This window comes from Euleptes europaea, chromosome 6 (genome assembly GCF_029931775.1).
Source record: "Euleptes europaea isolate rEulEur1 chromosome 6, rEulEur1.hap1, whole genome shotgun sequence".
NCBI classification, from domain to species: Eukaryota; Metazoa; Chordata; class Lepidosauria; order Squamata; family Sphaerodactylidae; genus Euleptes; species Euleptes europaea.
Window position 1 is genome coordinate 37123140 of NC_079317.1, and position 72089 is coordinate 37195228.

The window sequence follows — 72089 nt, forward strand, 5'->3', positions numbered from 1 at the left end:
GGGCTGCCGTGAAGGGGGGGGCTGCCCTTTAAACTCATCTGAGCCTCCCGGGCGGGAGGCTCAGATGACTTTAAATGACAGCCGCGCCTCTGCAGCGGAGCCCGCTGGAGAGGCGCGGCTGCCCTTTAAACTCATCTGCGCCTCCCGGCCGGGAGGCACAGATGAGTTTAAAGGACAGCCTGCCTCCCTTCAGCGGGCTCCCTTGAAGGGGGGCGGGCTGCCCTTTAAACTCATCTGAGCCTCCCGGGCGGGAGGCTCAGATGACTTTAAATGACAGTCGCGCCTCTGCAGCGGAGCCCGCTGGAGAGGCGCGGCTGCCCTTTAAACTCATCTGAGCCTCCCGGGCGGGAGGCTCAGATGACTTTAAAAGACAGCCGCGCCTCTCCAGCGGAGCCCGCTGGAGAGGCGCGGCTGCCCTTTAAACTCATCTGAGCCTCCCGGGCGGGAGGCTCAGATGACTTTAAATGACAGCCGCGCCTCTGCAGCGGAGCCCGCTGGAGAGGCGCGGCTGCCCTTTAAACTCATCTGTGCCTCCCGGCCGGGAGGCGCAGATGAGTTTAAAGGGCAGCCCGCCCCCCTTCAGCGGAGCCCGCTGAAGGGAGGCGGGCTGCCCTTTAAACTGATCTGAGCCTCCCAGCTGGGAGGCGCAGATCAGTTTAAAGGGCAGCCGGCGCCTTTCAGCGGGCTGCCCTGAAGGGGGGGCCGAATTGGCCGGATTTATTCGCGAACTCCCGAACTCGCTGAATTCGGCCCCCCCGGTTGCCCGCCAGATTTGAGTTCGGATCCGTCCGAACTGAAAATCACCGAATCAGGGGAAATTCGGTTGATTTTCAGTTCGGACCGAACCGAATTGACAGCCCTACAGAAACCCTCCACCCCACCAACAAATGATTAATAACATTGCCAGTGTTTTGGCTAGGACTACACATGTAGGGCTGTCAAAAAAAAAAATTCGGTACAGTTCGGATTCGGCTGAATTTGACCCTTGTGGGGTCGGTACGGTCCGAAGTCCGAACTCCCCCGCTTCGGATCCCCGGTAATTCGGGGGGATCCAGAGTTCGGGGGAAAATTCGGCCGAAGCGCGCCTTCAGGGATTCCCTGAAGGCGCGCGGGGGCCCTTTAAACTGATCTGAGCCTCCCAGCTGAGAGGCGCAGATCAGTTTAAAGGGCAGCCCGCCCCCCTTCAGCGGGCTCCGCTGGAGAGGCGCGGGCTGTCATTTAAACTCATCTGAGCCTCCCAGCTGGGAGGCTCAGATGACTTTAAATGACAGCCGCGCCTCTCCAGCGGAGCCCGCTGGAGAGGCGCGGCTGCCCTTTAAACTCATCTGAGCCTCCCGGGCGGGAGGCACAGATGAGTTTAAAGGACAGCCCGCCTCCCTTCAGCGGGCTGCTGTGAAGGGGGGGGCTGCCCTTTAAACTCATCTGAGCCTCCCGGGCGGGAGGCTCAGATGACTTTAAATGACAGCCGCGCCTCTGCAGCGGAGCCCGCTGGAGAGGCGCGGCTGCCCTTTAAACTCATCTGTGCCTCCCGGCCGGGAGGCGCAGATGAGTTTAAAGGGCAGCCCGCCCCCCTTCAGCGGAGCCCGCTGAAGGGAGGCGGGCTGCCCTTTAAACTGATCTGAGCCTCCCAGCTGGGAGGCGCAGATCAGTTTAAAGGGCAGCCGGCGCCTTTCAGCGGGCTGCCCTGAAGGGGGGGCCGAATTGGCCGGATTTATTCGCGAACTCCCGAACTCGCTGAATTCGGCCCCCCCGGTTGCCCGCCAGATTTGAGTTCGGATCCGTCCGAACTGAAAATCACCGAATCAGGGGAAATTCGGTTGATTTTCAGTTCGGACCGAACCGAATTGACAGCCCTACAGAAACCCTCCACCCCACCAACAAATGATTAATAACATTGCCAGTGTTTTGGCTAGGACTACACATGTAGGGCTGTCAAAAAAAAAAAATTCGGTACAGTTCGGATTCGGCTGAATTTGACCCTTGTGGGGTCGGTACGGTCCGAAGTCCGAACTCCCCCGCTTCGGATCCCCGGTAATTCGGGGGGATCCGGAGTTCGGGGGAAAATTCGGCCGAAGCGCGCCTTCAGGGATTCCCTGAAGGCGCGCGGGGGCCCTTTAAACTGATCTGAGCCTCCCAGCTGAGAGGCGCAGATCAGTTTAAAGGGCAGCCCGCCCCCCTTCAGCGGGCTCCGCTGGAGAGGCGCGGGCTGTCATTTAAACTCATCTGAGCCTCCCAGCTGGGAGGCTCAGATGACTTTAAATGACAGCCGCGCCTCTCCAGCGGAGCCCGCTGGAGAGGCGCGGCTGCCCTTTAAACTCATCTGAGCCTCCCGGGCGGGAGGCACAGATGAGTTTAAAGGACAGCCCGCCTCCCTTCAGCGGGCTGCTGTGAAGGGGGGGGGCTGCCCTTTAAACTCATCTGAGCCTCCCGGGCGGGAGGCTCAGATGACTTTAAATGACAGCCGCGCCTCTGCAGCGGAGCCCGCTGGAGAGGCGCGGCTGCCGTTTAAACTCATCTGCGCCTCCCGGCCGGGAGGCACAGATGAGTTTAAAGGACAGCCCGCCTCCCTTCAGCGGGCTCCCGTGAAGGGGGGCGGGCTGTCATTTAAACTCATCTGTGCCTCCCGGCCGGGAGGCACAGATGAGTTTAAATGACAGCCCGCCTCCCTTCAGCGGGCTGCCGTGAAGGGGGGGGCTGCCCTTTAAACTCATCTGAGCCTCCCGGGCGGGAGGCTCAGATGACTTTAAATGACAGCCGCGCCTCTGCAGCGGAGCCCGCTGGAGAGGCGCGGCTGCCCTTTAAACTCATCTGAGCCTCCCGGCCGGGAGGCACAGATGAGTTTAAAGGACAGCCCGCCTCCCTTCAGCGGGCTCCCGTGAAGGGGGGCGGGCTGTCATTTAAACTCATCTGTGCCTCCCGGCCGGGAGGCACAGATGAGTTTAAATGACAGCCCGCCTCCCTTCAGCAGGCTCCCGTGAAGGGGGGGGGGCTGCCCTTTAAACTCATCTGAGCCTCCCGGGCGGGAGGCTCAGATGACTTTAAATGACAGCCGCGCCTCTGCAGCGGAGCCCGCTGGAGAGGCGCGGCTGCCCTTTAAACTCATCTGAGCCTCCCGGGCGGGAGGCTCAGATGACTTTAAATGACAGCCGCGCCTCTCCAGCGGAGCCCGCTGGAGAGGCGCGGCTGCCCTTTAAACTCATCTGAGCCTCCCGGGCGGGAGGCTCAGATGACTTTAAATGACAGCCGCGCCTCTGCAGCGGAGCCCGCTGGAGAGGCGCGGCTGCCCTTTAAACTCATCTGTGCCTCCCGGCCGGGAGGCGCAGATCAGTTTAAAGGGCAGCCCGCCCCCCTTCAGCGGAGCCCGCTGAAGGGAGGCGGGCTGCCCTTTAAACTGATCTGCGCCTCCCAGCTGGGAGGCGCAGATCAGTTTAAAGGGCAGCCGGCGCCTTTCAGCGGGCTGCCCTGAAGGGGGGCCCGAATTTGCCGGATTTATTCGCGAACTCCCGAACTCGCTGAATTCGGCCCCCCCGGTTGCCCGCCAGATTTGAGTTCGGATCCGTCCGAACTGAAAATCACAGAATCAGGGGAAATTCGGTTGATTTTCAGTTCGGACCGAACCGAATTGACAGCCCTATACACATGTGCAGCTCAAGCAGCTGTATTCATAGGGTTGCCAACCTCCAGGTACTAGCTGGAGATCTCCTGCTATTACAACTGAACTCCAGCCAATAGAGATCAGTTCACCTGGAGAAAATGGCTGCTTTGGCAATTGGACTCTGTGGCACTGAAGTCCCTCCCCTCCCCAAACCCTGCCCTCCTCAGGTTCCACTCCCAAAACCTCCCTCCGGTGGCGAAGAGGGATCTGGCAGCCCTATGTATTCACCATGTACTGAGTTGGATCAAATCCTGCAGCAATCTGCCTCTAATAACTTTTCTCTTGTCTCTTCATGAGACATTGTGAGTTCCATGAAAACAGCTCATAGTATTTTTGCTTTGAAAACTAGGGTTGCCAGCTCCCTCTTGGCCACTGGCGGGAGGTTTCTGGGGTGGAGCCTGAGGACGGCAGGGTTTGGGGAGGGACTTCAATGCCATAGAGTCCAATTGCCAAAGCAGCCATTTTCTCCATATGAACTGATCTCTATAACTGATTGCCCTCCCCCTTGCCTGAGGAAGCATGGGGATCAGTTGCAGCTTTGTGGCAATGGATTGGGAAGATGGCTGCAAGGTGGGGAAGCTCCCAGTGTGGGCCCCCTCAGGGTAGTGCCAAAGGCAATTGCCCCAGATGCCCCACGGCTAAGACTGCCCCTTCAGAGGACACTCAGAATGGTTGCCTGATGATCTTTTTTCTGACTCTATCCTGCTTTTGCCTCAGCTCCTGCTTCATGAATGCTTATTTATTTTGGGTATTTATATGCTGCCTCTCCAGAATCCTGCTCAAGGCAGCTTGCAAATAAAAAAACACCTTAAAATCATAAGGTGCCCTGACCTGGATGGCACAGGCTTGCTTGAATTTGCCAAATCTTGGAAGCTAAGCAGGGTCAGCCCTGATCAATACTTGGATGGGGAAGAATACTAAGGAAGTCCAAGATTGCTACACAGCATCAGGCAATGGCAAACCATCTCTATTCATCTCTTGGCTCGAAAACCCTACGGGGTCACCATAAGTCAGTTGCAACTTGATGGAACTTTCCACCACCAAGAACATAATAAATTATCAATATAAAAAAACCAAATAAACTATTAAGAAAAAGCCATTAAAACAAGCCAAGTTATAAAAACAACCAGCAATCACCCCAAAAATATCCATGGAACAGACCTCAGCCAAAAATAAGAAAATAGAGCTAAAAAGATACAGTAAAGCCTTTTGGCTTGATGCCTAAAAGATAATATGGTACATTCACCAGTAATCTTCCCATCCTTTGACCTGCATCTTGGTTTCCATTCCAAGCTTCAGAACATCTAGCACTGCCCCCCCCCCTAGGTTTGCCTGAGATATTATAAATTTAATTTTTTATGTGGGCTAAACTTTGCAGCTGTTGTCTGTAGCCAATGACTGGAGACATGTCAGATTCCAAAAACATTGACGCTTCACTTAATGGTACATGAAATGGCTCTTCTCACCTGGATGCTAAATTACTTCCACATAATTTTAACTAAAAAGCTTAGTTTCTAACCAAAATGCTTAGTTTCCAACTAAAAAGCTTAATTTCTGTTGACTGATAAAAAGAAAACAACTGTTAATTCAGTCCTGAATTAATGAATTAACAACAACCTTCGGTAGGTGATTGGATTACCATTACTGGAAATTTGCATCTCTTTCAACAAGACCAGGGATGCTTAAATTATTAAAATAAAGATCAAATATTTGCTTTTAGGGACAGTGATACTTTCATTACACAGTCTACAGGTATGAATAAATGAAACTTCAGGGTTGTACTCAATTGGCTATAAAAACTGAAAACATAAATCATAGACTGTAAAGGCTAACCTACATTGGTCTGAGAGATTTGTTCCACTGTCCCCAAGCCTGGGATTCTGGAGCAAGGCTCTGTGTTGACAACTTAGCCAGGTTTACCCTGGGTCTGGACTGATAGACTCACAACAAGAACACTATACAGCAAAACAGAGCTTTATTGAAAGAAACTAGAAAGATTTTAAAATGATATAGTTCCAGAGGCAAGTACTCAAAAATAATAAAGATGGCTCTTTAAATACACTTATATAGCAAGGTTTCTGCAGCACAGGTATTACTTCTTGATGTTACAGCAAATTCAGCCCAAAGTAAATAGCATAGCAAGGTGATGAGGGACATGGAGAATGGAGGGGAATAGCATGGGGTAAAGTAAAGGTAGAGATAAGTCCTGGCACGATAAACTACATTTAGAAAAAATGGGGGCCATTTACCTCCTGACCTTGTTCAACCAATTATTGCACTGTCTTCTTCTGGAAGAAGATCAAATGCCCACCCTATACCAGCTGGAGCCACTACCTAATTAAGAAGCCAGGTGGAGTGACCTTGGTGGTAATGATTTCTATATTGGGGTGTAACCAGCTCCTGGTGCTAACTACACAGGGTGAAAAGAGCTGGAATTTTCCTTAAATGTGGCTCTTCCCTTGACATTGGCTGCAATCCTTAAGGGGGGCGCTGGCATGATTTCGCACTGGCATAAGTGCCCATTTATCCTGGGATAATGGGCGCTTACGCCATCCCAGGGGCAAACATGCCTGTGCCACGCAGCTACACTGGCAGAGAATTCCCATTGGGGTAGGATTGCCAGCTCCTGGTTGGGAAATACCTGGAGATTTTTGGGGTGGAGCCTGGGTAGGGTTTGGGGAGGGGAGGGACTTCAATGCCATTGAGTCTAATTTCCAAAGCGGCCATTTTCTCCAGGTGAACTGATCTCTGTCGGCTGAAGATCAGTTGTAATAGCAGGAGATCTCCAGCTAGTACTTGGAGGATGGTAACCCTATAGGGGCATGTTGTCTGGCATACTGGGCCCCCAAGGGGCTCAGGGGCCCTGGAATGTTATACTTCTAGTTCCTTCCTAGCAGCCTTGTTCATTGTGTCACTTAGTAACAGAAGTTGCGATGTTCACTAATTGCCTGGCATCTGTGACGTTGCAACCCCCATCTCTGGAGCAGCTTTCTACCTTGATTTTTCCTTTCTATAAATAAGTTAATCAATGAGAGAATGTTTACATGAATAAATATTCACACAGCACTTTCACACAATGAAGCAGACAGTCTGCCTGAAGCATGAGTGGAGACACAAGACAGACGACTCAGTCAGAGTTTGAATGGCTGATAGGTACATCTGTTGGTTGCAGTGAAAAGGTAGTATATGTGCAATGTGTCGACCTTTTCCCATGGGAGAAAAAGAAAAGTAGCAAGCCCTGTTTAAAGGTACATTTGTACATATCCTGAGTCGCTTTCACCAGTGCTATGCTGCAAAATCAAGATGATTCCTTGCTAGTCTCATATATAAATATCTGACTGTAACAGGCAAACTGCATGTACCATTTTACTAAACAGAAGCAAATATATGTAATTTATCTAAGAATTATAATTTGATCCTAAAATTGCACTATTCATACAAACCAGAGGTGCTCTGAATATTCCAGGGAAGAAAAAAAATCTCCAGTTGGAAAAAGCATGCTACTGATTGTGCTCAAGGAAGTTTTCCTCTAATCAGGCTGAATGGAGATACTGTTTTCCTTGACTGTGAAACATTACCTAGCTCTGATCTTACTGCTCTTAGAAAAAATAATTATGAATTTAAAATTCAAATACTTGTTAGATTCATCTGCAAATAGAAACCAGTCTTCACGATCTTGAATAATGTATGTTTGGAGGGGAATGACAGGCAGATGCTCCAGTAGCAGCGAGTCAGTTGGAGAAGAGGAGTCTCAGCGTATTCCATCTCCTGCTGTGAAAGCAAGCTGCCTAAACGCCCTGCTAAACCAGCAACACAAGCTTTGTCATTTTAAAAACAGCACTTCTGTTCTTCCTTCCCTAACCTTTCTGTGCCACTCCATTTAGAGTACTGGTTCACCTCACCTAAGATTTTATTGCTGAAAAACAGACATTTATGACATGAGAGCTTCCACTAAAAAAATTAGAGTTTTTTTTAATAACAGGGAAAAATCTGATTAAAAACAATCAATGACAGGTGGTGCCCCCAAATGTTGTAGTACTCCAGACTGTACCCATTTGGCACACACAGTTCATTCCACCCAAGGTTCTGCCTGGCTCAGGATCAATTTTGAAGATCACTGTGCCCTTTAAAAAAAAAAGATTTATACTGAATTCCATGTGAGCTGGTACAAATGTTTGAATTTAAAAATGAAAAATATGTTTCAATGTGTGTTTTGGACATAGGGTTGCCAGCCCTTTGCAGACCAGCAGCTGCCCTCCAGGGTCTCAGGCAGAGGTCTTTTCACATCACCTACCTGCCTAGTCTCTTTAACTGGAGATGCCAGGGATTGAACCTTCTACATGCCAAGCAGATTCTCTACCAATGAGCTACGGTCCTTTCATCAGTGGAGACTGATGAAACTGGTGTTCCTCAATGTGGTGAGTGACTTCTGGGTGAAGACCTGGAAGTGATGACACTGTGTTGCGCAGCACTCTCGGAATTTCGCTGATATCCATGGTAAAGTCCTTAGAGATTGGAAAGATTCCTAGAGCGTTGCTTGACATGTTGATGGTACTTTTGGGTCAACATCCAGAAGTTACATCATTGCTCTGACAAGGTTTTTCCTGGCAATAGCAGGCAAATAACATCCCTATTTGGGCACCAAAATTGATAGACAGTTGGCTGACAGACTGATAGAATTTTTTGTTGGTTATGAAGAAATGGCTGGTTCTAAATTAATTTATTTGAATTCCCACTTGGAAATATGGCAGCCCAACCTGATACAGAAAATAAGCAACAGCCTTGAAAAAAAGCCATAACCTAGATAAATTAGGCAGAAAACCATCTGCTTATTTTGACCTCCTTTTAATTCTGAAAGGCCTAGAGACTTGCTCTTCATGAAAATGAGAGCAAGGAATCTGGTCTTTCTAGTAGGACAAATGGACACCAGGTGGCATTCCCGGATTTCAGGTACAACCTGGCCCGTCAGGCAATATGGAACCCTAACTGACAGCCAGCATTGACCCTGGACAAAGATTCCCTCTGAGTCTGGGCCCCTTCCCTCATATATTTGTGGCCTGCTCAGAATTGCACACACAAGGTACTGGGTTAGAACAGTTGTACTGCTACTCTTCTCCAATGCCACCCCAGCCCCCAAGTGGCCCAAGCTCTCAGAATTTCATGCCCCTAGTTCCCCCCGTTTGGTGACTCTGCGCATAGCAGAGCATTCCAAAATGTGATCCTTTATCTGAAGTCTGAAGTGGTGCCGCCCATTCTGCCACCTTAGATTTCTTCCCCTTCATTCTCACCTTGTTCACCTGCATGCATGAACCAAATAAGTGACATTTCCTTTGCATTTCACATGGTCAGAACAGTTTTATGACAAGTAGCTTTTGCTAGAAAACTGCAGACTAAACCCCTCTTGAAACCCCTGCTACTTGTAATTGGCTGAAGTACTCTTTTATTTGTTTGTTTGCTATTGAGCTGCTTGACTCGCAGAGACAAAATAAGGATGCACTTCTGGCTTTTGAACAGTACTCCTAAATAACAACAGAACATCTAAAGACTCTGCTGCAATAGAATTTTGTAATCTATGTGTTATGGTTCCTATGGTGTATCACTATTGCTGTATCAAAGCAGTGTACGTTAGAGATTTTGAATCATACATCTAATAATGTCCACAAGATTTTGTCTTCAGCAATATGAATACAAAACTGCTTTTGTTCCTGGGGGTCAGAGTCCAGGCTGGGCATGCCCTCCAGCATGCCCAATGGGAGCCTAAGGAAGAAGAAGAGGTTTTGAATACCTGATTTTCTCTACCTTTTAAGGAGAATCAAACCGGCCTACAATCACTTTCTTTCCCTCTCCCCACAATAGACATCTGTGAGGTAGGCGAGTAGGGTTGCCAGGTTCCTCTTCTCCTTTTCCCATTTTTGCTGGAATGTTATAAAAAAATTACTTGTATGTGTGGATTAATTCTGCCGTCATAAATTAAGGGCGCTGTCATTTTAAATGATGTTCTGTTTTAGTTTAAATTGTATATTCTATGAATTTTAACTGTATAATATTATTGTAAGCTGCTCTGAGCCCAACTTGTCGGATAAAGTGGCCTAAAAATCTATATGATGATGATGATGATGCTTACTTAAGAGTCTTTGGTGAAGCACCTTGTCATAAGAACATAAGAAAGGCCCTGCTGGATCAGACCAAGGCCCTTCAAGTCCAGCAGTCTGTTCACACAGTGGCCAACCAGGTGCCTCTAGGAAGCCACAAACAAGACGACTCTGATCCAGCAGGGGCTTTCTTATGTTCCTATTACTTCCCTTTCCAGAAGCCATGTTGATTTTCCCTCAGCAGGCTTTGTTCTTTGATGTGCTTAATAATTCTCTCTTCAATAACATGGTCTACTAATTTACCTGGAACAGATGTTAAGCGAATCAGTCTTTAATTGCCTGGATGCCTTCTGGACCCTTTTTAAAAACTGGGGTGATATTTGCTGTTTTCCAGTCATTTGGCATGGATGCCAATTTTAGTGACAAGTTACATATACTTGTTAGTAGATCAACAATTTCATATTTGAGTTCTCGAAATACTTGCAGGTTTATGCCATCTGGACCTGCAGACTTACTGGTTTTTAGTTTGCATAGTAGTCCTAGAACTTCATCTCTCATCATCTCAATTTGACTTGGTTCTTCAGACACCCTTCCCCAAAACAGTGGCTCCAGCATGGGTGTGTGCCCCACATTTTCCACAGTCAAAATAGATGCAAAGAATTCATTCAGTTTCTCTGCCATCTCCCCATCTTCCTCAGGCAATCCTTTTCTTCCTTTGTCATCTAAATGCCCAACCACCTCCCCAGCTGGTTTCCTGCTCCTGATATATTTGAAGAAATGCTTGTTGTTTGTCTTAATATTTTTATCCTTCTGCTCCTCAAATTTTCTTTGTACGTGCCTTACTGGCAACTTACATTTGTTTTGCTAGAACTTGTGCTCCTTTCTATTCACCTCGATCATGGAAATCTTTCACTTTTAAAAAGAAACCTTTTTGTCTTTTTCTTGACTTCTTAACCATACAGATATTCTTTTAGACTTGTTGATAACTTTCCTGATTTGAGGTACACATTCTATCTGGGCCTCAATCAACATAGTTTTAAATAGTTTCCAGGTATCCTGGAGGGATTAGACTCTTTTAAGTCCTGGTGTCAACTTGCTTCTGAATAGTCCCCTTATATTAGCAAAGTTCCCTCTTTATAAATAAAAAAATGATTGTTTTGGACTTTGAGGGCAAACTTCTGTTGACATGAATGCTGAACTTAATAGCACTGTGGTAATTGTTCTCAATCTATACAACAAAATCAACATCTCCCACTGGGTCTCGAGTCCCATTGCTACTCCTCTCTTTGGATCTATGACCAACTGTTCCAATGCAGTCATTTATAATATCTAGAAAGTATGTTTTTGTGGCATGACTAAAGTACATGTTTTTCCTGTCAATGTGAAAATTGTTGATGTCACCCAGTATTGCAACATTCTCCCCTTTAGTCACCTCCCTCATTTCCCTCTCCATGTTGAGGTATCCCTCCTGGTTTTGGTCGGGGGATAATAGTATACCCCCACTTTTAAAGTACCTTTAGGGGCAGGTTTTTCCACCCATAGTGATTCCATGGGAGATTTTCTTCCCTTAATATTTTCCAGCTTATTTTATTCTATGGTGTCTTTGATATATAGAGCATCATCACCCCTCAATATGTCCCTTCCTGTCCTGTCTGCAGAGTTTATATACAGGGGTAACAGTGTTCCATTGATTTTACCCAGATTTCTGAAATGTCTACTATATCTATATTGTTATTTATCACAAAGTACTCTACCTCTCTTATCTTGGCTTAGAGACTTCTAGCATTGGCATACAGGCACCTTTACCTTGTTTTCCTTTCTAAGGATCCCTACGTCACTTGACTCTCTGGTTTCCTCACAAGGCCCTCCATTTCTGCTCTACTCTCATTATCAAGTTATAGTTATATGTTAAGAAAGTTAATGTGGTTTATAGGGTTTCCAGGACCCTCTTTGCCACCAGCAAAAGGTTTTGGGGGCGGAGCCTGAGGAGGATGAGGTTTGGGGAGGGGAGGGACTTCAATGCCATAGAGTCCAATTGCCAATGTGGCCATTTTCTCCAGGTGAACTGGTCTCTATCGACTGGAGACCAGTTGTAATAGCAGGAGATCTCCAGCTAGAAGCTGGAGGTTGGCAACCCTGGTGGTATAGTCAAACTTCCTCGCCCAACACTGGACTTACACAGAGGCTTTATTTGTCTCTTGTTTAAAGAAGAATTGCCTCTATGGTTGCCTCTTGCTTCTCCTCACACTGTCCCATTAAACTCCCATGGTAAACTTCCTCTGTTAGCTGCTCTGTTCACGTGCTGTGTTTGTGCACATCTTTCTGAGTCTCTTAAAGCTGATAGGCTTAGAAGAATATAACTCTGTTTAGGATTGCACTGTTAGTACTTGCAAGTTAGCTCAAATTAAAAGGGTTTACAACACATCTAAAAGATGTGAGGCCTGGTTTTGGCCAGTCTCCAGGGGAATGGAGTCCTACACTTTACATATACTTGACATTCTCGCTTGGCACAGGGGATGTATTATTAAAAAGGGAGCTTTGGGTCAATTTGAAATGATGTGATGAAGCATAAGGAATGGACAAATCCCTTAGGCATGATGCTTCCAAGCTGTTAAAGACATTGTAGGTCAAAGTAGTGCCTGGAAGTGTACCCAGAAGAAAATAGGAAGCTAGTGCAAACACTGGAAATCTGCTGTAATATCATCTCCTGACCCCCATGCTGACGGGCAGTCTGCTACTTTTGGCACCATTTGAAGCTTTCATCCAGTGCAGGCTGAATGTGTTCCTGATCATATAGATAATAAGCCTTTATGAAAGCATCTGAAGGAGGGAGGGTTCATTGAACAAGTTGCTCTTTGTCCGGGTTGGGAAATTCCTGGAGATTTGGTGTGTGTGTATGTGTGGAGCCTGGGAAGGATAGGGTGTGGGAGGGACCTCAGCACAGTATAATACCACAGAGTTCACCCTCCAAGGCAGCCATTTTCTCCTGAGGAACGGATTCCTAAAGTCTGGAGATCAGTTGTAATTCTAGGAGATCTCTGGGCCCCGCCTGGAGGTTGGCAACCTTACACTTTGCAGATGTTATATCCGTGTATCATGGAAGCAAGGCAACCACACATATTGAGATTGTGAACTATCCACAATGCTCCCAGTATACATGGTTGCCCATTGTCTGAGCAGGGTAAACACATATTCTGCATGCACATATAGCTTCTTTGTGCATGCACCAGAACCCTGAAAACTCCAGTGTCAGTTTGCATGTATAAAAGCAATGCATGTATTTTGCATTCATTCTGCATGTGCAAAATATGTGTGTTACCCCTGTTCAGACGACATGGTGACTGCTTGTATTGGGAGGATCTACATACAGTTGGGAACACATACAGTAATCATGGATGTAGCCTGAGAAGGACTTAAGGTTACTCCAAATGTGATTGGGAGACAGGGATGCCAGTTTTGACCTGAGAGAGAGAGACACCCTGCTCTTTCTTGAAGCAAGAACCTCTCTTTGTACAACTGAACTTGTGCAACTCATTACTCCAGGGAAGCTGTGTTGCTATAAAACCCACCAAAAGAGGGGCAACGAAGCCACACAACTATATAGAAATCACTTGCTATGCTGCGAGACAAATTGCTGAGGCCTTTGTTGCTTTTGAACAATTGTGTCAGACACGCTTGGATACCATAGCAACCAACAGCATGTTTGAAGTAAGCCACTAAATTTCATCAGTCTTTGGTGCCAAAATAGCAGCTGTTCCTATCTTACTGTGAAGACACATCACACATATTCAATTTTGTTTTTATTCTTCAGAAACTAAACCTCCTGATTAGAAAAGTAAATTACTGAACAAAATATCATTTCAACCAGATTCTGTTTACTCTCCTGTCCTAGTCTCTATAACACTTCTTGCCTTTCAACCTTGGATTGTAAGCTTGCAAGCCTGTTTTATTTGTTTAGATTTTTGTGTAGTGCCTAGCGCTTTCAGTTGCCAAATAAATAAAACTGTCTTGATACAGAAAGCATTTTCTTATAAAATGGAAATTAGTTCATAGGCAACGCCATCCAGTGTTCCTGATATGCTGCTAGACCACTAACATCACTAATGTTGGTATAGGTTCATTGTCCGAGACTCTCCCAAAAGAAAATGAGAAGGGGAGAAATTATATACCTTCGAGGAACTAAGCGCATAGCAATACCACCAGAGACCATGGAGACACTGCTGATATCCACGCATCATGGAACAGCCTGCTGACAACATCCCCAAGTCAGCCATACATGGATGAGCCAACCCACACATGGTGATGCTGGTATACCTCCATGATGTTGTGTTCTTATATATATATAAACACACAAAAACTACAGAACTTTAGACACATAAACACAACCCAGTACCCTCAACTGTGTAAGCCACCCAACTAGTCTGGAACTCTCTAAGTCCTTTGAAATCAATGGGCTTTGAAAGGTGCAACTCTACTTTGGATGATACTGTAACTCTCCTTGGTTGTTTATGCAGAGGTACTTTTGCTCACATTCACCCCCGGTCTGTCTCAGTTGTTCCTTGGAGTTATGCATGAGTTTTTCGTCCATTAGAGATGACTTCGCGGCCAGCCCTCTCAAATCCTGGGATTTCCAGTTCCTCTAATAACCCGAGTCCTTGATTTCCCCTGAGATCAGCCTGGGTGAAATCACCATGTATAAGGCAAAGCATGTGACAGAGGAGTTGGGGGAGATGTTTTTCTCACAGCAAGCAGTACAGCCAATTACAAAGCAACGTTTAAAGGGGTGGGGACACAAATGCTTCCTGATTTCTGTCTCCACCTGGAGTTCTTTCTGAGCAGACATTCACAAAAATGAAAGGGTTTTAAAATAATGCTTGGGTCCGATCCTTTAAAAAAGCTCCGATTTTTGAAATTGTTTTGTAAACTGGCACTTGGGTTTCGAGGGGGGAATGGGAATTGGGTGTTCCCAGACATAGGTTCAAATGCCAGTGGGCAAGCAATGCGTTTGGAAAGGGAAGAAGCTTTTTGCACAGCAGGAGGAATAGAAATGCTAGGACAAGCAACAAGGGAAGACAGAACTGTGTATTTATACAACTAATCTCTACCATCTCAATGGCTCACCAAGACAGAAAACTGGAGTGCTGGTAGAATTAAGGCAAAGTTAAGGCTTGCCTCCCTCAAGTTCATTAGCTTACTTATCATCCCAGCAGGCCCTATAATCTATTTCCTTCTTACTGTCTTCCTAGCAGAGTAGTTCATCATGCCAGCAGTGATCAGGGAGATTACGAAACCTTGGGATCCTACCTTTCACTACTGTAGCAAAAGTTTCCAGATCCTATGGAATCTGGAGTGGAGGATGCTATGGATCTCCTTCCTATGTGGAGTCCCAGCCTGAAAGCAGTTGAAGTGAGAAGCAAGTTTGAGGAGGTAGTTGCCTAATTCCTTTAACACAGAGAGACTTGGCTGTGAAACAGTCTGCATTTTTAGTGAACAGAATCAGGGATGGAGTTCTGAAAGCTATTTAGATGAATTTATTTATTTATTTACTTTATTTATGGTCTACCTTTCCTGCTGACACTCAAGACAGATTACCATTAAAGACAGTGCAGTAAGAACAGTACAGTACATAGATCCAAGAAAATTAGAGAACGCACTAACACAGACGATAAAGCAGCATTATAAAAATTGAAAAACAGCGTAGTGAAAAAGTTGTAATAGAGATGGGTTAAAACTGGATCACATAATAAGAGGACAATGATTAAAAAGCTTAATATGCACCATAAAGACTACCATCAAACTCTACAGAAATTGGATTGGATCCAATACACAATTTCTGCTTGCATTAGAGCTCTTTCTGTAGCAAGGAAAATAAGGCAGTGGTTGTTTGTGTTAAGTAAGACTTATTGTTTCCCCACTTGTTTTCTCTTGTGCAAGATTTTATGCAGCTAATTTCTGGGCACTGTCATATATAGGAAGGAAAGCACTAGGTGTTGCACAAGATCTTGCTAAGTCTGTTTGTGTTTCCACTTGTGCATAATTGGATCCAAGTCATTAGCAGCACTGACTACAACTTTATGTACTTTGTACAAATGTCTTGTTCTGGCAGATCTCCTCTAAAAGCCACACAACAGCCAGCAGGATAACAGAACATGTTTGCCCTGTTACTGCTTCTCTCTGTTAGGTATGGCTTCACCTTTCACATAACAATCAACAACTTGCAAAGGTCAGGAGCCCTACTAAAAAAGAGGCAGCCCCCACAATGGAGTAGCTCTGAGTCCACTGGCCATTGCAGGGGCCAGTGTTGCCTTGCTCATGACCTGCACTGCATTACAAGTGAGAAGCACCCTTGCCTCTGCACTTGCTGAAGGGCTTCCTGCTAGGGTTGCCAGGTCTGGGTTGGGAAATACCTGGATATTTTTGGGGTGGAGCCTGAGGAGGGCAGGGTCTGGGGAGGGGAGGGACTTTAATGCCATAAAATCCAATGTCCAAAGTGGCCATTTTCTTCAGGTGAATTGATCTCTATCGGTTGGAGTCGGAGATCAGTTGTAATAGCAGGAGATCTCCAGCTAGTACTGGGTGGTTGGCAACCCTACTTCCAGCAAAGAGTCAATAACAAGACCGACAGGGTAGGCTTAGGTCCTCAGTGCAGGTGGTAATGAGCAAGTGATTGGGAGAACAGAGCCACCAAAGCGCTCTTTCAGTTCCTGGCCTCATCAACCTTCCTGCTGGAGTTGCTCATATTTTCAGATTCATCAGTTATGGAGATATTTATATGATGCTCTCTCCATCCCCTGTAGGAAGATGCAGCAGAATTCTGTCTGCATTATGTGGGTTGGATCCAGACTCAATTTTCTGCTAATTAAAAAGGAGGTATAATTTCTACCAGTTTCTGCTGCAGACCCCCAGTTTTTTCTTCATGCAATTTTTGAGGGTCCCCTGTCCCCCAGGAACAGCATTTCAGGGAGATCAATGGGCTGCAGTGGGAGGGGGAGAGGTAGTAAAGTTCTATTCCACAGGCGGAAGTGCCTTCCATTAATGTTTGTGCCACTCTGTATTAGGGTTGCCAACTGCCAGGTAGTAGCAGGAGATCTCCTGCTAATTCAACTGATCTCCAGCCGATAGAGATCAGATCACCTGGAGAAAAACGGCCGCTTTGGAAATTGAACTCTATGGCATTGAAGTCCCTCCCCTCCATAAACTCCGCCCTCTTCAGGCTCCGCCCCTAAAATCTCCCATTGGTTGTGAAGAGGGACCTGGCAACCCTACTCTGTATGGTGAGGTAGTGATCCCGCAAGCAGAGCCATTGAGTATTGGGATGAAGTGTCTGCTGCTTTCCTAAAAAGCTGACTGTACTCTCTGTTGCCTCAAATATTACAGGAAGCCATTGAAGCTACATTAAAGCATGTCACTTCCTGTGTTATTGCAGCTGCCTGTGTACATCTCTAAGATGTGTTTTGAGCTCCATGAACTTTGTTTCAATGTGTACTACTGAGTTGAACAATTAGATACATCTGGCTCTTTTGTAGTCATCCACATCTGTGAAAGCACTAGGCACCCGAGGGCACTATTAAATGAATATTTTTTTCTCAATAAAGATGCTGACAGAAACAAAAAAAAGGTATTTAAATTTATAACCTCGTTCCAGTGTTTACTGTTTAGAAGTGTTCGTTTAAAAGTTCAGTTCTGAATCTCTGTTTAGGGTTGCCAAGATGCTGGGATTGGCAATTGCCCGCCAGTCCACCAGGCTCCTTGGAGTGGCCCATCGTGATGCTGTGCTTCCAAGGTAAACCTGGAAGTGACATAATTGCGTCTTGCATGGCCACACATGTGGGATCACCGCCTGAGCCCCGCCCCAAAACCTCCCACTGGTGGAGAGGAGGGACAAGGCAATGTACCTCTATTTCTTGAAATGATGCTCTCTAAGGAACAATGAACCAACACCCACCTAATTAAATTCCTTTTACTATCTGCTTGCTGACTTTACTTAGTCAACCAATCAAAACAGTTTCCTGTTTGGGGCCTTCACTGGAGTTAACAACCTTAAGGTGGGGCCTGGAGACCTCCTGTAGGGTTGCCAGCTCCAGGTTGGGAAATACCTGGAGATTTTTGGGGTGGAGCCTGAGGAGGATGGGGTTTGGGGAGGGGAGGGACTTCAATGCTACAGAGTCCAATTGCCAAAGCAGCCATTTTCTCCAGGTGAACTGATCTCTATCGGCTGGAGATCAGTTGCAATAGAGGGAGATCTCCAGCTACTACCTGGAGGTTGGCAACCCTATGGCATTGCTACTAGTTTACAGTCTACATGGCAGCTTTGGAGCGTGGAATCTTTGGCACCACATCCCTGCTGAGCTCCCTTCCCTCCCCAAACTCCACCCTCTCCAAGCACCATTCCCAAATCTCCAGGAATTTCTCAAGCCAGGGTTGGCAGTGTTATCCTACACTGAGATCCTCAGCAGCGGCTTCTTTCCAAACAAATTAGCCAAATGAAATCTTTTTTCAGAGCTCAGGTCTAATTAGCTCACTTTACTGTAAGGATTCCATTTCCCTACAACCCATTAAAATCCACTACAAACCCTTTTAGTAACCATGAATCCTCCCTAGGCATGCACTACAAAAGTAATGAGCTTAAAACATTCCTTTTGACTGTTTTGTAATGGCTCTATTAAAAAGCAGCATCTGTTTCAATCTCTGGTACATGTAAATCAGCAAATGTTCAGTTCCTCCTTTTCTTCTAGCTGTCTTCTCCAGTTATCCCACACAGCACTTTCCCAAGAAGACCTGCATGATCGCCCATCTTTATTTTTTAAAATAAATTTCTCTTTGGTTCTTGTGGGTTATCCGGGCTGTGTAACCGTGGCCTTGGTATTTTCTTTCCTGACGTTTCCCCAGCAGGCATCTTCAGAGGAGTAACACTGAAGGACAGTGACTCTCAGTGTCAAGTGTGTAGGAAGAGTAATATATAGTCAGAAAGGGGTTGGGTTGAGCTGAATCATTGTCCTGCAAAAAGTATCAAAGGTAATGTGCTAATCATTGTCCTGTAAGTATCAAGATAATGTGCTAATGAGGGTGTGGTATGTTAATATGGAACCATTGTATCCTGAAGTGATCTGTTAATGTGTGAAATCCAATTTCACCGTGATCTGTTAATGTGTGAAATCCAATTTCACACATTAATAGATCACTTCAGGATACAATGGTTCCATATTAATATACCACACCCTCATTAGCACATTATCTTGATACTTACAGGACAATGATTAGCACATTACCTTTAATACTTTTTGCAGGACAATGATTCAGCTCAACCCAACCCCTTTCTGACTATATATTACACTTCCTACACACTTGACACTGAGAGTCACTGTCCTTCAGTGTTACTCCTCTGAAGATGCCGGCCACAGCTGCTGGCGAAACGTCAGGAAAGAAAATACCGAGGCCACAGTTACACAGCCCGGATAACCCACAAGAACCAATGAACTCTGACCGTGAAAGCCTTCGACAATAAATTTCTCTTGTTCTCTTATGAACAACACAATTGCTCACATCATGGAGACCAAATGGAAGGCCAAATATCTTGATTAATTACTCTTTGCTAGTAATTTTATATATTTCCCGCACAAGAAACATATTGGCTCAATTCAGATAAATATGAAATCATATTTTATTTTTACTGTGATTAGTTTGTGAAACCAGGATTTGGCTCACAGACAATTACTCAAATCTTGCTTTGCATGAACAAATATTCATTTCAATGCCTTCACTCTGGCCAGGTATCTCTGTAGCTGCAGACTGTGTAAAGGTATTGCTGGGTTACAAGAAAGCATTAATTCACATTTGTATACCAGATGGAACCATATTCATGGATACAGAGTGTTTCCATGAAACTTTCCATTCATGGAACACAACCTTCTCATCTCCACCCTCCTACTGCAGCCCAAAATGCCCCCTGGCAGCAGCATTTCAGGTGGCATTTTGGGTTGCAATGGGAAAGGAGAAGAAGACGTTGATCCATCCATGAAAACACTCTGCTGGACCCAAGCTAATGTGAGGACTCACTATGATTAAGAAATCACCTTCAAACCATGGTTTCAGATACTGGTTTGGCAGATCCTAACTAACCCTGAGAATGACCCACATTCAGAAATCACTCTAACAAAATCATATTTTTGTTTTTATGTCTGAACTGAGTCCTTGGCTATATTGGCTATTCACTCTTCATATTCAGAGCAACATACAGCTAATGATACCCACATTTGAAACCCTTCAATTTCATCTGAGAAGTAACATCCACCCTGTCCAATTCATAGAACAAAAGGGCTCTTCTTCTTCTTCTTCTTCTTCTTCTTCTTCTTCTTCTTCTTCTTCTTCTTCTTCTTCTTCTTCTTCTTCTTCTTCTTCCAACTTTGTTTGATTCCTATTCTCTTCCTCTGTCATGCATTTTGGCTTAATTTCTTGGAATTCTGGGTAAAATTCACCCAGCAAAGGTTTTTGAAACGCAATACTCTAAATCAATAGTTGAAGATGTTCAACTCTTCTGTATGAGAACATTCATTTTGTATCTTGAAAGCTATCATTGTCAGCATTTGTTTTTAATACATCACAAAGCCTTCTATCAGTGAGAATATCCCCAGAGTCCAGATGTATGCTGTATTTTGTGAAGCCACAAATTTTCATTAAAAGTGGTTGGTCAATTCTGGATACGGATTTTAAACATCTATAAAAAATATCCTTTTGGTTCAAGTCTTACATATCTGCACTGAGCAAATAGCTTAATATACAGATCAACACTATGACATATCATTGTTTTCCCCAGATGAGAAATGAAAATCAAAAGCCTCTGACACCAGCTCTGCAGAACTGATCCGAGAGTATCAGCTTAGTTTTAAATCTTATCCGGATGCATTACTGTGGCAATGATAGATTTCCTTCTTCTTCAGCAAGCAATATAAATATATCCGTTTACAAGTGTGTTGCTTCATCCATCAAGGTTGCATGGGACAAGCTACATTTAGTAGGTAAGCGTGGCATCCCAGAAAACGATAAAAATGAATAATGCTTTCAGCCCCAGTTATGCTAATTTCAAGCTATGTGCGGTAAGTGCTTATGCCTACTATTTAAGGTAATGCTTCTCTGAAGAAAGTTCTGGCTACATAGTTAACATGTGGTTATTAAGATTGCATAGAGTAAAATAAACAAAACCAACATGGGTTTTGTGACGTATAGGGGCTTGCTGTTTCCAAAAGACATTGAAGGTCAGGTTTAAATGATGCTCCAATAAAAGGCAGCTCCATTACTGCATTGGACCTGAGCCAGGTCATAAACAGCCATGCAGAAAACTTCTGTATGCATGTGGAGGATGAGAGGGTTTCTAAATGCCCTAATAATTCAGTCCAAAGCAGAGTTACATTCTTCTAAATCCATGGGTTTAGTCAATAGGCTTGGAAAGCTGTAATTCTGTTTAGGATTGCACTAAAAATGACTTTGCCCCATGCCTTGTATGACGCACCCCCCTTTCAACCTCTTCAATATCCCACTCTCTCAGCCCGACTGTATATGCTGAGGGAAAAGCGTTGGCCTGAGTATATTTGTGAGGAGATTATTTTCCTTCTTCTCCAGTCCCACACCAGTATTTACCTCAGAGAGAAATATGACACAAGAGGCTTTTTAACTTAAACAGACAAAACAGGGAAATTTATTGAACAGAACTCACAGAGATTGATTTTCAAGGAAAAGGCAGAATTGGAGGGAAAACTCAAAGTCAGATTTATCTTCATAAGATTACTTCAGATTAATTAAACTAACAGCATATCAGAAAAACAGAGATACAATAAGATTGGATGCGGTATAGTCACATACAATAAGTAAAATAGAGAATTTCATAAATAAGGGCGGGAAAGAGGAATGTGTTGCACTCAGGATGTAATGATGAATATGAAGACATAGAAATAAGCTGTAGCATGGGAGACTTGATCTTATTTTATTATGTGTGTGTGTGTATATATATATATAGTATTTTAAATTATGAAGACTGTCAGTAATTCTTCTTTTTTTAGTTGTTATTGTCATTGGTTTTTTTCTAATAAAATCATTTTTTAAAAAAAGATTACTTCAGAGAGATAGCTTAGATGTTTTCTTCACTCAAGTTCCTTCAGTTCTTAGTTTTTCACGCTTACTCAGATTCAGACTCTCGGGCTCTGTCCCCAGCCTAGCTCACAGGAGCGAAGGAAGTCTGAGTTCCTTTCCCTCCTCAGAGAACTCACAGAGGTTTGGGGAAGTATCCAAAATCCCTCTTCCAGTCCTCTCTGACTACCCCACACCAGTGGCTGTAATCCTCCACACCTGCCTGCTACCGGAATAGCTCTGCCTCAGACTCAGAGACTAATTCCCCTTTGTGACTTGAGAATGGGCCCTCTCTAACCCAATTCTCACTCCTATCACTCCCACAGGTTGTGTGTGTCAATAGCTTCGGCTCTCAGGTTCACAGAGCACAGTCTCGCTTCTTCTCCGTCTCCTCACCCAGCTCTGAATGCCTTCTCTCTCTCAGAGCTCAGAGTGCCAGCTCTCTGGTTCTGCCCACTCTTGGTCTGTCTGCTCTTGCTGCAGATTAACCCCTTATCCATCACACCTTGTATTACCCAACAAGCCTTTCTTAAAACTTTAGGGATCTTCAGGACAATCACTAAGTATCACAGAAAAAGCTGCAATGAGAAAAAGGCATTAGGGAAGTCCCAGCATAGATACAGCGGTTCTTATTCCTGGCCAAAACCACATAGTAAAGAGGCAGTAATAAATAATATCTGCTTTTATAATATGTGCCTGTTATGTTTGTGAATATTCCATAGTATAATCCAGACCAGTATTTCTGAATGCCTACTGTAATCCTTCACATCAGTGATCGTTAATCTTAGATAAATTGCAGATATGTGGCACAGTGACAGAGAGGACGGTCTGTGATCTGAGAGGTTGCCTGGTGGTGCAAATCTCATATCCTTTTATGAACTCTCCAGGTGACCTTAGACAAGCCACCATCTCTTTGCCCACTTCCCTCATCTTTATTATTAATACCATCCTATTTTATAGGAATGTATCTTGTAAATAGGGTTACCAACCTCCAGGTGGTGGCTGATCTCCAGCCGACAGAGATCAGTTCCCCTGGAGAAAAAGGCTGCTTTGGCAATTGGATTCTATGGAAATTGGATTCTATGGTATTTCCCAACCCCGATCTAGCCACCTTATTTGTAAATCTTACAAGAGAGTATATATGAAACGAAGAACATTAAGAAGAGCCCTGCTGGATCAGACTTCTCTGGTCTATCTAGTTCAGCACCTGTTCCATACAGTGGTCAGCCAGTAGCTGTGGAGAGCCAAAAATCAGGGCATAGAGACCAAGGCTTCCTACAACTGGTATTCAGAGGTTTGCTGCTTTTGACTATGGAGGTTTGCTTTAGTCACCATGGTATAAGCTCTTTGAACACTGAAAGCTGTCTTTGAACACAAAATATAACAACTGTAGTCTTGCTTGTTTGTTTTATTGCAGAACATGGATCTTAGGAATGGTAACCTAGCAATGCCTACCATTACATGCCCTTTTGTTTCATAACACACATTTAGTTCAGCAGCCTTGCTCAAAGTACAGAAGGAGGTTTTAAAATTGATGGACGTATTGCTGTTTGGTTTTTATAAAAAGCAATTGAAGAAAGAAAACATTGTCTTGGGAAAAGTTGAAAAAGCAAAAATATAACTGAAAAGGGCTTTCAAGCTCAGAATGCATCAAATCGCTTTTGAGACATAAAATAGTATTCCATAGCCCTTTTGAATATTTCCCTCTTTTTTCTGTCATGCAGTAGCACAGCTCTCCCATCTCTGTTCTGAAAAAGGATTTTCATGTTACTCTGTTTTCATCATGAGCCTCGTATATATGACCAGTGCACATGTAGACTGACCATGGCTGGAGGAATACCGAGCATGAGCATGCCAGCCCTGTCCCCCCTCCATGCAATTGCTGAGATCTGCATGGAGGGAATGTGCAGCTGAAGTGTCTGTGAATATACTCCCCCCCAGTGATCAGCGATGCTGCTTTCTGAACACGGCTGCTCATGGGGAGGGAGCATACTTGTGGACACTTCCTTCATGCGTTTGCTCCATACAGATGACTCAGCGATCATGCAGAGGTGGAATAGGGCCAGCATGTTTGTCCCTGCTGTTCTTCTCTGCATGCTCAGTCAGCCCATGGATGAGTCATCTGTAGATGGTCTACAGATTAGGTCTAACCAAGCTGCCAAAGAAACTACAACTGTGACCAAAATAAACAAAGAATGGCAATGTACTTTAAAAGTTATTTCATTGTTCTCCCACCATTCCTCCAAGCTCTTTAAGGTAGCTTTTGTTCCAGGAAACCTGACAGAATGGGAACAAACTTTTATTCCTGTGCTTTTGTCCAGCAAAAAGGGACATGACTAGTTAATCTGATGGGGAGGTTGAAAAACAAAACAGAAACCTAGCTGCAAAGATGGACAATGGCTCGCCTATCACAAAAAAACAATACAGAACAGAATAGGAGAAGAAATAAAGAGAAAATAGTTAAATGAAGGGAGACAGCAGAGACATCCATAGAATCATAGAGTTGGTAGGGGGCATACAGGCCATCTAGTTCAACCCCCTGCTCAATGCAGGATCAGACTGAAAGCGTCCCTGACAAGTGTTCGTCCAACCCAGTTTGCCAGGGGTACAACTTAAATAAATAATGAAACTGCTGCTTGAAGACAGTGAGGGGGAGCTCACCACCTCTCTAGACAGCCAATTCCACTGCTGAACAATTCTTATGGGGGGGGGGAATTCCTAATATCCAGCCAGTACCTTTCTGCCTGTAATTTAAACCCATTATTGTGAGTCCTATCCTCTGCTGACAACAGGAACAAATCCATACCCTCCTCTAAGCAACAGTCCTTCAAATACTTAAACACAGCAATCATGTCCCCCCTCAATCTCCTCTTCTCCAAACTGAACATTCCCAGGTCTCTCAGCCTTTCCTCATGAGGCTTGGTCTCCAGGCCCCTGATCATCCTTGTTGCTCTCCTCAGCAACCACTCCATTCTGTTCACATCCTTTTTGAAGTGAGGCCTCCAGAACTGCACACAGTACTCCAGGTGCAATCTGACCAATGTGGTGTACAGCTGGACTATAACATCCTGCAATTTGGATGTTATGCCTCTGTTGATACACCCCAAGATTGCATTATCCTTTTTTGCCGCTGCATGACACTGGCTGTTCATGTTTAGCTTATGGTCCACCTGTACTCAAAATCTTGTTCGCACATACTGCTACCCAAAGTATATCTCCCATCCAGCGTGCATATTTCTCATTTTTGTTACCCAGATGTAGAACTATGCACTTATTCATGTTGAATTGCATCTTGCTCACATCCGCCAACTTTTCTGGTGACATAATTTCACAGATGAGAAGTTCTAGGGGCCCGAGGAGCTTGGCAGCCCAGGGCAGACTCCGGTTTGGGGAAAGGAAACTGAGGCTGAGAGGCAGAGCCTTAACTAGCCATATCATGAGACCCTGGCTCCTCTCCACATTGTTACAGCATATTTCTATGCAGGCGTGGTCTTAGTAACTCACTTGCCTTGAAAGCCCAATGTGGTTGCCATAAGTCAGCTGCAACTTGATGGCACTTTACACACACACCGTAGGTGATGTGAAATAGCTCTTCCTGGGCCCATGGAGAGCCACTGCTGGTGCAAGTAGACAAGCAAATGTCTGACTAGGTAACAGGCAGCTTCATGTGTTCTCTCCCTCCTCTTATCCAGCCCACAGTATTCTGCTCATTTGTCTCTGCTTGTCAGAACAACCCAGTTAGAAGACTGGGGGGTATACTTAGGTCATGTTGTTCTTGGAGTTGCACATGGCTTGCCCCACCAGGCTCCTCAGACAATGTGTAAGCTTGGGGGTGAGCTTGGGCTAGGGTTGCCAACCTCCAGATACTAGCTGGAGATCTGCTATTACAACTGATCTCCAGCTGATAGAGATCAGTTCCCCTGGAGAAAATGGCCGCTTTGGCAATAGGACTCTATGGCATTGAAGCCCCTCCCCTCCCCAACATATCTTTCCAGAAACATTGATTTCCAGCTGATTTCAGTTGGGCCTACTTCTAAATAAAATTGTTTATGATCACTGTGTTAGGATTAGAAATGGCCAAACCAGTAACTTGAATTGCCAAACCAAGCTATTTCCATTCTCACACACCTCAAATTATAAAATAGTTGAGTTTATTCTACACCAGTTTTGACCCAAATTGCATCCAGCACACTCCCTGTGGCATCTGAGATCAGTTGTAATTCTGAGAACTCCAGGCATCATCGAGATGTTGCCAACCCTATATTCAAACTCACTGTTATGAAAATTTAAGTGCCCTTAAACTTTCTTAAGAGGGGACAGCAAAATTTCTAACAATTTCCCCTCCACAGTATCCCCTGAAATTATGTCCCTTGGGGCCAGTGAATCCTCAGGAACATTATAGTGGACTGTTGCTCTGCAGTGGCAGGAGGAATCAGCAGAAAATGCTATCGCTCTCTTAAGAAGTGCCCTTTAGAATGTTACAGGCCATTCTCTATTTTGAATTAGAATTCATATTTCCCCATCCCATAGAAAATGTCTAGTATGGACCGTAGTGCATCTCATAACTGCCAGGACTTCAAAAAGGTTGCTTACCCGAGGCTATATGTAAAGCAACCCCACAAGACATTTTGACTTGCTGAGCGAGATAAGCTATGAATCCTCAATAGAGGTTTACTTAATTTCAGTGAAATACATCGATCTTTATAATTCATGTTAACCCATGCATTATTTATCATTGGTTACTTTTCACTGCAGGACATTCCTAGGAAAGAAAAGGGATGTACAATCAAATCCAGCTGAGAGATTAAAGCAGAGCAGATCAAGGTGACTTCTTATTTTTCTTTTCTTCTTTTTTCTTTCTTTTCTATTTCTTTTTTTTTCTTTGCCCAGAAGGTGGGAGGGTGGTAACCTAATCTATGGACATTAGAAAAGAGAAGCTGCAATAGAAGGAGCCAAAGTGGTCCAAAGGCTGGAGGGGGATGGGCAGAGAAAATGCTGCAGGTTACCCAAGCACATATGCATTCAGAAGAAGGGATGCCTGTGTAGTATGTTGTACAAGAGTGGTAACTGGGCATTGCAACTCACTGTGGATCCAAATTTAAGTATATGCTAATAGAGGCTGGACTTTCTGAGACCAAGGACTTTTCCACATGGTTGTTTAAAAAAAAAATTCTGGCCCCATACTGCTTCGGTTTATTTCCTGATTTCTGCACAATTTTTTGTGCCTTTTGTTTTCACTTCAGAATTTTTGTTTTTTACTCCTGGGATTTAGGTTCTTTTGAGATCACTTTTACCCTAATGTATTTCTGGAAGCCAATTTGGAGTCGGCTTTTTCCTTGTGCGTAATGTTTCTGTCAATTTCCTTTGCCGCGCCTTCTCTCACCCACCTCCAGCCCACTGTTCAATTATTGGACTGTCATGATCAAATTACTCCTTCTCCCCTCCCCACCCTGAAGACAAGAGATTACTTTTTCTTTTTTAAAAAAATGCACTAAAATATCGATATATTGCTGGAGTGTTGTATCAATAGACTTAACAGGTTTTGTGAATTCCCAGCTTTCATTAACCCCCCCCCCCAAGTCTAGCCCAGGGGTCCTCAACATGGTGGATAAGGGCACCATGGAGCCCGCCAACATCTTTTCTGGTGCCCTCCAAGTGTTTTAAGGAAGTAGGCAGTGCCAGGTAGGGCTTTTGCCCAGCAATGCGTCGGATTGACTACTGAAGATTTGATTGGCTGTGCAAATTTTTTAAAATGTTGCTTTGGCAGCAGGTGCCGCCACAGCACAAGGATCTGCACTGTGATACTGAAGCTCTGTCTGAGGCTGCCACTAGGGTTGCCAACCGCCAGGTACTAACTGGAGATCTCATGTTATTACAACTGATTTCCATTCAGCCGATAGCGACCTGGAGAAAATGGCCGCTTTGGCAATTGGATTCTATGGCATTGAAGTCTCTCCCCTCCCCAAACCCTTCCCTCCTCAGGCTCTGTCCCAAAAACCTCCCACTGGTGGCAAATAGGGACCTGGCAACCCTAGCTGCCACTCGCCTCACCTCTGAAGGCACAGACAGCAGAGTTTGTGAAGAAGATCTTAGCTGGCAAACTGGACAATACAGAAGGAGATGGTCACTCAAGCTTCATCTACCCCAACCCCAATATTTTATTTAGGGCCTTAAAGGTAAGAACCAGCACTCTGAATTGTGCCCAGAAGCAGATAAGCAGTAGGAGTAGATCTTTCAGCACACAGAGGTAATATGATGCCTGCATTCTGCCTGACAGTAGCCTGGGTGCCACATTTTCGCCCAACTGAAGTTTCGAGAAGGTTGTCAAAGACAGCTCCATCTGGAAATCTTGCACCTCAGGGCGAAGCCTTCTCTCAACTGAGGCAGTTTGAAATCAGGTTTTATTCTGCTTTGTGTTTTCCTCCCCAGTCGCAAAAATCTAGGACAACACAAATCAGCTGCCAGACTAGGCTTACACTGCAGCCACTCTAATAACAATGCAATCAAGGACGAACAAAGCTCAATTGGTAGCAGTCTCTGAACGTTAACACCTCCTCAAAATGACACAGCCTGTTGAATAATCACAGTCTGCCAAAGACTTGGCAGTGATAGGCCTCTTAGCAGAATAATTAATACCTTTTTTAAATAGCGGAATGAATTTTTATAGCACAGTTGTAAACCCCTCATGAACTGCAACCTATCAGATGCTCTATCATTAAGAAATGGCATTATTCTGTTGGTGTACCTGACTTCTTGAGGACCAATGGTGCTTACACTGTATCCTCCACTGATGCATGTTTAGGTACTTCATATAGGGATGCCAGCCTCCAGGTGGGACCTGGGGATCCCCTGGAATTACAGCACATGAGGAGGAAGAACGTCACTGATGCAGCAATGTCAGTTCCAGTTGGCTTTCCAGGTCATTGGCCCCCACTGCTCTCAAAATTCCCCCAATCCCTATGGTAAAGACATAGAAAAGACATAGAGATTGGGGAAATTTCTCGAGCGGTACATAAGCAGCAACCATGTCCACGGTGTCACCCTCCATTGTCTTCTACTGCTACAAAGGGCAAGAATGGGGAAGAGCTGGGGGGGATGTTGCCCAACATGGTGGGCAACCTGATAAGCCTAGGAAGGATGGTCAGATGCTTTGCATTTGAAGTAATCTATTTGTCAGTCCTACATTTATCCGGCACTTCCTCCAAATAATGTTTCCCTGCTTCTCTCTTCCTCCATTCTGTCCTCACAACAGCCCTATGAAATAGGCTAGGTGATCTTATGCCTGTCGTTGTTGCTGGCTGACTTTGCTTGCTCCTGAGATGTTTTAATGTTCCCAGCTGCCCTTAGTGAACTAATGCACACATGACCACCTACAGGGGATGGGGTATAAGACATAGGCTTACCAGGTCCCCCCTTTCCTCCAGTGGGAAGTTTTTGGGGTGGAGGTGAGGTGCGATCACACGTGCGCACGGCCGTGCCAATGTGATTGCGGCACTTCCAGTTTACACCCGGAAGTGCTACATTGCAACTGGGCCTTTACCACTCAAACTGGGAGTTTGAGTGGTAAAAGGCCTGTTGCGATGTGGCACTTCTGTGTGTAAAATGTATCGCAAGGGGCCATTTACCACTCAAACTCCCAGTTTGAGTGGTAAAAGGCCCCTTGTGATGCATTTACTCCTGGAAGTGCCGCATTGCAACGGGCCTTTTACCACTCAAACTGGGAGTACGTAGTCCAGAACTGCGTACACAATTTACAACATTTTAGGACATTATTTACAAATCTTTCATGCATTATGTCGTAGTGAGCTTCATTCCACTTGTGGATTTTGTGGAGAACAAACCAGTATCTGGGCTCTTAAAAAGGGTAGAGCTGATTTTCTCAGTTACTCTCCATTAGTATTCCATGGCTTTGTTATGATGGGTTTTGCTCTGGTTGTCTTCAAGCTAGAAAAAAGAAATTCAGGAAGATAATGGATTTCACCCAAGGAAAAATGTATTCCTTTGAGCTATAATATATATTATATATGGCTTCCCCCAAAGAAAACAATTTATTTTTTGTTGCCTTTCGACATAAGTTCAACCAAACAGCATCACTTCTCTGCAACATGAATAGCAGAAATCCTTAAAAAGTCACTCCCTGTGTGCAGAAACATACGTCTATTTTTTCCAGCACACAAAGTGCTAGTTTTGAAGAGTTTCCCATTTTTTTTGTTCTTGTTGTAAGGAACATTGCTATTGCACTTCTCTGCAATACAAACAAAATATCCCCTCCCCCACCAAAGGTTACAGATCTGAAGGGGTTTTATTTTATTTGTGTAACAGCATTCTTGGCATACTGCTCTAAAAGGACCATGGATTCTGACATGAGTTCTGCTCCAGTAAATGCTTTCAGTAATAACCCAGAACCCCCAAATCCTGGGAGAAATTGAAGGATTTCATAAGCATCCTTAGCACTAGAGAGCTAGATACGGACTGGAGCAAGTGTGCAAGGATGGAACACTGCTGTATAGCCAGAGTCAAAAGGGGTCTCCTGGCATCCATCTTGTTTGTGCCATGCTACAGAAGCTGAACTGGCAAAGTCCAGGCTTGTTTACCATGTTTCCCCTTGGGAGAACATCTGGTGTACCTAGGTATTGTTTCTGAGCTGCCTAATCTCCTGTGCTATTCTCATTCCTATTCCTAATCCAATCTATAGCAATCAAACCTTTTGTCCATTGGCAAGGACAAGCCATTTCCAGACACTGCCAGGCGCAAACAAGGCTACACTCCTCTCCTGGGTATAAATATATCCCCACTTGCCATAGCAAATTGCTAGCATTTTTGCTGGATCCAAAACATCAACCACTGTACTTGTGTGTACAGTCTTCCTTTCTTTGCGAATAGCACTGGTTGTTACTTGTCTCCACACAGCTGCCTCTATCTGGACCCTCACTCCTTGGAACGGTAAATATAATTTCCCCTGGGAACCTTTAATCCTTTTGTCCATGCCCTCCTACCTTTATTTTCTGCGTTCTCTGTGTATTGGGATTTGTAGGAATGTGTAAATGAATTTGACTATTTTAAATAAAACCCTTAAACTTCACAAAAAGCCTCTTTATTGGAACCTTTTCCACTGGTGTGCTCATCAGCGTAAAATGTAGTTTCAGAGATCCCCTCACCAACCTCTTGCGAAGCTCTACCAGTCTCCATCTAATTTCCCCCAATAAAAGGAGATCCCTCTATTTGGTGTAACAGTGGCACTGTAGCTGCCTTAATGCCCACTATTCCTGTTGCTGCCATATGGATATATAAGATCTGGGAGAAAAACATTACTGCTAAAATTTCCACAGGCTGGAGTGAAGTTCAAGAGTGCTGCTCTCTCGTTGGCTTTGTGTAACCCCTGCTTCACACGGCCCTGTCTGCTAAATCAGAGGATAAAACTGTTCTCTGGATTGCCAGCTCTGGGTTGGGAAATTCCTGGAGACTTGGGGATGGAACAGCTGGAAAGGTTGTTATTTGGGGAGGGGAGGCTCCTCAGCAGAACCTTATGCCATAAAGTCCACCATCCAAGGCAGCCATTTTCTCCAGGGGAACTAATTTCTGCAGTCTGGAGATCAGATGTAACTCCAGGAGATCTTCAGGCCCAGTCAGGAAGTTGGCAACCCTAATTTTATTATAGCTGATATGTTAATATTGGCAAGCAGACATTGTCAGTATCATAGAAACAATGGAGACTTTTGAACTAGTGATCTATCGGTTCTTGTAGGTTATCCGGGCTGTGTGACCACGGTCTTGGTATTTCCTGACATTTCGCCAGCAGCTGCTGGCAAAACGTCAGGAAAGAAAATACCAAGACCACGGTCACACAGCCCGGATAACCTACAAGAACCAATTAACTCTGACCGTGAAAGCCTTCAACAATATAGTGATCTATCCTCTGCCTGTAAGAACAAAATTTGTTTCACAAGCTACATGATTATGCTTCCATTACTTCTGAAAACTAAAGATAATGTGCCACAATCATGCTGATACAATTTTTGAAAATCTAATGCACTATCCAGCTTTTTGCATTTCAGAAACCCTGGGGAATCAAAGAAAGACGCAGACAATCTGCAACCAAGATGCTATTTTCATTTATTTACATTAGTTTATAACAAGCTGAGTGCACTGTTGTGCTTATTTAGACAATCCTGAGGTTTTATTTAAACATATTTCTGGTGAGGCAAAAGCATTGCCCCGTGGGATTTTGCATTCAGTGTCTTGGATGGTGCTGCAGCCTATGCAAAGTAGCTCTACGTGCTTAGCGTGCCATTCACAATATCCATCAGGGACTCTGGCGTACAAACCAAGCACACAGTTACTTTGCATGGTTGCAGCAGAGTTTCAAGGAGACTCTCTGAGCCTGTGCAAAGTTATGTGGGGAAGGTCTTTGCCTAAAGGTCAGCATCCCATTTAAATTAGGCTTTATACGGAAAGAGTCCAGGCATTTTGGTCTAATAGATGGGTAGGGTTGCCAGGTCCCTCTTTGCAGCTGGCGGGAGGTTTTGGGGGCAAAACCTGAGGAGGGCGGGGTTTGGGGAGGGGAGGGACTTCAGTGCCATAGAGTCCAATGGCCAAAGTGGCCATTTTCTCCAGGTGAACTGATCTCTATTGGCTGGAGATCAGTTGTAATAGCAGGAGATCTCCAGCTACTACTTGGAGGTTGGCAACCCTATAGATGGGACACCTCTTTGTAATAGTGCAGTCCTAAGAACCCGTTCCTGGGAGTAAGCTCCACTGAATAGACCTAAGCAGGATGCTGAGAAGACCTGCTTAAGATTGCAATTAATGGAAATGGTATTTATTTCTGAGTAGACCTACTTAAGCTTGCTTGGTATGTTACCTAAATTCTCTTTGAACATTACAAACAAACTTGGTAGACCAGTTTCAGTTAGCTGGAGGATTTAATTTGTAACTACACAGCCAAGTTTTATTTACATTCCACGGCAGGCATTATATTTCCATTTTCTTTCTCCACTCTTGCTTTTCTTGCTGTCATTCAGGCTTCCTATTTATTGGATTATTTCTTGGTCATGTGCATGGAGGTATGGATTATGGTTGAGTGTGTTAAAAGGCTTGTAAAATTATACATCTTATTTGTGAAGAACTTGTATGGTGGATTTTAAATCTGAAGGACTGAGTCGAAGGGAGAGGAAGCCTGGATATAATAAAATGATAATGAAAAAATGTTTAAAACTATTTTTACTGATTGAAAAATATGTACTGAACCACAATGCAAAGTTTTGAACATCAAACAGAATCCAATAATTGTGCTAGTTTTGGAGGCAATCACATTCCCCACGGTGTTTCCATTTTTGTAATGCATACATCAGTTGAGGCTAATATTGCAGGCTCCAAGTACAGTAGTTGGAAATACTGGTTTCTCAGGCAGAAGAGCTATCCTGATCAAAGACAACCAATTATGAGCTGCTCTGCATTAATTTTTTTCTTATCCAGAAATACATCTGGAAAAGATTTTAGTTTAAAGTTTTGTTGGTAATGTATCCTGACATGTCATTTTGTCCCTAGACTTCTGATCATTTCGAATTTCACTATGCTATATTAACATTTAATAAACCGATTCATAACCAAATTCCCTGTTAATTTTTTTGCCCATTGAACATTCTAAATTTAGCTCCATTGTTAGAATATAGCCATTTACACCTAGGATAGCACTCCACTTTCTATTTATGATTCTGACATTTTCAGGTAGAGCAATTTGTGAAAAAACAAAGGTCAGCTGTGGATAGCAGTTTTGTTCATTAATGGCCTAGGAAAATGTCCCCCCCCCCCCAACACCATAATTAAAGTGCAGGATGTGAAACATTTCAAAGATCTAATGATAAACTTTTCTGAAATCAGATGTTTCAGAAACAAGACCTGGGTCAGATAGATGTCAAGGACAATGTCAAGGAGCTTCTTTGTGTTCTTATCCTCTGTAGTAGACGATTTGGTGCCTATTGAGCATAGTAGATGACACTGATGTGAACAGAGATGCATATTCCCATGCAAGCCTTACTGTGGCACACAACAAACACCAGCTAGATTATCTAAGATTATCTCTTAGAAGGTTTTATTATAGGTTTTTACACCAGTCTTCTCATTTTCCTGATCTTTATTTCCATGTGGATTGACCCAGGCTTAATATATTCCAAGAGCTTCAGTTTGACTAAATTTCCAGTAAGGCTATTGACCTCTAAGGCTATTGACCTCAGAGGACTTAGAAGAGTATAACTGTTTAGGACTGCACCATTCAAATACCCCATTACATTTCATTATTTACAATATGAAAAAAAGCCCTCTTCCACAAGCAGGCTACAGAAATAATAGAACACATATGCCTTGGTAGTTAATTAATACATTGAGACATTTCTCATGAGCTCTTTGAGTATATTGGTTTTGTTGATAACAATATTTGATAAACGTTTGGTATAACCTGGATATAGACGTACAGCCCATTCCTGACCTCCAAGGATGAAAGTCCTCTGGAGGCCAAAAAGGGGCTGCGCTGGCATAAGTGGGACTGCCCCCGGTGGCTGTCCCACTTACGCCATCCAAGTGGGCTTGGACGTTGGCAGGGGGACGTGGACACTGGTCTCCTGGCGCTGCCGTGGCAGCGCTGCCCAAGAACACTGGATGAGCCTTCCACTGGTGTCCCACCGGTGCAAAGCCCCACATCCCGGGGTGTGCTGGGTGGGGGGAGGGTGGTAGAGCTGCCAGTAGGCAGCTTCCTGTCCTCTTTCAGCTTGACACACCGGCGGGGAGAACAGCGTTGCTGCTCCTGCTTTTTTGCTGGCTCAGCCTTGCTTTTCTCAGTGGGGCAAAATGCCCCATTTTAAAAAGAAAAAACCTGACAAAAGGCTTTTTAAAGCCTTTCAGCAGCCAGGAAACGGCTTTGGAGGTGCCATGGTGGCGCCTTGGCATACTGTCCCCAGCCACCGAATGGGCTACCTGGGTATCAATTCTATCAGCAAGTAGTTACTTTACAAATGTTATTATAAAGTGCTAAGACATGAACAACAGAAGGTGCCTAAAAATGTTTCTGACTTGGTGTTTGCATTGGATACCGGACATTAAAAAGCAGAAGCATCATTGCTAACATCCTTAAACAAGCTTGGGAGTATTAAATGGAAGTAACCATAAAGTGCTTATATGCATCTGACAGGTGGAAATGGACATGAGACAAAAATTGTGATGTATTTAATATTAATTGCTTTGATTATCTGTGATCCACCATGTGTTCCTTTGCGAAGAAAGGTGGATATACAGTTAAATAAAAATGATTTGGCTAAAACCAATCACTTCTAATATGAGTATATATGTAACTCTTGTTCTGAGATCAGTGGGAGTTAAACCTTTAGAATTTAGAAGGGTGTAACTCTGCTTAGAATCAAAGGTAATGTGCTAATCATTGTCCTGTACATTACCCTTGATTCTTTTGCAGGACAATGACTCAGCTCAAACCCAACCCCCTTCTGACTATATATATTACTCTTCCAACACACTTTGACACTGAGAGACACTGTCCTTCAGCGTTACTCCTCTGAAGATGCCTGCCACAGCTGCTGGCAAAACATCAGGAAAGAAAATACCAAGACCACGGTCACACAGCCCGGATAACCTACAAGAACTGATGAACTCTGACTGTGAAAGCCTTTGACAATGTTTCTGCAACAGTTTATTCATGGGGCAATTAGTTTTACCTCAATCCACAAATGACACTGAAATGGAGAAATGTGAGTGGCTTTGAAATGCCACCCAATCCTGGAATTGCATATTGCTCCAGGCAAGGGACGGTGGATTCATCTTTTGAACTTGAGACCCCCAAAGCACCAGAGTCTAACTGGCAATATGCAGCTAATGCCATCAGCTGGGAGTGGTGCATGCTTTCCTGTCTTGGTTCCATCGAGGCACATTTCTGGAGAGGCAGCCTATAAATCTCCTAAACAAATAAAATAAATATTAAAAAAAATAGTTGCCAAAGTATTAGGCCTCTACTTCTGTCTTCATTGTGGGGAATAAGAGCCAATCACAACTGGCAGCCATTTGAACTTGGGCATAATTTGTATAATTTGCCATTTGAACTAGGGCATTTTTTGAAACTCAAAAAAAAAATGCAAATTGGCCTTAACTAACAGTGCATTCCTGAGCGGAATGCCTGCGCTGGGCTTAGGAGGCAACGCGGCTGCAACCTCCAAAGGAGGTTTCTGCCCCGCCGAAACCTCCTCCTGGCCCAAAAAAAATCAGTGATACACCACCTAAAAGGTAGCGTATCTTGGGGGGGGGGAAGGGGGTGTTCCCAGGCCGAAACGGCTTAGGAGGCCGTCTAAAGGCAGCCCTGTCCTCAGCCTGGCACCGTAATGCCCCTGAAATGCTTCCCAGGATGCCGGTGCGGCCTTTGCCGGCGTTCGGATGCTGGCGGAAGGCTCCGTCAGTGTCAGCTCCGTTTTTAAAGGCTGCAATCCAAAGATTGCAGTTAGTCCCATTTAACTCAGTCTCATTTAACTCAGAGGACTCATGCTTAAGATTGCTCTGTAATGGTACATAGCTTTCTTAATTCCTTGGAACTTGATGGACCTGCCCTCTACTGTCTCTGCTTCTCTCAAATAATTTTTCAAACATTTCTGTCAATGGTTCCTTCTCTTCTTAGTTTCTCTTTTTATGTTAGGGTCACTCATGGCTCCATTCTTGTCCTGCTTCTCTTTATATTCCTGCAGCAATATGATTTATTTTTGGCTTGCGTTATTACTCTTAATTTAAGATCAACATTGTTATGTGGATTACATTCAGTTCCTTCCAGTTAAGAGTCTGGGTGTTATCTTTCATCCTTCTCTCCCTTTCTGGGTGCACATTACTTCTATAACTAAGTTTTATTTGTTATCTATAATTCTAAAATATGTCATTTTTATCTATGGACAATGCAATCCTAAACAGAGTTGCACCCTTCTAAGCCAATTGACTTCAACAGATTTAGCAGTGTATAACTCTTATTAGGCTCATACTGTACTTCTACTAAAATCCATGTTCAGATTCTCATTCTATCTCCTGTTGATTATTGTAATGTGTTTGTCTTCCTGTGCTATAGCTTAAATCTCTGATCTCTGTTGGAAATTCTTCCACTCACTTAATGTTTCTGTCTTTATGGTCTAATAATGTTACACCTCTCTCTGTTTCCCTGCACTGGTTTTCTCTGTTGTTTCCTATTCAATTTAATTTTTTTCTTCTTATCGTAAAGTCTTTTCATGGTCTTGTCCCTTCTCATCTATTTGTGCTGGATTTTCTCTGCTTTCATCCCTAGTCCTTCCATTATCAACCACATTGACTGCAGATTTTCATGAGCCTGTGAACACAGGGTGGCCATGAGATCTAGGCTTTCCTCAAGATCACAGCCTGCTCCCCTCCTTTCCCAGTTGCAGCTCCTTTGTTCCCATCTCCGTTATGGTCGCAGAAGCGTTTGACTCTCACTCTTTTTAGCTCCAGTGGTAATGTAATTTTTGCTTCTGCTGTTCTTTTCCCCACATGCAAGGTACGCCCTGTTGGGACATTTTGTTACCTTTGTGAGTGCTGAAGCAGCAAGAAACCCCTTAGCTTTCTTTCTTTTGTAGTCTGAAACTATGTTGAATGAAACTGGCGACTGACATTCAACCTGCTGCCATTTTCTGTTGAGGCATGCTGGCTTAGACAGAATCTTCTTCCTTCTCTGCCAGGACCGTTCGTTCTCTGGTAGACAAATTGCCTTGTAGGTGTGTTACACCTTTTGCCAGCAGAAATCTTTTTATAACTTAATAGCAGAGTCAATGTTTCTCATTTTGGCTTGATTTTTAAAATTATTTCCTGTTATGCTTTTTAGTACATTTTATTGTTATATGATCTACTTCTTTCAAAGGGAAACACATTTCCAACAAAAATTCATCCTGAAACTTTTAGGGGTTCTATTCCTCACTCTAGGGATTTTCTCTGCCAAATTTCAGTATCCCTGTTCAACAGCAGATTTATATTCATGCTTGCAGAGTGGGTAGAGGCAGATGTTTTATTTATTTAGATATTTATACCCCACTTTCCTCCGTAATGGGGACCTGTAGTGGCTTACAAAACATTCTTCCCCCTCCATTTTATCCTCACAACAGCAAAGCTGTAAGGCAGAGAGAGAGAGAGTGATGGGCCCACAATCACCTGGGGAGTTTCCATGGTGGGCAGGGATTTGAACCTGGGTCTCCCACAATTCTGTCTATCTGTCTGTCTATCATATGGGGATCCTCGTGGGTGAGAGTACCTTTTCACATATATGACAAAAGCGGAGTGCAGAGGCAAAGGACATCTTACCTTGCTGTGCACCAGTGCTTGAAATGTTTTTCTTCCAGCTCCAGTACTGTGTCAGGCTGTGAGAAAAAATCTGAAAGAAACAGAGAGCAGCAGAGTCAGGTATGAGAAGGAATAGGGCTTCCCACACCATATTTTCTTTATATTTGAATTGAAGGTTTCCTGTCTTTTTCTCCTGTTGGGACCAATACCAGCTTTAGGGTTTGGGGGATTTGAATCTTGGAAATAGTGCTGTTTTAAAGGAAAATTAAAGTCATAGATAGATATCTCATCCATCTTATCACTAGCTTTTTGCATCTCATCTAGTTTAGCTCTAGACTGACCCTCTGTTTTACTGATCTTGTTAACTGCATTCTGCATTGTGATGAGTGTAAGGAATGCTTCTGAAAGACTGGGGCAATCCTTTTTAGTCCTAAGACCTGTGCATAACTCTGCTAACTGGAAAATGTTCCTGATATTTGCATATCTGATGAGACACTCTCTCTTCACTCTCTTACCTTCCTCTGACTGATCTCTAAGCTAGGCAGCCAGGTACCAGAATAATGGCTCTATCTGAATATTTATGAATATTACTGTCATTAGTTCTTGTAGGTTATCCGGGCTGTGTAACCATGGTCTTGGTATTTTCTTTCCTGACGTTTCACCCGCAGCTGTGGCAGGCATCTTCAGAGGAGTAACACTGAAGGACAGTGTCTCTGAGTGTCAGTTGTGTAGGAAGAGAAATATATAGTCAGAAGGGGGTTGGGTTTGAGCTGAGTCATTGTCCTGCAAAGTATTAAAGGTAATGTGCAAATCATTGTCCTTTACAGGACAATGACTCAGCTCAAACCCAATCCCCTTCTGACTATATATTACTCTTCCTACACAACTGACACTGAGAGACACTGTCCTTCAGTGTTACTCCTCTGAAGATGCCTGCCACAGCTGCGGGCGAAACGTCAGGAAAGAAAATACCAAGACCACGGTTACACAGCCTGGATAACCTACAAGAACCAATGAACTCTGACCGTGAAAGCCTTCGACAATATTACTGTCATTAATTTTTCAATGCAAATTCATTATTATGTTGATATGAAAGAACCAGTTATTTGGTTCAGGTTTTGTTCTATTAATCTCTGATTTTACATCCGTGCACAATATTAATTTTATTGCATTTATGATTAAAAGAACAGCAAATTATTTTAACCCAATTACTGTTTTTCTCACCTATATCCCTCTCTCTTTTGGACTATAATGATGCTGTGACAAAGATAACCAAAGTTTTCAGTATCTTTGATACTTTTTGCAGGACGATGATTCAGCTCAAACCCAACCCCTTTCTGACTATGTATTACTCTTCCTACACACTTGACACTGAAAGACACTGTCCTTCAGTGTTACTCCTCTGAAGATGCCTGCCACAGCTGCTGGTGAAATGTCAGGAAAGAAAATACCAAGACCACGGTAACACAGCCCGGATAACCTACAAGAACCAATTTTCAGTATCTATTTCACTGTGACAAGCGTGTGTAAATTACAGTTTCTGCTTCAGGTTGTAAATGGACAATAAATCAGACATGGACAGAAAGAAATGAAAAATGGTACAGGAAAGCAGTCAACAAACAGAAAGAATATATATTCTGAAATAGGTCTCCTGTCTTAATGGCTCATTAAGCATATGATATTGGAATATTTCAGTAGGCATGATTATAGGTATCCACATTTTTCTCTATACAGATGCAAACCTCTCAGTTCTAAGGTGTCTTTTATAAGATTTCATTGCACATAACTACACATAACAAACTACACACAACAAACATAGGTAATCACTGTTGGACCCTCTGTCCCCAAGAAGGGGACATTTCAGGCTCCAGTAGGAGATCTGGCCCATAGATTTAAAAGTCTTCTGGTGGAGACTTTTGAATGATTTGGAACAGAAAACCAATGAATGCGGGGGAAAGTGTAATCATTTGACTTGTTAGTTCTATCACAATTTCCCCCTCCCAATGCAACTGTTCAAGCTGCAGTTACACACAATTTGAATACCATTACCTAGCGTGGAATAATTTGTAATTTGGCTATGAGCCTCCTTACATGAGAGTTGCATGCCTAAATTTTCCACCTTTGAATTCACATTTCATTCTTAAATTGTCTTAAAATCAACAGTAGTACTTGAATTTGTTAGTTGCACACACCCAGTTTTCCACCACAAACACAGTTTAAATGTCTTCATAAAGGTAAAGTAGTTCCAACTGAGGCCATTTACGCATGGCTGTTTCCTCATGGTCACCCCACCGACTTCTTTGGGGCTTTGCTTTTGATTATGCTTGCAGTTTGTGACCATCAGAGGTCGCCTCGCTCTCCCCGTGCATTTCTGCGCATTTTGCCTGCATTTTCAGGATGCTGGCTGAACACGAATCCAGAAAACACAGGCAAAATGCCTGGAAATGCTTGAGGAGAGCGAGGCGACCTCAGACAGTTGGAAAATGCAAGCATAATCAAAGCAAAGCCCTGAAGTAGTCAGTAGGGTGACCGTGCGGAAACAGTCATACATAAATGGCCAGAGGCTGCTTACAGATGGAGATTTTCTTGGATATAAGGCATGCTGATTCGGTATATCTAACGTCTTCGAAGGACACAGGTACTTGAAAATATGTGTGTAGATTCTACTAAAGATCAGACATCAGAAAGGCACATGGTGAGGATGATAGAAAGTCATGAGACCAAATAATTTCACTCCAGAAGTTTTACTGGGGGGGTGGGGGATGGAGAAGAAAAGTCATATATCTGCTGTGTTGTAAAGGGAGAAATGACATAACTTGGTGATGGACTGGATATGGGAAGCACAAAAGAGAGAAGAGTCAAAGATAAAGCAAAAACTTTGTACCCATTTTACATAGTGACATTGTCAACAAATATGTGGAGAGTGTATGAGGAGAAGAAGGAAGAAACAACGAGTAGTGCAGTTTTGGGCATACTGAGTGTAAGAAGAGAGTGGAAATATTATATTTTAATTTAAATTAATTTTTTTTATTTACTTCATTTATACCTTCCTTCTGTGACAACACTGCAAGTGTAAACAGGTCGGAAGAAAACAAATTGAAGACAGAGTCTAAGAAATCTACTATATGAAGGGCCTCAAACAGGGTAGTATCAAAATCAGCAGAGAGTTCAAGGAAAATGAGGACAGAATTTGGATTTAATAATACGAACACTGCTAGTGGTAAACCTCTGTAACCCAGTGCTGGGAGTCACTTTGTTAAACAGTATGGATCGATGCATCAGGGCTCTTCTTATGATCTTAACTGTGATTGTGGTGACAGTAGTTCCTGCGGCATGAAGAAGGTAGAAGCCAGACTGTGGGGAGTGAGAGAAGAGATGGAGGAAAACTGAGACAGCAGGGTTAATCCACAGGTTTTAGGAGTCTGGCAGGAAAGGGTGGAAGAGTCCAAAAGCACTTGTTTGGATCTGCCATCATAATCACTTTCCATTTATGCATAATTATCGGTCACAGTTTCATCTCAACGTTTCAGAGGGTAACCTTGTTGGGCTGCAGGAGAACACCTAGACTCTGACAATGGGAGCTTTGACTCTCAAAAGCTTACACCTCAAAAATCTTGTTGGTCTCTAAGGCACTACTGGACTTGAATCTAGCTAATCCGAAAAGGGATGTGTCCGTATCTTCATACACCCCCAGTCTTTTCTCTGTATCATTCCTGACTTGGTGAAAATTCTTCTTCTACACAAATATTAATTATACAGGTGTCCTTTTTTATAATTCCAGTGAGATACCCATGCTGCATCAAAATAAAACAAGGTGAAGACTAACAAAATTTTATTTCAGATTAAATTTTTGTGGACCACTTCTCAGGTATATTTTTGTCCATCTTTCTCACAAAACACTCAAGATCCATGTACTGAGGTATTCATTAAGTACACTACATGCATCCAACAAAGTGGGGTCTACCCTGCAAAAGTTTATTCTGGAATAAAATATTGTTTGTCTTTACGGTGTTGCAAGATTTATGTTTATTTCGACACTCTTACATATGGTCCCTTTATAAGTAGGTAACTGACATGGGATTTTTTCTGTCTGGAACGGACATTCCCTTCAAGCCTTTTACAACCTGTTTCGGGATGTTTTCTTATTTAAAGTCCTTCCAGCTACTGTTTAACCATGTGTATATAGTCCTGCTGATGCTACAATAGTTTGTTATCAAGGTATTATTAACATACTAAAGAATCCTGTCCATCAATGCCTATTAATAGCTAATATTTTCTTAAGATCTGATTATCCAGTGCCTTGGGGTGCAAAGTTCCATTAACATGCTAATGTTCTTTGCTATTGCCTGGTGTGGAGCTAGCAAATGTATCTTATTAGCCAACTGAAAAGCAATTCTTCCACTACACTGAAGCTATTAGCATTCAGGAAATCACTGATATGCAGGTTGCCACTCAATATTGCTTATCACCCATCAGGTTTAGGAATATCAAATTTTTAAAAGTAGTTCATAGAAACAGGGTAGCAAAGAAATTCCCCTATTGCCCAACAAATTACACTGACAGTCCCTATTACAGATTGCTTGGCAACTGTGCCACTGAATGTCTCTCCTGTTCCAGCATTTGATCACTATATATTTTAGGAAATAACCTGAATTAATTACTGCAGTTTTCATGGTATATTCCTACTATCAACTGCTCGTGCATAAAATTGCACAGACTTCAATGGGACTTTTTCAGGAGGATATAGATGAAACATTGAGCCATTAGGATAAGAACATAAGAAAAGCCATGCTGGTTCAGACCAAGGCCCATCATGTCCATCAGTCTGTTCACACAGTGGCCAACCAGGTGCCTCTAGGAAGCCCACAAACAAGATGACTAGAGCAGCATTATCCAGGCCTGTGTTCCACAGCACATAATATAAGATAATAGGCATGCTCCTCTGATACTGGAGAGAATCATGACTAGTATTCATTTTGACTAGTAGCCATGGATAGCTCTATTCTCCATGAACATGTCCATTCCCCTCTTAAAGTCTTCCAAGTTGGCAGCCATCACCACTTCCTGGGGCAAGGAGTTAAACAATTTAACTATGTGTTGTGTGAAGAAATACTTCCTTTCGTCTGCTTTGAATCTCCCATCCTTCAGCTTCAGCAGATGACCCCACATTCTAGTATTATGAGAGAGGGAGAAAAGCTTCTCTTTGTCCACTTTCTCCACACCATGCATCATTTTATAGACCTCTATCATGTCTCCCCTTAACTGCCTTTTTTCTGAGCTAAATAGCCCTAAGTATTTTAACTGATCTTCATAGGGCAGTTGCTCTAGCCCCCTGATCATTTTGGTTGCTCTTTTCTGCACCTTCTCAAGTTCTGCAATATCATTTTTAGGTGTCATGACCAGAACCGTACACAGTATTCCAAGTGTGGTCTCACCTTAGATTTGTATAAGGGCAGTATTATAGCAGCAGTTTTATTCTCTAATCCTTGTCTAATTATGTCCAGCATGAAATTTGATATTTTCATCAAGCTATCCACTACCATCCCAAGATCCTTTTCTTGGTCTATCACTGCCAGCACAGATCCCATCAGTGTATATGTGAAGTTGGGATTTTTTTACCCCAATATGCATTATTTTACATTTGCTCACATTGAATCTCATTTGCCATTTTAATGCCCATTCCTCCAGTTTGGAGAGATCCTTTTGGAGCATTTCACAATCCGTTTTTGTTTTAACCACCCTAAATAATTTGGTATCATGCAAACTTGTCCACCTTGCTATTCACCCCCACCTCCAGGCCAAGTCCCAACACAGATCCTGAGAGACACCACTGCTCACATCCCTCCATTATGAGAACTGACCATTGATTCCTACTCTCTGCTTCCTATTTTTTTAATCCCACTCTCAATCCATAAGAGGACGTGTCCTCTTATCCCATGACTATGAAGTTTGCTTAGCAGTCTTTGGTGGGGGACTTTGTCGAAAGCCTTTGGAAATCCAAGTACACAACATCCACAGACTCATTCCTGTCCAGATACTTATTGATACTTTCAAAAAGCCCTAAAAGGTTAATGAGACAGGACCTACCTTTGCAGAATTATTATTATTTATTAAGTTTATACCCCGCCCTCCCCGGCACTGTCAGGCTCAGGGCGGCTTCCAACATATGAATGCAATACAAAATTACGATACCATATAGACTAAAACAAAACCCAACTTAAACAATGATGGCACCAATTTAATAACTGGCTCCTATTAAATGTCCTCACCAAGGAGGCTGACCAGGGATGGATTCAGAAAGGCTAATACCTCCAGGAGGCCCACAAGCCCAGGGCCAAGACAAGGCAGCGGCAATGGGATGGAGGTTAAAAAAAAGGAAAAGGACAGAAAGGGTAGGGAAATGGAATGTAACCATCACTGTCCTCAATCATATGCCATGTTGTTTTTTTGCTCAGCAGGGCTTGTCCTTCTATATGCTTGACACTTCTATCTTTAATAATGCTTTCCATTTAAGCTAACTGGCTTGTAATTTCCTGGGTCTTCCCTGGAACCATTAGGGTACTCCTAATGGCTTGGATTCCATGAAGTGTTTCTATGGATGGGAGGACTCCAACCCACATACTGCAACTTTCTCACCTTTCCCCTTCTGCTGTAGCCCCCAATCTTCCCACTGCTGCATTTCAGAGGGCATTTTGGACTGCAGCAGGAGAGAGGAAGTGAGAAAGCTGCACTCTGTGGACACAAATCCATCCATCTGTACAAATTCTGTTGACTTTAACTCCGTGGTATAATGGGTAGAAACAAATACAATTTGCATGCCTTCTGACAGAAGTGTGCAGAGATTTTAAGGATTCCCCTCAATTATTGGTTAGTGGGTGGAGTCACAGTGGGTCAATTGCTGATCTCTCTAGGTGTCTTATGGCTCATTTGCCCAAAGCTAGTGCTGGTGCATGGCTGTTTTTCTCGCGGTCACCCCTCTGACAACTTCGGCTTTTTGTTTTGATTATGCATGACGCTTCCAACTATCAGAGGTCGCCTCGCTCTCCCCCTGTGTTTCCCTGCATTTTTTTTCACGTTTTCAGGAACCTGTTTTATCTAGAATTTTAAAACACAGGCAAAACGCGGGGAAATGCAGGGGGAAAGCGAGGCAACCTCTGATGGTCAGAAATGGCGTGCTTAATCAAAACCAAGACCCAAAGTCGTAGGAGGGGTGACCGTGAGAGAAACAGCCATGCGTAAAAGGCCTGAGAATGCAAGGAACACCCTTTGGCAGTGATTCAGGATGCCACTGATCATCATTAATTGGTATTTATCAAATAACTGTCACCACCTTTTCTTTTGGAAGATCTCCTATGTTCCTTACCGCTGCTCAAAAGGCAGTAGATGAAAAAGCTGTCTTGCCAAAAATAATTATAGCTTCCGTAAGACCCTCTAACCAATTCGATTCACACAAAATTTGTTTCTCTGAAGGCTATACAATCTATCTAAGCAGATTATTCCCATTAGTACATTTTTATCAGTCAAGCACAGCCAGATTTCTATCATTGCTACAACTAGTCAATCCCTTTGCAGCAAATAATTGATGTAATCAATTTTAGCTGTTTGGGTTTATGGGTTTATGTAATGCAGAACTGGCCTTTATGTATACGTCTGCTTATTGATTAAAAGTTTCACAAGATACCAACGTCACAATGTTAAAGCTGTTTGTATCTCGTTCTTGTTGCTGTTGTCTATAGTTTGTGGCTGGTCACCAGACAGAAAGAATGCCTCTGCATGGTGGCTTTGAGGTAGGGATTGCTAGGGTTGCCAGGTTTTCACCCAGAAATAGTGTCCAGTCTTCTGCCCAAAGGGAGAGATCAGCTGGGTGAGTGGTGGAAACAAGCAGAAGATGTCATCACCGCCTGCTCTCCCATTGGGTCCAATGCCCACCACTACCCAAAGGGGCAATTTTCTTTCTTTACATTGATTTTACTACATTTTTAACCTGCCCTTCCTACAAGGAACTTAGGGTGGCATACATTGGTCTCCCCTCCTGAACAACAACGCTCTGAGGTAGGTTAGGCTGAGAGATAGTGACTGGCCCAAGATAATCTTCATGGCTGAGTGTGGATTTGAACCTGGGTCTCCCAGATCCTAGCCCAATACTTTCACTGCTACACCCTGCTATAGAAGGCAGGTGGCAGTAGCTCCTCACCACTTGCTCACTCTCTGGGCTAGGCCATTGGTATTGGCAGCACAGAGTAACAACTGCGGCTCCCACCTGCCCTCTTCCTCTGGGTGCAGGAGCAAGCAGCAGTGGGGGCTTAGAGCAGGAGTGGCAGCAGGAGAGAGAATCAACAGGTCCTACTGCTTCTTGCTGCCGTTGTCTGAGCAGACAGACAAATAAGCAAGGCACAATGGTGTTGAGGATAGGGTTGTTAAGAGGAATTCTGTTAATTCCTCTTTACCCAATTTCTCCCTGAAATCCAACAATCCTTTTCTTTTCCTCTTTTTAAGAATTTGGAATCTGTTTTAAATTGGTCATAGTGTGATTAAAAGATACATGTGAAGAGAGGAGGGTCAGGAAGGAAAGTTCTACGAAATTTCAGAATTTCATTCTGCAGATACTCCAAGGCACGCAATGCCTTCCCAAACCTTCCCCGTCCTCCTGCTAGTGCACTCTGTGGTATGTTCCATGAAAAAACCCCCGTAAGGCCTGATGTTACAAAAGGGTGCATAGAATTGTAATAGAAAACTATGAAAACTAAAGAGAATTCTTCTTTTGAAAGAGAAAAAAGAGAATAAAAAGAATTAATGCCTATAACTAAAAATAGTGAATTTGGGTGTGTGTGTGTTTCACTCCCTATAACAATGCTAGTTGAGGAGCAGCAGCATTAAGTCAGGGGTTGATGGTGCCCCTCTTGGAGAACTGGGCAGGGTAGACTGGCCATTTACCTGATGTGAAATTTCCCATTGGGCCACTGGCAGCCAGGAGCAAGCAGAGCCAACTTGCACCAGCAACTCTGCCAATGCTTCAGGGGCCACTTGGCTTAGTTCCTTCAGCAGAAATTATGATCAGCATCATACCTAGGATCTTCTGGGACTTGCCATCTCCAATGATGATTAGGGTTGCCAGGTCCCTCTTCACCACTGGCAGGAGGTTTTTGGGGTGGAGCCTGAGGAGGGTGGGGTTTGGTGAGGGGAGAGACTTCAATGCCATAGATTCCAATTGCCAAAGCAGCCATTTTATCCAGGTGAACTGATCTCTATTGGCTGGAGATCAGTTGTAATAGCAGGAGATCTGTAGGGCAGCCCTAATTATGATGTCCATGATCAGCACAGCTGGCCAGGTATAAGCGGAGAGGCCCCTGTGGTGCTGACTCCATTTGCTGCGCGGACCTTGGCTAAGCCTGCCCCCACATGGGGCTTTTAGCCAAAAATTCCTATCCAAGATTCTGGCCCTGTTTTCACCAGCCTAATTATTTATTTGCTCTCTGTTGTACTGTAAAAGTCTGAAATGTGCATAAAATTAAATTGTATGCGCCATCTCTTGCAAACCAATACACTGAAGGAGGATTTGCAATATTCATGAGAACTCTCCTCATTCCCTGCCACAAAGATAACCTAAGCCTTTAAAAAAAATCTGCAAAGGACTAAAATCTACACACGATGAATGTTTTTTGATCCTCAAGTCACAGCCGACTTATGGTGACCCCTTATGGGGTTTTCAAGACAAGAGACGTTCAGAGGTGGTTAGCCATTGCCTGCCTTCATGTCACAATCCTGGTATTCCTTGGTGGTCTCCCATCCAAATACTGACCAAGGCCAACCCTGATTAGCTTCCAAGATCTGATGAGATCAGGCTACCCAATGAATAGGTAATCATAAAGTTGGATAATAAATGTTAATAATATCTAACCAGGGACTTTCTTTGCTAACATTTATACACAGCTTTTAAGTGACTGTAATCCAATTAATACTAACTGTTCTGTGGCTTTAACAATGCATTTATTGCACTGTATGTACATTTGTTTTCATGGAGCTATCTATCAAATATAGGGTTGTGCATTTTTCCTGCTAGGGGTTTCTTTAAATACACTCGCCATTATATTAGGTATTGCTGACCTTTCAATAAAGCCAAATTATAGCATTCTGGGACCAACAAAGATTTTCATTTTAAGGAGATTATGAAAATCCATTGTTATTCCCAGGACTTTTAGCAGATGGTTGAAGGGGTGATCTGAAATCCAATTTCACATCAAAAGGCACATCTTCAAAAAAGCATGGTGGATTCGGATACCTTATTTTCAGGTCCATCAAATGTATTTAGCACTAGGTATCTCTGAGACTACCTTGACCTGAATTCATTGGATCTCAGAAGCTAAACAGGGTCAGCTTTGGTTAGTGCTTGGGTGGGATACCACCAAGGAAGTATGGGGTTGCTATGCAAAGGCAGGCACCTCTGTTCATCTCTTGCCTTGAAAACCCTATGGGGTCCCCATTAGTCAGCTACAGCCTGATGGTACACTCCACTACCATCTCTGAGGCTTGCCAACCACAACAATGCCACAAACTGTGACTTAGGTTTCAGTCACTCCAGACTCCATTGGCTTTTATAGATAACATCTATACCAGTTCTATAGATCTGTCTAGGATGGCTTTCAAACAGGATGCTTCCATTTTGGATGGAAATAAAAGCTCAAAGAATACAAAAAAGATCTAGCTCTAGTCCAGGTTCTTGAAACAGGGCAACCTGTGTGTTCATATATTACCTAGCATGTATAAACCAAACCTGAGTGGGGACAAGGGGAAGATTGTGGTAGAGAGATAACCCTTTCTTCAGTCACTAAGTGGGAGGTGGCTCCTGAAATAGGGAGACTCCTGATTCAGTGGTTTCGAGGGAAAGATTTGTTTTCCACAGGAGGGGGGCAAATCTAAGGAGTGTGAAAAGTTGTGGATAAACTTCCACTCTCTGGTATTCTGTGTGCTAGGGTAAACTGAGTTCACACTGAGTATACTGAACAACATTTGAATGATGTTTAGAGGGTTGGTTTTATTTGATCGACTGCTTGATGGTATGCCAATAAAGGTATTGAAATTTGTATATTGAACAACATTTGAATATTTTACTGAATAACCTGAAGAAACTACTAAGAACTAAGTACTGTGCCTGTAACCATTTAAGATTTGAACTGCTCGTAACCAACTAAGCTTTATGCCTCTCTTGAAGAAAAACAATCAATCTAACTACCTCTCTGTAAATAATAAACTTTAATTTATATTAATTATAAAATCAGTTACAGCCTCTAAGCCTCTCAATTTCACCTGGGGGAGGAAAGGGGAGCTTTCTCCTCACAGCTTCCTAGAGGTACCTGGTTGGCCACTGTGTGAACAGACTGCTGGACTTGATGGACCTTGGTCTGATCCAGCATGGCTCTTCTTATGTTCTTATGCCCAAAAATTTGGATTCAGGCACCCTTGGGAACCAGGAATGCACTCTGCTGTCTGCAAGGATTGCCTTCCCCCACCACAGTCTTCAAGGAATCTTAAATCAAGTGACCAACCCTCTTCTCTTCTTGTTGGACTGGCAAAGTATATTTTACATTTCTCTCTTTTATTATTCCTTAGATTGCAATTCTGCCTCCCCCCCCCCCATATCTTTACATAGGACTCAATGGTTCGCGAGCTTCCCCTGGACATTAATGATACTCTACTGGACCAACTGCTTATTTTTGAATTTTCTCTGTCTCTCGACTTTTATTTTAAGCTGTCTATTTTTATTCTAGTGTATGATTTAAACGTCTTTAATTCCATTTTCAGGGAATACAGTATCCAGTTTGACCCATATACGTGAAGGATGAAAGTTCCCAAAAGACCACAAACTACTGTTGGTGCACATAGGAAAGCGTGCATCTGTGTGACAGGAGCAGTTTGTGTACACATGAACACATGAAGCTGCCTTATACTGAATCAGACTCCTGGTCCTTCAAAATCAGTATTGTCTACTCAGACCGGCAGCGGCTCTCCAAGGTCTCAGGCAGAGGTCTTTCACATCACCTACTTGCCTAGTCCCTTTAACTGGAGATGCTGGGGATTGAACCTGGGACCTTCTGCATGCCAAGCAGATGCTCTAGCACTGAGCCACAGCCCTTCCCCAACAACCAGTACTCCCAAAGGGGTTGTGATACTCTTGTAGGAGGTTTGTGATACCAGAAGAGAAGAAACAGGGTGAGCTGGAATAAATGTATCTGAGAGGCTTGATGGTGGCTACCAATATGTGGCAAGACAGTTCTGTGTAATCACTTTCAGGTGGCAGGATTTGGCTTTCAGCTCACTGTAGTGTGGTGGTTAAAATGTCAGGCTAGGGTCTAGAAGACCTGGATTCAAATCTCCCCTCAGCCCCAAAGCTCACTGGGTGATCTTGGGCCAGTCACCCCTTCTCAGCCTAGCCTATCTCACAGGGTTGTTATGAGAATAAAATATGTGCATATAGCTGGTGGCTTTCTATGCTCTCGGGCTGTTCAAGCTGATGGACTCAGGTGGTGGTGTGAAGAGAACCCAACTATTTTGCTGCTGCACTTCAGAATTGCTCACATGCTGCTTTCAGGCATATTGATTAGTTTATACAATTGGCTTTGTTTCGTGGCCATTGTCGAACATCCATGCAGACATAATAGACTCCATTGTGTATGCTGGGTAGAAAATATAGTCCTGAGCATTTGACATTCACAGAGAGAACCAGAACTTCTGTCTTCTCAATCGGGTTCACCATTTTATGATTATTAGAAAACATTCTGTTAAAATCTGGATCTTTTTCAAGGTAAAATCGTTTGAACTGATTGCTTCTTCTCGTATGAGACATCATGACAGTAAAGGTTACCTGTTAAGTGCCATCTCTCAGAACCTAATTCTGGAGAGTGAATCAGTACTATGAATGGCCTTGCACCTTGTCTAATTAGTGCTCACCTGGGCATAGGAAATGACAAATGGATATGACCCTCCGCCACCCCTGAATGGCAACATTTAAGTCCCTGTTTTGTGTGTGTGGCCTTGTCTGCATGGCAACTGCCTGCATTTCTGATTAGGCATTGTAGATCACAGCTGAAAGGTGTCAAATATTCCAGGACTACAAGGAACTTGAAGGTCATTTGTCTAACCCACTCTTCATTAAAGCAATACACAGCCTACCACAGAAGGAAGTTACATGATGCAACCACTGGCTAGTGTAATAAAGGAAGGAGAGGAACCAGGAAGGTTGATTATGCCAGGGGTGCTTTAAGGGCAAGGAAACATGTTTAGTATAATGGCATATGGGAGGAAAGGCGGCATCAGCATGGTATAGCCAGAGCTCATCAGATCTTGGAAACTAAGCAGGATTGGTACATGGATGGGAGAGACAACCAAGGAAGACTCTGCAGCAGAAGGTAATGGTAAATCACCTCTGCTTCCCACTTGCCTTGAAAGCCCTTTGCTGGGGTCACCATAAGCCCACTGCAACCTGATGGTACTTTACACACACACACACACACACACACACACACACACACTGGCCTATCTGTATTGAGTATCTTTATTGGTTAATGTATAGCAACGTTGCACAGGAAAGTAGAGAATCACATGCAGTTAAACACTCTTCTATCCAGTGTATTGCAACAAATAAAGGATGAACTTTTACTGAAGCTTATTCACGTGCAATTTGTAGCAGTAGAACAAAAAGAAGCCTGACCTAAATAACACTGTTCCCTATTGCAAGTGGCCAAAAAATCCAGCAACATGTGTTTACAAGGATGAGATCATGGTTGTGTTTTGGCTTGCTTGCACAGTGGAGAGCTGCAGAGGTGTTGCGGAGGCCAAAGAAAACAAAATCACAGAAAGAAAAGTCAGAGATAGGGTTGTGCAAATAAATAAATAAATAAATAAATAGGTAAATTCCAGGTTTGGGCTCGGGTTTTAAACCCGGAATAAGCCAAATACCCATACCAGTAAATATGGGTATTCGGCTTATTTCCAGGTTTACAGAACAAAATTGGGCCCATTATAATCTATGGGGATTTTTTCCAAAGCTCCTGTGGGGGCATCTTTGGAGGTAGAGTCAACAAAATTGCAGCATGGCTGCAAGGGACTCTCCTTAGATAGACACCGAAGATTGGTGAACTGTGGGTTAGGGGGTCCAATTTTATGGGACAGCAAAGGGGTCGTCCCCATCCTCCAGGCATTTGCGAGCCGAGCTATCCATCAGTTTTCAGGTTCAGAAGATCAGTGTTGCCGAGGACTGGCAGAAAGAGCCGATTGGCAGGCTGGCACCTCAAAGTCTGGGGCTCCCTTCATATCTGAGGTGCACAGCATGATGTCCATGCAAATTGCCTTCCAAACTGAGGAAAAAGGCTTAAATGCAAGAAAAGTAAGGAACAGAAAACATTTCTTTTGGTGGCAAATGACATCCTGTGAACACTCCTTTATTATTGTTTCTTGTGAGTTATCCGGGCTGTGTAACCGTGGTCTTGGTATTTTCTTTCCTGACGTTTCGCCAGCAGCTGTGGCAGGCATCTTCAGAGGAGTAACACCAAGACCACAGTGTTACTCCTCTGAAGATGCCTGCCACAGCTGCTGGCGAAAAATCAGGAAAGAAAATACCAAGAGCACGGTTACACAGCCCTGATAACCCACAAGAACCAATGAACTCTGACCGTGAAAGCCTTCGACAATACTCCTTTATTATAGTCATCAAAAATCTGATTTCAAGAGATGGTCACGGTGCAGGGAAATGAAACCACTACTCGGGGTAACTTTTTTTTGAAAGCAGGTTTTCATGGGGAGGGGGTTGTGATATTGGAGCCAGCCAAAGCCTTCACCACGGGGGCTATTCTGAAGGAGGCTGCTCATCCGCATGGGTGAGGAAGTCTCCCTTGGAAGCCCTGTGGTGTGAGCAGCTGTTGAAACTGGTTCTTATTAGTTGGAGGGTATATCCCTCCAGACAGGACTGGGTGAGTCCCGTCTTTTAAATAACCCTCATGTTTGATCCAGATTAACCCACTGAAAGGTGATGGTTGTTCAGATCAAGTTGGCTCTGATTACATGACCCCTACCTCAAAAGGGCCCCAACTATGGGGCCCTAACAAAGCCAGTCAAAAGATAGAAAAATGGGAGAAAGCACAGAACTGTGCATCTGAGCAAAAGCGAATAGCTGAACCTGAAAAAGCCGAATATTCAGCTTTTTCAGGAATCGCCTATTTGGCTTTGGGCAGATTCACATGTTTTGGTATTCGGTCTACCCAAAACTTGAATATTGCCATAGCGGCTAATGTCATGTTTATTTTCAGTCCGGGTATATCTATATGCACAACCCTAGTCAGAGAGAAGCTTCTAGCATCGACACAGAGAGGCATCAAATACATATACACAGTCTAGTTTTACAGAAACGGAAACATAGTAACCCCAGTGTCCAGTGAGTCGCCCTTACTCCAATAATCTATACCCCTGTTAAAATTCTATGGATACTAAATTCAGGGTGGCTAGCTTGCACCCACTGACCACTGACTGGACCATCATACATTTGTACAATGTTCTTTCCAAAGCCTACTTATGTCCAAGTTGCATGTCTATAGGCTATGTATATGTGACAGTTTATGCTGCTTTTTTGAGGAATGTTACCATGCAGCAGAAAAACCAGCCTCCAGCTCTTGTAACTTGGACACACATGCCTAGACTGAGTAGCTAGAAGAGGGTTTGCAATAAAATAAAATATAATAAAATACAAATTTCTTTTTTCCTACAAAAATTCTGTTTAGATGGTATATCTTTCAATCTGACTTTCAAGCCTGGATTGGACCAATGTAAAAGGGAAGGAATGTTTTTCTACATATGGTAGGAATGTGGTATTGAAAGAAGATTTTGACTGAACAGCCCCCCTCCATCCTGGCTAGTTTGCTGCATTATGATATTAGTAGGATGGTGCACAAGTCAAGATCTGCACATATCTTTCTATTTATTATTGGCAGCAAAGCTAAAACTAGCAAAAAAATATATCAACCCAATAACAATGGAATGCAAGAGCACATAAATATTCTACCACTCTGCAGGAATTTAGTAAGCACTAGATTTTTTTATTATAGAGAAAATCATGCCTCAAATGAAAGTTGGTCCTGGAACAGCAAAATTGGATGCTTTTCTACTTTCCTGGGATCTGCGGATTTGGATCTCATAGAATCATAGATTTGGATGACCACCAGGGTCATCTAGTCCAACCCCCTGCACAAAGCAGGAAATTCACAACTACCTCCCCCCCCACACCCCCAGTGACCCCTACTCCATGTCCAGAAGATGGCCTCCCTCTCATCATCTGCTTAAGGTCATAGAATCAGCATTGCTGACAGATGGCCATCTAACCTCTTCTTAAAAACCTCCAGGGTAGGAGAGCTTACCACATCCCAAGAAAGCCTGTTCCACTGAGGAACCGCTCTGTTAGAAAATTCTTCCTAATGTTCTTCTGATAATAAACTTATTTTATTACTGTTTAGTAGAAAAATTATTTTACCTGGAAGCCTTACATTTTGCACAGGATCTGTTCATACATAGCAAAAAATGTTTCTTAGCATCTAACAGATGATGATAATGCATAGATGAATGAGTAAAGCTTTCTATCACTTTCTTTCCATCGCAAGTAAATTCATCAATGGGTGTGTGTAAAGGGCCGTCAAGTCGCAGCCAACTTATGGCGACCCCTTTTGGGGGTTTTCATGGCAAGAGACTAACAGAGGTGGTTTGCCAGTGCCTTCCTCTGCACAGCAACCCTGGTATTCCTTGGTGGTCTCCCATCCAAATACTAACCAGGGCTGACCCTGCTTAGCTTCTGAGATCTGACCAGATCAGGCTAGCCTGGGCCATCCAGGTCAGGGCAAATTCATCGATAGCCCCTGAAAATGTCAGATGCAGTTCTGGGACCTTTACTATTACAAAGCAGGAAAGGGCATGTAATTCAAAAGGGTAGCCTCCTAGGCTATGTATCTTCTCTGCTAATATTTTTGTCTAATGCATTTCCCCCAATCTATTAACCAAGCAGAACGAATCATGGACCGGCATTCTATGTATACAAGGACAGCACATTTAATTCTGATGCTGCTTAAGATGGATTTTATTGTTTTCTCATTATGTGGATTTTTGGCTACAATCCAGTGCATAGTTCAAAAGAAAAAGGAATATTCAGACTTCATAAATTTCATTTTTGGGGGATCAATTTAATTTGCAGTCGGCACCAGATGGGATAAAAAGATGACAAGCCTTTCATGCAATATCAGCCAAGGTTAAAAATGCAATTTCCAGTTTATTAAACTGCAGAAGGTCGTACTTCAGTAATTGCATGCCTACTATCATAGGTTCTCTGGAGCCCAACGTATACCAAAGCAAAGAATCCATCATCTTCTAGGAAGATGAGTGATTTCTACTTTCCTGTAATACATGATGCCATTTGTGACATTATCTTTTATCAGCAGGAGAAAAAATAATAATGAATTCATCTACGTAGGAATGAAGTTTTTGAAGCTTTGGTGGTTTTTTTTAAATCAGGAAGTTTTATATTCAATTATTTTCACAATACTCTTTACTTATATTCCTGCCTTTCTGTATTAGAATGGTTCATTGCATTATCATGTATATTGCACTTGTTACTGATGCCCAATTATATACTCAGCTAAACAATGGATTATCTCATTATTTTTCAAATGGTTATGAAATTGCATAAAGCATGACTTCTTTTATTTTACCAGTATCCAGTGGTAAAAACCTTGAGCATGCCTGCTCCCAAAAAGTATAAATATTTTGATAAATAAAAATAAAATAAAAATGTTCCTGGCAAATGGCAGCAAATTATCGAAATCAAATCACTGTGTGGGAACTTTCAGTACTTTCCTGAGTTACTCCAGTCTAAACCCATTGAAATGAATGAGCTTAGACTGGAGTAACTCTCCTCAGGAATGCACTGTTTGTGGCATTTGTGCATCTTGGGAAGTGTACAGTGCCATCCAAAACAGATTTTAACCCTTCTGAGCTTGTGAACTTTAATGGCCTTATGAGGGTGTAGCTCTGCTTTGGGATTACATTGACAATTACTTTGAATGCTCCAAACGTCTAGATCTCAAAAATATTATTTATGTATTGAAAAAAATTGTTTGGTTTTTTCTCCAGAAAAATGCCCACATCTGCTTACAATAAAACATCATCACAATACAATAAAAAATTATAATACAATAAACCTAATAAACATAAGGAGAAGAGTTGGTTTTTATATGCTGACTTTCTCTACCACTTAAGGAAGGCTTAAACAAGCTTACAATTAGCCTCCCTTCCCCTCCCCACAACAGACACCCTGTGAGGTATGTGGGGCTGAGAGAGTGTGACTAGCCCAAGGTCACCAAGCTGGCTTCATGTGGAGGAGTGGGGAAACAAATCCAGTTCACCCGATTACCCTCTGCTGCTCATGTGGAGAAGCGGGGGAATCAAACCCGGTTCTCCAGATCAGAGTCCACCGCTCCAAACCACCACTCTGAACCACTACACCATGTTGGTCCCCTTGATCTCACTGAAAGTGTTTTCTTTGCCATGGGTGCAGTTTCATAGATTCTGAGTACTTAAAGAACAAGTGCAGTGTAATTATACAATAGTTCCAAATCATTCTTCTGTGCCTGCTGCTTTGATCATCTTTCTCTTTCAAGTGGGTTACTATCGTCTTCCACATCCAATTTGAAAGTCTCTTTCTTTCAAGTCTCATCATGCTGTTGTTCCTCCTTCTCGTTCTGTACTTTAATTTCCCGCTCTGTTCCTATCTGTGTTCTCTGTTCCTCTTCTGATAATCACCCTGTTAAACTGATAGCTCCATCTGTGATTGCTTTTTTTCATCCCATTTCCCCTGTGATCTCCTGTACATGGAATTCTGTCCCCTCTATATCTGGCTTATTTCTTTCCTTTCCTCTCATGAAGCTCCCAAGCTCTGTATATAAATTTATAAAAATTTCAGCTCTCTTTCAATCTGATTTTTTTAAGATTAGCATTTTGGTTTCATATGTACATTATTTAATTTTTGTAAAAAATACAATGCTTGGTGTGCATAAATACTGCACACGATATAAATAAATGGTGGTGTGCCATACTCAAGCAGACATATTTTTAAAATGTATCTAAATTGGTTATATTTTGGATACTGAAATGAAATTAAGACGTTACAAAGAATGCGAATGTTTCCTATATCAGCAATACTGATTTTCACAGTATCTCTCATGAGCGAGGAAGTTACTAATTAGAACTCAGTGGTAGATATTGGAATCTGATCAGGTGGATAGCCTAAAGGTCCTGGGGAAGTAGGGATGCCAACCTCCAGGCTGTAGTTTAAGTGAAATATCAGCACTGGCTCATAAGTAATAATATCAAACAACTGGTAGGTCATAAATACAATCACTTTTACTCAAAAATCAGTATTAACATAATACTACTAATAAGGATGAAGGAAGAAGCCACAAGAAAACCGGTTACCTCACCGGAGAGACTCAACAAAGAATAAACCAAGCACAAAATACCCAGTTCAAAAACTGAAAAAGAAAGTCCAATTCCTCTCGTTCTTGTAATCCAAAAATCCTGATATGATTCAGAGATTCCACGCACTGATCAGTTCATCAGGGTAACATCTTCTATGCTGATATTCAGCGTAGTAAAAATAATTCCAGTGGCGAAATAAATGATAGACGTCCAAATCCAATGATTTCAAAAATCAAAAGAGTATCAGGGAAAGTCAGCAACAAAACGACACTTCCGGATATGTGTTAGTTTCGCTCATAGGCTTCATCAGTTGTTGTAAATAAGCTTGTATAATTTTATGGGGTCAAAGACCTCTGAAAAAGTATATAAATAAACATCTCACAGTCATTGGTTCTCATATAATAAGACTGAATTCAAAACATGATATTAACTCAGCAATTCATAAAACCTCATATGCTTACCCTGCAGACCAGCAGACCAGTAGCGTGTCTCACCTCAATTGAGGGCTGGTAAGTAATCCTTACAGCCAATACACTTAAATCCCAAATGGTGCAATCACAGCTGAAACCTGTTAGTAAACCTTTCAGTGAAAGCTAGATAGCTCAAATTCATTGTTCAATCCTGCTGGGGATAGTGTTTTAAAGAGATAGATGTACCTAGACTCCTGTTGGTGTAAGATTTTGATCACATCATCCCGACAATAATATTTAGGTTTGAACTGCCAAATGGCAAAAAACAGAATATCATCTTCCGTATGTCCCTTTTCTAAATAATGGTTAGTGAGGGGTGCCTCCAAGACCTTCGAGCGTATTCTCGTTCTGTGTTCACTAATTCGTACCCTAAGGGGGCGTATCGTTGAGCCAACGTACATTTTTAAACACGGGCAAATTACAGCGTAAATAAGATTTTTTGATGAGCAATTTGTGAAGCTTTGCAAAGTATATTTAAAGTTAGAGCTGGAAGCGCTCACCTCCTTGATGGGTAGGCAAAAACGGCAACACGCGCATGCTCCACATTTGTAATGTCCCCGGATGTTAACTCCCTGGGTACTGGATACCCGATCAGTTTTAATCAGAAAATTGCGAAGGGACTTAGTTTTTTTGAGTCCAAAAGTAGGCATTTCAGAACAGCCAGGAACATTGAACAAAACATGCCAGTGCCGGCGAATAATACGTTGAATTTCATACGTCATATGGGTAAATTCCAAAGAAGTACAAATACCCGTCCGTTTCTTAACCATAGAAGCCTGCGGATTTAAAACAGATTGTCTGTCCCTTTGTTGGACTTTGGCTAATGCTGTGTCCAAGACAGACTGTTGATAACCCCTAAGGCGAAAATTATGGCATAGTTCCATAGCTGCCGCTTTAAAATCAGGGGCAAAAGTAGCATTCCTTTTGATTCTGAGAAGCTGACTAAATGGAAGATTCCGTTTTAAATGCAACGGGTGATTGGAGGAAAAATGTAAACCCGCTCCCACATCAGTGGGTTTATGAAATGGTTTTACCGCTAAGGTGTTCTGTGGGGTCCTAAAGACCACCACATCAAGAAAGGAGATCTCCCGCTTGTCCATGTGTCCTGTAAATTTCAAAGAAGGGCTCAGAGAATTAAGACATTCAAGAAATAGTTCATAAGATGAATCAGAATCAATGATACAAAATAAATCATCAATGAAACGAAAATATTTTATGACATGATTTTTAAACACCTGATGTTTAGTAAGTGATTTAGATTCAAAGGAGATCATAAAGGTATTGGCCACTGAGGGGGCGCAAGCTGCGCCCATTGCCACGCCCTGCACCTGCAGGTAAAATTGATCTCGATACCGGAAGAAATTATTTTCAAAAATAATATCCAATAAACTTAATAAAAAATGTGTGGGAATGGTCTTATCATTCCTTGACTCAAATAATTCCTCAATAATGCCACGAGCCTCTTCCAAAGGAATATTAGTATACAATGAAGCCACATCAAATGTGGCAAGGACGGCGTTTTCAGGTAATTGTAAACTTTCCACCTTCTTAATGAAGTCACATGAATCCTTGATATAGGAATCCGTCATTTTGCTGAAAGGTTGCAAAAAATAGTCAATAAATTTTGATAGGGGTTCAACAATATTGCCAATAGCCGAGATAATAGGACGTCCAGGGGGGCTAACGAGGGACTTATGGATCATAGGTAAGGAGTAGAAAATAGGTACCCTCGGATATTTAACCATAAGATAATCCGCTGTGGGTTTTTGTATGTAATTTAATGCCAACCCCTCATAAACCACCGTTTTGACAATGTTCATGACTTTCAAAGAAGGATCAGATGATAGAGGTTTGTAAAAACGTGTATCACTTAGCTCCCTTAAGTTTTCAGAATCATATGCTTCACTGTTTAATATAACCAACGCCCCGCCTTTGTCCGCTGGCATACAGGTAATTGATGCATCTGAAGAGATATCTTGTAAGATTTTAGATTGTTGAGGAGTGAAATAGGTATACTCTTGTTTCCACCTCCTTCGTTTTTCTAATTTATCAACATCCCTGAGAACTAACGTTTGAAATGCATTAATTTGAAAACCAGAATTCTTTGGGATGAAAGTAGACTTAGGGCGGAATTGGCTGTAAGTGTGGGTACCTCTGGATTGTCCCTGGAAAAATTCTCGTAGTTTAATATTGCGAAAGAGTTTAAATAAATCAATACGGGTCTGAAAGCCTGAGTATACAGGAGTCGGAACAAACCCCAAACCTAAATTTAGGACTCCGGTTTCCTCTGGAGTAAGATCTCCAGCCAATAGAGATCAGTTAACCTGGAGAAAACGGCCACTTTGGCAATTGGACTCTATGGCATTGAAGTCTCTCCCCTCCCCAAAACCTGTCCTCCTCAGGCTCTTCCACAAAAACCTCCCACCAGTGGCAAAGAGGGACCTGGCAACCCTAGGTATTCTGCAGCCCGCCTTGAAATTGGTGGGGGTGGCCTAGGAGGAGGTGTGCACCCCCTCATGCAGCAGCACGTGCGTGGGTGGGGTTCATGCCTCCTCATGTGCTGCACTCCTAGGAGTAGCAAAATGTGTTGTGCCAGGCCTATGTATTTTCCATTGAAATCAGTTGAAACGAACCTTCATTCAGGTGTTTGCAAATCTGACTCGAATTTTTTAAATTACACCAAACCTGAATTCTTGTGTATGTCCGTACACATCATTGCTACCCATTATACAACTCTTCAGACATAACCAATAAGATGCTTTTTTTTTGTTGGACTTGAACTCAGCTGGCCATGTTGCTATCAGGAAGGCACAGCTGGATCCCCACCAGTTCAGCCTCCGAACGACTAAGGGATATCTTTAGATGTCTGTTTCATTTTTCCAGAGTTAAAATATTGGCATAAAAATGTACAGAAAGGATCAAAGCAAGATGTGATGACGTTTTGTTTACTAAATACGCATTGGCAAATGTACATTTTAATTTTATCTAATCTGCCTATATCTGTAGCATGAAAACACTTCAGCTTTGATTAATTTTGACTTGTTTCTGCATATTGCTGAAAGACGAGCGTCAGTAAGGATGAGATTCGTTAGTAAAATTAAGAGGCTTTGGGAGCAGTGAATGACAGATGAGTCACTCTTTGCAATGAGCAATTAAAACATTTTTCCCTGCAGGGATGTTTTTGAATGCATTTTATCATAGCAATATAGGTGGCTACAGTGACTGAGTCAAGATTTCCAATGAAAATAAATAGTTATAATTGAGTTACGGCTACAGTGTTGTTTCTTTCACTTGACCTAGGCTTCACTGTGTTTTCAAATATCCAGCACATAACTAAATTACAGAAAGCCCCGGGGTGCAGAGTGGTAAGCTGCAGTACTGCAGTCCAAGCTCTGCTCATGACCTGAGTTCGATCTCAACGGAAGTTGGTTTCAGGTAGCCGGCTCAAGGTTGACTCAGCCTTCCATCCTTCCGAGGTCGATTAAATCAATACCCAGCTTGCTGGGGGTAAAGGGAAGATGACTGGGGAAGGCACTGGCAAACCACCCCATAAACAAAGTCTGCCTGGTTAACGTTGGGATGTGACGTCACCCCATGAGTCAGAAATGACCCGGTGCTTGCACAAGGGACCTTCACCTTTTTACCTGGACAGAAATAGGGCTACCTCTTGACATTTGTGATATACCGAGATAATCTTTATATTGGAGAAAGTATGTGAACCACCACATATCACGGAGATGTGAGAACTTATTATTTTTTTCACCATAAGTATATGGGTATGCGTGCTGTTGAGGCACACATCACACACTCACTGTTGATAAAAACCATCATCTGCCCAACCCATCCACAAGCATTTCTTGCATTCCACTGTAGATGGTTGATGTAACATGAACTTTTCCTGCACAGAGATGATGTCTGTGCAGACTTTAGTGACTTACACAGGGGTGGATTTGGCTACAGCTTTTTCTTTATTGTTTATTAGGATGTTTGTCCTGCCCTTCCTCTGAGGAGCTCAGATCAGCATTAATTGCTTTCCATCTTCAATTTAATTCTCACAACAACCCCTCCCTGAACCATGCCTTCCTCAGGCTCTGCCCCTAAAGCCTCCCGCTTGTGGCCAAGAGGGACCTGGCAACCCTACTTTAAGGCAAAGCAAGGGTTAACCTTTGTCTCACCCCTCCCTTGCTAGCGTATGCAGCATTAAACATAGTACTGAGGCTTAGCTGAAACCCAATCTCCTGGGTTTGGGAGAACAAATTTTGGGACAGAATTCCCTTTCCTTTCCCCTCATCCTGTGACTGGAGAGGGGACTTTGTGACAAGAGTTCGTACTCCAGATAATCAAATAGTACATATAGAGACTGCACAGCAAAGCTACCCTCTACTGTCTGGAGAGCACACAGAGTTCACATCAAAAAACATACAATCTTCTCTCAAAGTTCACTCCAAATGTCAAAATACTAGCCATAGAAGCATAAAGTTGGAATGAACCCTAGGCATTATGTAGTCTAGTCTGGTCTGCTGCAATAAATAAATAAATAAATAAATAATAATAATAATAAAAAACCCACATACCTAAATGATGCCAAAAAGCATCCGTTGGTATAATTAATTAACACCATTATATGAAAGCTATCAGCAACTAAGACAGCATGTAACAGGACTTCCACTAATGTTACAACAAAGCAACTGGGGAATATTGTGTCCTCTCAGGACACTGCTGCTGAAGTTAAAAGGGAGCATTATTCAACATAAAGGTTTAGAAAGATACTGCAGTGTGAAATTGCTGAATTACAGTTTCATTGACTGGGATATTTACATGTTATGGTGGCCAGGGATCCTACCCATGGCCACTGACACCACTTTAGAGACAAATTAAACCATTTAAAAATGCTGTGAGACCAGTGGCACAGCGGGAATAGGGTTATCTTTTCTCCCCACCACTCACCTTTTCAAGTGCCCGAACAGGCCTGTTTTGGCACTTGAAAGAGTCTGGGATGTGCATCATCCCCTGTTCCCGCTGTACCACAACCTTGTTGTATTTTTAAATGGCTAAATATGTCTCTAACATGGCATCTGCGGTCACTAGGGTTGCGAACCTCCAGGTACTAGCTGGAGATCTCCTACTATTACAACTAATCTCCTGCTGATAGAGATCAGTTCACTGAAAAAATGGCCGCTTTGGCAATTGGACTCTATGGCATTGAAATCCCTCCCCTCCCCAAATCCCACCCTCTTCAGGCTCTGCCCCAAAAGTTTCCCGCCAGTGGCGAAGAGGGACCTGGCAACCCTAGCGGTCATTGGTAGGACCCGTTGCTACGGTTTCCTTATTAATGCTGGCCTCCCTTTCCTATACTACTCCACCCTGCCCGGAAAGCTTCTATTCTATCTGCAGGCTGTGCATTTTTTATGTGAATTACCTGCTGGCCCTAATGTGGCCTTATATCACAAGCTAAATGCCATTGGAAATACCTGATGCTATTATCTTATTATTTTACAGGGTAGTTTTAACTAATTGGTTTTCTATGCTTACAATGTTTTATTGTATATCTATTGCTGTGTGAGCCACCCTGAGCCCAGCATTTGCCGGGGAGGTGGGCCATAAGTCTAATAAAATTAATAAATAAATAACACCTACTTTGCCCTAAGGCAAACACACATAGAAGGCACAAGTCAGAACAATCGTGATTCCCAGTGAGCAGCTAGGTAGACAGGCTTCCCTTCACATGTTTACCTAACTGTAGCTAAACTCTCCACTTTCTACAGAACTACTTTCCCTCTCTTTCTACCACATTAAGCCCTGGCCTATCAATAGAGTTGAATTAGGAATATCCACAGTTATTAAAGTTTCATTCATATATCAGGCACCATTGTAGACAAAACCATAGTGAGAAATCCATTTAAATTAACTGGGAGAGGCAACCTAATGACAATATATTTAAAGTTATGGAGAAACACAACCTTATGGATAGGGTTGCCAGGTCCATCTTTGCCACCGGTGGGAGGTTTTTGGGGTGGAGCCTGAGGAGGGTGGGGTTTGGGGAGGGGAGGGACTTAAATGCCATAGAGTCCAATTGCCAAGGTGGCCATTTTCTCCAGGTGAACTGATCTCTATTGGCTGGAGATCAGTTGTAATAGCAGGAGATCTCCAGCTGGTACCTGGAGGTTGGCAACCCTACTTATGGATATGTGCTCTCTCTCCCCCCACCCCGATGGTCTATCTTTTTTAGCTTTTCTATGACCTGCCTCAAGTTGAGGGCCATTTTATCACTTGTTTTTATACTGATAAGGTTTGTGTTTCCTGCTTTTATGATTGTAACTCTGAAAGCCTTCTTGAGCAGGTCTCTGGAGAGGCAGCATATAAATTGTCTTAAAAAACAAATAACAAGCAATTGTTTGTGTGTGTGTGTGTGTGTGTTAAGTGCTGTCAAGTCGCTTCTGACTCATGGTGAACCTATGAATCAATGTCCTCCAAAATGTCCTATCCTTAACAGCCTTGCTCAGAAAACAATTGTTTGGGCACTGGTTTTTCAAGGGGGAAATGACTGGGGAGGAAATGATTAAAGAGTCTCTCTCCTTCCATGCTATTCTCCCTCTTGAAAAAGAAGCCCTGGGGGCTGCATTTTTAAAAGAAAAATATTCTTTACTAATGATCACAGAACTAAGTGTAATGTATAGATCCCCCCTCAGTCCCCCCCACAAAAGGAAAGGACAAGCTCTTCATTGTGTGCACACTTGCATAGCATGAACTTGCATGCAGTTTCAGTTCTAATGACAGCGTCAGAACATTCCTGTTTACAATAATATTTTGCCTATTAATTTGTGTTTATATATTTTTTATAATGTTAAATGATCTAACACAAGACTGATTGATCTTGCTGTAAATACTTGTAAGGCATAGCGTATTTTTGAAGCAAAACAATTGAATTAATAAAGATGGATGTTCATTCCTCCTGAGACATACTCTGTTATATTATTTCTATATGCCGAATCTTCAGTTTAATTCTGTTTAGGACTCAGCTGAAAGTTCATTTCTCCCCTTTTGCTTACCTTTCCATGGTGGCAGCAACTGCACTCTCCACTACAGCTGGTCATTAGATTTGGCCATGTGATGATGTCTGAAGCTAAAACAGCATGCTGGCATTGCTTTCAATCCTTACTCAAGCATCTTTTGGTTTATTATAGAGGGACAAATGGTGCCCAGAAGCAGCAGAGAGCCTGATCACCACCACTGATAAATGGGGGGCACTCCCCCCCCAAGATCACTGGTGGGGGGCAGCTTGCAGGCTATGAGGATGGAAAAATTCAGAGTGACTCCCTTTGCCTGAGCTGTAATTCTGTTTGACTCTTCATTAATAATGGAAATGTGTATGCCAGGGGTGGGAACGTCAGGCCCGGGGGCTGTTTAAGGCCCACGAAATCATTTGGTCTGGCCCTTCGTGGGTCCTGGCAGATCTCTAGCTCAGAACGATCTAAGACTGGTGATCCGCCCCCTCCCGCGGACAGAAATAGCCTCTATTCAAGGCAGATATGAGTTTGTTTTGCCGAGAAAAGGAACCCTTCCCCCCCTTGCAGAAGAGTCTTAGCTATGGCGCTGCTAGGACACCCAAGAAACTGTGTTAACCCTTTCCCACCCGGGCCGTGGAGAAACGTATTCCCTCTGTACTACAAGAGGGCTAGGGGCGGAAGTGGTGACAATGGAGGGGTTAAAGGGGGCAGGGCTGGAATGTGCAGGCGGGGTGGAGAGTTCTTAGCCAGTGTGTCCTCGTTTCATCCCTGAAGGCGCAGGTAGCAGGAGCTGGCTGTAGAATCCGGCCCCGACCATGAGGAGCAGGAGCAACTCCGATGTGCGGCTGGACGGCTACGCCTGGCTGGTGCAACAGATAATCCTGTGCCACCAGGTGAGCGAGTGTGCCACTGGTTGGGTGCCTGCCTGCTTGCCCACGCAGGGCGGGGGGGTGTCATCTGGGGCAGCTGCCTGCTTGGGGCTTGGTCGGCTAATTTTAAAGTTGATAATTTTGTATGGTCCGCGATTTTACTTTAACTTTTATCCTTTCATATACTGCAGATTGTACTATGCCAATAAAGGTATTTGAAATTTGAATTTGAAAAAAAACCTGTATGGTCCGCAAATGATGTTATAAATATCCAAATGGCCCTTGGAGGAAAAAAGGTTCCCCACCCCTGGTGTACGCCCTCTTTAAAAGATTTTGACATGTGGGCTTTTGCAAATGAAATCTTCAGTGGCAACAAGAATAAACATTTGTAAACAAAGAAAATCACAGTAATGGTGTCTACAGCAAAGGGAAAGCTGGATACTTTACTGCTGAAGATTATGGATTTTGTTCTTAAGAATATATATTTTCAAGAGAAGAGCTTCAACTCTGGATTCCGCACCCCCCTTGGCTGCTTCCCCCAAAGTCTTATAAATCTGTCCAGTTGAGGGGCGCATGACTCTGCATGGGAGGATTTCTTTTCTTTTTTGAGCAGCTTCCAGATAGCAGGCATAGCATTGATACAGCCGGAGAGTGGGGGTGCTTGTATGCATGCCTACTCTGTGAGCAGGTCCTAGGCAATTACCAACCTCCTGAGTTAGTTCGTTAAAATATTACCTCTGCTGTACTCACAGAAAAGTGGCTCCTACACAACTGGGATAACAGAGAGCTTTTTCTGGGGGCCTTCCGTTAGGTTTATGACATGAAAATGAAGCACCATAATCATTTCCCCAAAGGCTAAAACCTTCATATAATCAACTGCAAAGAAAATGAAGCAATATTCCAAGGAAACATTGATACTTCACAAATATTAGTGTTATATGACAGCAATACCTGCCATTAATTGGTTTCTTCAGCTATAGAGTGGGGAAGCAAATATTGCCAACAAATAATTGCATCATAAACTGTTTCCATATTAAGTAATATTATTTACTACAAAGCAATGCTGCGCTGTATTGTACTAGGAGAGCATAACGATCTCCACCAAGAAGAGGTCTTTTCTCAGCCTCCCTGCAAAGCCTGAATGGTGTCATTTGCTCTCTAACCAAAGACTGCAAATGGTGGTGGTGGTGGGGGACCTTGATAGTCAGCGTAATGTTTGGTGCACATGGTGATCTGATAGAGGTTCATTTTCAGACCAGGTAGACCAACCTATCATAATGCCTCTCTGGCTGAGAGGAAGACCCCCCCTCCCTTATTATGCTATCAGAAAGTTTGCTTCTGGTAGCTTTTACACACTGCAAAGCTTGTGGATTGTTTAATCCTCCAAGGGCAAGCTATCTTCACATGACCATAGCACAGGGAAGTGAGATCACACCTGCCTCTGGCTTTTCCTGAAGCAAAGCCTAGGCACTTGGATATACATATACATAGGCTCTCTCTGTGCATTTTGTAGAGTCCCCAATTGCAAGAGCAGATCCCATGCACTTGCAAGTTCTATGTGACCTTCCAGTAAAGTGGAAAGTGATTCTATTCCCCCCGACCATACATTGATACCCCTAGATATGTCACATGATCAGAGTTCTCACATAAAAATAGCTTATCTGGAAGGTGTTTCATGGCCTGATGTCAGTTTAGACTAGTATAGAGACTAGTGTAATTGGTTGGCTGTTCAATATCCTTCCACTCACAGAAAGCTTAAGGGAAAGATGGAGTTTGCAGACAAGATGGCCCTCAGTGGGGATGTGATACCACAGAGTCCACCCTCCAAAGTTTCCATTTCTTCCAGGGAAACTAATCTCTATAGCTCGGAGATCAGTAGTAATTGTGTAGAATGGCAATTCCACCTGTCAATGTCCTCAGTTGTAGGGAAAGAGAAAGGGAAGTCAGTGGTGCCAGTCAGCTGACAATGACTTTCCTTGGCATGTGCACATATCAGTGATCAGGGACCCCCTCCCCACAAATTTGAAGTTTGGGGAGTAAGACGGTGACTAAATGAAGAGAACTATGAGGGAGCAGGGCTTAGTGATGTTCCAGGACACCTACATCCCTTACTTCTTGGTTTTAATACATTGGCATTGTCCAAGGACAGCTCGGAAAGGTCCCTATCTTAGTATTAGTTTCTGTTGCTGTTCTACAGGACTGGGAATTTTTAGTGCTATATTTTTTAGAATAGAAAGGCTGGAGAATATTAGATCAGCAATTTGCTTTAATGTTCTGTTTATACTTTCCATGTGTATATTTTATTAAATTACTCATTGCACATTGATAAAATTAATTGCTTGGTCAGGTCCTTTAGGTGTCAGTGTAAAATATATGAGCGATAACTGGAGAATGTCTTGCAACATGCTATGGCTTGTCTTTCCATAAATCAGTGTTTCTGCTTGTAAAAGCTTTCAGCGTAGATTGCATCTTGTTTGTACAGCATGAAGTACACTGAAGCCTTACTTCACAGATTCTCAAGTGCAATAGCAGGATGAGTACATGCTGCTATGTTTAAGGATAACCATGTCAACCAGATGGTTGGCAATGATCACCCATAGAGCAAGGTTATCGACATCCATTCCTCACCTTGCAAAGGAATGGATTGTTGCTTTCAGAGATGACTTTACTGACCATGGGTTTGGTGAGGGTGCATGAAGCCTAAGTGACATGTCCTATGTGTGAAGCTTAAAAAGCTAGATGCGTGTTTTTCTCCAAGTAGCACTATTTGTACACACAAAGTCTGATGTGCACCATGCATAGGATTTCTCTTCCTGCTCACAGGTCCTTAAGGCCTGGGCATGCCCAGAGGCAGGAGCTGAAGGGTGAGCGCCAAAGGGCTCATGTCTTTTGGCTGTTAGGCTGAGGGTTTTAGCTTAGAACTGGGCAAAACATCTGCTAGGAGAGAGAAAGGAAGACCTGCTCTTTACTTGGAAGGTTCCCCCCTACTTGTTTATTTCTGTTTTATTTTTGCATTGTAAGGCGTTTTGCATCCCCATTGGAGAGAAAAACAGGATATAAATACTTAAACAAACAAATAAATGCTTGAGTCCACATACATATCAAGATGACTGTTTCAGGGTCTGTTTGGTGCTTCCATCACCTCAAGTTTGGGATTTCTGTTTTAAAAGTTCATCATATGCATATTACAAGCAGGAATAGATTGTTAAGCAGCAATTTACTGTGATAATGAAATTTACTGTGATTATTTGTGGTTACATAGATCCTTCGCCCTGTGAGTTATTCTATGTTTCTTCTGTTAAGCTACAAACACCAGCCTCTACTGGTGTGGCTTGTTCAAATGTATGCCACATTTTGGGGAGGAGTTGTGGCTGGTTTTGGTTTATACAAGCAAATGCACACAAGAGGGGAAATTGCAAGGATTTGCAGAGTCACTTCACTTCCCCCTTTATCTCCTTCCCTAATCTCCTCTTTCTCTCCCCTGGCAATCTCCATGCCTTCTAGGGTTGCCAACCTCCAGGTACTAGGAAAAAACAGCACCGAATTCACAATATAATATTAGATAAACATATAAATTGTAATTAATCAATTGGACAAATATACAAGTGCAAAGCACCAAAGACAAAATAAGAATGAACAAACCAACACCTACAAGAAAGAAATATAAGGTAAAGTTTCCCGGTGCACGTACCGGGTCATTCCTGACCCATGGGGTGATGTCACATCCTGATGTTTCCAAGGCAGACTTTGTTTGCGGGGTGGTTTGCCAGTGTCTTCCCCAGTCATCTTCCCTTTACCCTCATGGGTACTCATTTTACTGACCTCGGAAGGATGGAAGGCTGAGTCGACCTTGAGCCGGCTACTTGAAACCGACTTCCGTTGGGATCAAACTCAGGTCGTGAGCAGAGCTTTTGACTGCAGTACTGCAGCTTAACACTCTGCGCCACGGGGCTTGCACAAAAAGCTAGGGAAAAAATCCCTATCTAATATTATCTAATATTATATTGTGAATTTGGTGCTGTTTTTCCCTCTTGCCTCAACTTTGGAGCACCTAGCCTTTTTTCATTTTGAACCTCCAGGTAGTAGCTGGAGATCTTTTGCTATTACAACTGATCTCCAGCCGATAGAGATCGGTTCACCTGGAGAAAATGGCCGCTTTGGCAATTGGACTCCATGGCATTGAAATCCCTTCCCTCCCCAAGTCCCGCCCTCCTCAGGCTCTGCCCCAAAAACCTCCCACCGGTGGCAAAGAGGGACCTGGCAACCCTAACATCTTCCCCTGCTTCTTTCTCTCCTTTCCACTCAACAACCAGCCTTCCTTTTATCTGCCAGTCTTTACCTTTATTACTTATTTACTTCATTTATACCCCACCTTTCTCCTCAGTGGGGATCCACAGCAGTTTACATCCTTCTCCTCTCTTCCATTTTATCCTCACAACAACCCAAGGAAGCTTCTGACATACTCAGATGAGTTGTGTGGCATTAAGTCATAGCCTCTGCCATACCTGGGTGAATTGCACCAATTGCATGGTAGCTAGTTGCCTGGAGGTTTTGGTGGGCCTGGCCCCAATGAGTCCTTCCTCTACATTGTGGCTGGTTTTGGCAGGAGTTGATTGGGAGGCTAAAATAGCCTCAGAAAGGTCCTCCTCCCTGCCTTTTACTGACTGAAACCAAGGTTTGAAGGCTGGAAATATTGTAGTGGCTGCCTAGCAACTCCCACATTTCTATTATCCCAAAGTTGTTTTCTTATTTTTTAGATTTCAGATTTTTCCCTGCAAACCTGGAGCTTTTTTCAGGTTTGTAGAAAGATCTGTCTTCTCTGTCCATGGTTTCAGTTTCTAGATTTAAGTATGTGCAACTTTGGCCAAGCTGAGAATCAGATATATTGACAAGTGGGGAATGCATGAGGATTTGTGAGGGGGGTCACCTTATTTCTTCTGTATTCTGCTCCCCACACTACATCCTCTTCCCCCTTCCCAACAGCCCTCATAAACCTCTCCCCATTCCCTACTTCCCTCTCTTCCTACCACCCACCAACCTTTTCTGCCCCTTAGTCCTTAGCTTTATTTATTATTTTTAAGTGCATTTATATCCTGCATTATACGCTGCCTCCATTTAATTTATTTATACCCAGTTCAGTAGCTGCTGTTGAATAGTAGGGAGTTGCCACTGGGCCATACAAGTCATGTGGCAGTGAGTCACCAGGTGGCAAGGCCTGGCCCCAATGAGTTCAGGGAAAAGGGGACTGCAGTAGCGGCTGTGGCAAGGCCAAAACAGCCATGGAAAGGGCCCCTCCCCCTGTCTTTTACTGACAGAGTGAGACCAAGTCTTGAAGACTGGCAATATTGTTGTGGTTGTCTAGCAATCCTCACAATAGTCACTAGGGTTGCCAGGTCCCTCTTTGCCACTGGCAGGAGGTTTTTGGGGCGGAGCCTGATGGGGTGAGGTTTGGGGAGGGGAGGTGCTTCAATGCCATAGAGTCCAACTGCCAAAGCGGCCATTTTCTCCAGGTGAACTGATCTCTATCGGCTGGAGATCAGTTGTAATAGCAGGAGATCTCCTGCCACCATCCGGAATTTGGCAACCCTAATACTCACTGAGATCTCAGACGGCATGCATTTCTCAAAGCCACAGGTGCTGCATCTATAATGGGGGGGGGGTTTCTGCAAACCTGAGGCTTTTCTCAGGTTTGTAGGAAGATGTGGCTTGTCAGTTCCCAATTTTCTGATTTAAGTATCCATAGAAGGGGCCTCATAGAGAATCAGATAGTTTGATTTATATAAATTGAGGCATCTCCAAATGCCTAGAGTGCTAATGGAAAGCCAGTTTTAGGTGGCACACAAACACACTTTAATTTGGGACTGAAAATGTAAGGTAAGAAGGTTGGTCCCCAAAAAAATCCATGTTCCAAGTTATCTGAAAGGCTCTTCTGCTAAATCTGGCATAGAATTATAAATACATAGGCCTTAAACACCAGCAAATGCAACCTGTCTGATAGGGTATGCAAAGTGTGATGTTCCTTTAGAGCTTTCACACAGAAATGTAATGCTAAT